Source organism: Alligator mississippiensis, chromosome 1, assembly GCF_030867095.1.
Source record: "Alligator mississippiensis isolate rAllMis1 chromosome 1, rAllMis1, whole genome shotgun sequence".
Taxonomy (NCBI): Eukaryota; Metazoa; Chordata; order Crocodylia; family Alligatoridae; genus Alligator; species Alligator mississippiensis.
Window position 1 is genome coordinate 236496756 of NC_081824.1, and position 55370 is coordinate 236552125.

The 55370-nt window shown below is 44.0% G+C and overlaps 1 protein-coding gene across 2 annotated transcripts; it reads left to right on the plus strand.

Annotated features, from left to right (window-relative positions):
* Nucleotides 1-1360: 1360 nt before the first annotated feature.
* HNRNPLL (heterogeneous nuclear ribonucleoprotein L like) lies at nt 1361-45745 on the plus strand. Of its 2 annotated transcripts, none has more exons than XM_014598205.3 (13): nt 1361-1649; nt 13581-13699; nt 15253-15490; nt 25688-25773; nt 30067-30163; nt 30261-30333; nt 34002-34073; nt 38262-38479; nt 39001-39122; nt 39847-40048; nt 41130-41187; nt 41290-41388; nt 41809-42357. In XM_014598205.3, exons 1-13 carry the CDS (start codon nt 1464-1466, stop codon nt 41934-41936), a joined length of 1698 nt encoding a protein of 565 aa, XP_014453691.1. In that variant the 5' UTR covers nt 1361-1463; the 3' UTR covers nt 41937-42357. The 2 variants fall into 2 exon arrangements, with proteins under 2 accessions (XP_014453691.1, XP_006266226.1); XM_006266164.4 differs by lacking the exon at nt 41809-42357 and adding an exon at nt 44936-45745 and having other exon boundaries at nt 1362-1649.
* The last annotated feature ends 9625 nt before the right edge of the window (nt 45746-55370 follow it).

Consider the following 55370-nt stretch of genomic DNA (forward strand, 5'->3'; position numbering starts at 1 on the left):
TCGTTTTAAACCAGGCGATATTTGTACAGCAGACTTTTGCCAGCATAGCTATATCCACCAGGGTGTGAAGAGGTGTGATTCCACACTGACAGAGCTGTGATGCTGAAAGTACCCCATTTAAGTAGTGTCAAAACTGCACTTTTATGGTTATAGTTTCTTTCACAAGGGGTGGGAGGGGTTTAAAGCTGTTGGTTAAAACATGCCTTTGTAGTGTTGCTGTATGCACAAAGAATGGTTTGCTAGTCTAATAAAGAGATGGAGTACTCCAGTGTGGACATAATAAAAAAATACTCAGCATCTGCAGCGCTCTGATTTAAACTGGACTTGTGGAGTACCCTATGTGTTCAAAATAACAGATGCAGGCAGAGGTAATATCAAAGAAGAACCTCCGCGCAAATACAAAGTCTGTTTGGAAGGATGCAGGAGGGCTGTGGACTAGGAAGGAGGAGCCCTTGTAAAACAAAGAGCAGTAGCAGAGCGGGTAATTGAGCTAGTGGGAGAGCGAGACTTCTGCACAGTGCATGGAGTCTTTCCTTCGATATTGAGCCCAGCCTGCATCTGCTGCTTCTTCAGACCTGACAAAGGCCCTGCCATGCCCCACTGCTTGCCCAGCAGCTCTCACAGAAAAGGTCTTGTAGAAGCTCTCACAGAAAAGCCTCTCCTCTTCACACGTCACGGACAGTCCTGGCTACCCCGCTCCAACGCTCCTTCAAAAATAAATCAGCCAGTTTATGAAATTTCGAAAGAGCAGGGTTGGGATCTTCTCAGTGACCTTCTTTGAGACACCAGGTTCCTTATTTTCAAGCCTTTCAAGCACCAAAGCAGGGAAAGAAAAAGAGGTTGTAATGTAACGGAAGGTTTTCTGGTGGGCACGAGAAGCAGGCCTCCAAATATGCCCCAGCCAAGGGGATGGGCCCCTCCGAAAATCCTGTGGTGCGCTCTCGGGAACAGGACTCGCATCACGAGGGAGCTGCCTGGAAGCCCCCATAAAAGACGAGAACCCCCCTGTAAGTTTTGAAAACCATAACCAGGGGGTGTCTCCGATTTACTACGGCACTGTGCTTTTTGCCGACCCCTCCCCCACCAGACTCAGAGCCATTCCAGCCCGCTGGTGGGGGGGCTCCGCATCACCCGCTCCCTCGAAACGCTCCCCCCCTCCGACCGGGCAGTCCAGGCCCCGCCCCGCAGGGTAGCGAGGGGTGGGGCCGCGTGACGCCTCAGCTCCCATCCCTCCTGGCCAATGGCGGGGTCGGCCGCGCCCGACGGGCTTGCCGCCGGACCAATGGCGAGGCCGGCCGCGCCCCGCCAGGCCAATGGCAGGCGGAGGAGGCGTGTCTCGCTGCGGGGTGGGCGAGCAGAGCGCAGCGCAGCGCAGTTCGGGAGTCGCATCCCGGTCTGGAGCTGCGCGGCCGGGTCCGGCCATTGTGCTGCGCCAGGCCAGGGGCGCGTGCCCACCCGCCGCCATGTCGTCGCCATCGTCCGGGGAGCAGTACGAGGAGGAGGAGGACGGCGCGTACGAGAGCCAGGCCAAGCGGCTCAAGCCCAGCGCCGCCGCCGAGGAGGGCGAGATCGAGTACGGTGGCGCCGAGGAGGGCGACGGCCGGCGGGACAAGGGCCCCGCTCCCCGCGGGGGAGGCTTCGCCGCCGGGGTGAGGAGCGCCGCGGCGAGGGCCGCCAGTCGCCGCCGTGTGGTGCCGGGCGCTGGCGCCGCCTCATGCCTGCCCGCCCCGGGGAGCCCCCGTTTCCGGCGCGGCCGTGTCCCCGCTCCCTGCTGCGGGGCGGGAGGCGGGAAGCAGAGCAGTGCGGGGCCCCCAGGGTGTCGGCAAGGGGCCGTCTCCGCACACCGCTGCTGGTGTCTCTCTGCTGCCCATCGCCAGAGTCTCCTAATAGGGGGTGGGGGGAAGAAAGAGAAGGTGTGAAAAGTCGGATTTGATGTTTCGGGTGCCTCTGTGGGTTTGTTTCTGCTGGAAACAAACTTTTCACATGGCGGCTGCCCTCCTTGGTATTGTGGAAGAGGCTCCTTGGTGAGGGTGAGCTTTGTGATGGGGAGGAGAGGCTCCAAAGCGACCCGGAGCCAGGGGCCCCAGGCTGCTCCGGGCAGCACGGTGGGAAGCAGCCTACAGTCAGCGCTGCTGAAAGGTTGATAGTGGTACAGGGTGTTGTACGAGAGAGTGTGGGCTGGCAGCAGTCCACTGGTCAGGAAATCTTGGTAGTTCCTGAACCAGAGGAAAAGTTTTCAAAATGACCTGCAGGGTAGGTTGTGATGGGGTCAGCGCCTCTCGAGGGCTGCAGTGTATTTGGGCAGAGTGCTTTGCTAGTTTGAGCTGAGTGGCCCTTTCTGTCTGAAAGGTTAATTTAAAGCTGACAGGACAGACTTGCATGCAACCCCGCTTTAAAAGAGGAGGGGTATTGCTGCTGGGGAGCAGGCGCTGGCTGTTAGGAAAAACAGCAGGAGGGTAGGTAGGAGCCTAAGGAGGTAACACTTGCATCCAATATCAGTAAAAGGGATTTAAATCACTCACTTTTGACCAGGAATGAAAGAAGGGTAAAGTTGCAATGTTTTTACTCCATTTATTTAACTGCAAGAGCAGCTGGAACAGTTACCTTTGAACAGCTGATAGACAGGTCCTTCCATAAGGATATACCCTTTTCATCTGACCAGAACCGGTCTGTGTGCTCTTAAAATCTGACTTTAGATCATGAGTGGCCAGCTGGTGGCGCCCATGGCACAGGAATCCTGTGTGTGAGACACATTGGGGAAGGGGCAGGTAGCACAGCAGTGGATGGCACAGGGGACATAGGACACAGAGCAGAAAGTAGAGCTGCAGGTTGAGCAGGGGAAAGGGGGTTGGGGTAGTACTCAGAAGGGTGCAGAGCTAATTTGTGGCACAGTTGCCAAAAAGGTTGGTTCCCAGGGGCTTAGATCGGGGTGCTCAACATCCATCCAGCTTCCAGGGCTTCCTACAGGTTCAGAAATTTGGCAATGGGGGAGCAGTGTCACTTCTCTCCTGCTGTCAAATCTCTAGGCCTGTGGGGAGCTCTCTGCCCTGGATTGATTGGACATCTAGTCTTAGTGTGCAGTGCCAGGTGAGGGCACTGCTGGGTCCCATGGCCCAATCTTGGTGTGGAGGGCTGGGAGGGGGTGGCTCTGGGTCCCTGGGCCTTAATTCCAGTGTGGAAGGGGTGGTTGGCTCTGGTTTCCTGGGAACCAGTCCGGGGGGGTGTCGGGGGCAGGAGTCCTGGGTCCCCCGAATCCAATCCCAGTGTGTGGGAGCGGTGCTAAGCCCTTAGGATCCAATTTTGTAGAACAAGGCCCATTGACCTGTGGTGGACAGTACTGAATAAGTTTGTTGATCTTGGGAATGGCACATGCTAAAGCTCGTGAACCAGAGAGATTGAAATGCCTGTTTCCAGCAAGACTGGGGCAAGGGGATTTCCAGGCAGCCTCTTGTCAGTTTACAGTATGGCTCCAAGGGGATGGATGCACTGTGGTCATTGAAACCGAGGTACCCCCTGTGCTCAATCAGAGTATGCTTACACTTAAAAGACTTCGCTGGTAAAACTACATGAGCAAAACCACGGAAGTTCTTTTGGCTACCCAGTTTCTCAAGTGGAATTAAACTATCAACAGTGATGTCTACATTAGGATTTTTGCCAGGATGGGTATGTTAGGGGTTTGGGTTGTTTTTTAAGGTGATCTTGCTATGCTCAGGACACTCTTCAATGTAGGTGGAGCCTAAATTCAGACCATACCCTGGGCTGAAATCTGAGAATGATTGGCACCAACCGGGGTTACTAGGAATAATGGCCACAAACTGTTAGAGAGAAGGTTCAGGCGACATTACTTTACAGTTAAGGCTGCCAGGCTCTGGAATGGGCTCCCAAGTGAGGTGGTACTCTCTCCTACCTTGGGGGTCTTCAAGAGGAGGCTGATCAGATATTCGGCTGGGGTGATATGACCAACACACCCATTCCTGCCCGGGGTAGGGGGTCGGATCTGATGATTGTTTAGGTCCCTTCTGACCCTAAGCACTATGAAACTATATGATGGGGGCAGGATTGGGGGCTGTTTAAAAATGGGTCCAGACTGTGGAAGAGACATAACATATATAGAGGCAGTGAGCTCAGTCAGCCATATTGTCCGCTTTCTTGTGTGCATACTGACATCTGGGGAGGGGCTGCCCCTCAGAGGAAAGCTGTTTACTTTCCCTGTCCCCATGTGTGAGAGCTGGGATTCATTAGGATTCTGCCCCTCTGGGTATAGTGGGCTGACTGATCCATTCTCCCATTCCTCTCCAAGATGTATGAGTATTGTGTGGGGAGATGAGCTGCTTTATGCCTCTCGGCCTCCAATACTGTAGGTAGATATATAGAGACTATTTCACATCTGGTGTAGGGATTTTTCATCTTTGCTCTCCTGCTTTCTCCTGCCTTGAACTAGTACCAGCAATTCTCAAGGCTTTTGACCTTCCCATCCCTCCAGGCTTTCCAGAGCCACAGAATGGCAAGGAATAGGGTGGATCTACTGTGTACATGCATAGTAAGAGGAGGGCAATGAGCATTGTGGAGAGAATGCTGGTAGAGTTTAGGAGTGCCCCGAAATATCAGTTGGCTAAAAGATTGGCGCCAATAAAAGGAGAAATGAGTTACTGGCTTTTTTTGGTCGTTGCAGCCGATTAATTGCCCGGAGCACCCTGGCGAGCGTAGTCCGGTCCCCGTGCCTCACCACTGGCCTGAGCCCACAGCAGACTACAGGTCCTAACAAGCAGTGGGATGGTGAGGGGGTCCCGGAGGAACGGTCGCAGGGTGCCATGCTCAGCAACAAAGGGACCCTTACCAGCTCCTGCTGCTGCTGCTGTGGCAATGCTGTGTGCATAGAAGAGGCCTGCTGTGGAGATGTTGGGCTGCATTCAGGTGGGGTAGGGCACTGCATGGGGAACATTCTGCTCCATCAGGTACCGGGTGCCTTTGCAAAAGTGGCTTCTCCTCAGTGGTTGCAGGAGCTTGGCTGTGTGGGGCCTGCCAGTGCTGAGGCAGCGGTGTGTTCTGGGGCTCCAAATGTGCCCGGTGCCATTGTCCATGCAAGGGTTCACCCTGCCCATCCAGGCAGGCAGGAAGAATGTGTGTGCGCGTGTGTGTTTTATAAATGCAAAATATATAAACAAAAAGGTTTGCATATGTCAGTACTTTAAAATGCCTTGCACTATTACTAAATATCGGTTATTGGATCAGCATCAGCTGATATGGTTGGTTAATCGTTGGCTATTGGTATTGGCCAAGTAAACCTTTATAGGTGGACCGCTAGTAGAGTTGGACTAGTTCTGGGATATACGAAACTTAGAGTACTGAGGCAGATCATTGGAACAGTGCAGGGAAGATTAGTATGGAAAAGGGAGGTGTCAGCTGCGTGTGGGAAGTGTTGGTTTCAGTTCTGTCCCCTGTAACCCAGCTCCATAAGTCAAAGATAAGTACACTTATGCTCCATGTTACTTTAGGGCCCAAGCACAGCACAGTTCTCAACATTTATTCTCAACCACCTATATGAGGTAGGGAAGTGCTATTGTTTCTCTTTTTCCAGAGAGGTAACTGAGATAACTTCTCTCAAGTCACAGAGAAAATCTATTTAGTCCTTCTATCTTTAAATTGTCTGCCATGTCTGAATTGCTAGGTCATTCTTCCTTTTGTGTTCATTTTTTTTGAAGGGAGGCCAGACATAAGAGAAGGTGGTGTCACCTGACAGACACCATGATAGCCTATGCAGCCTTTCCCAACTCTTCCACCTGGCTGATGTGTGTGTCTGTCTGCATTGGATGGTTGGGATAGGAGAGCCAGGCTGCACTGGAGAACCAGAGGAAAGGACATGAGATGATGCAGACAGAGGTAGTGAAGGGACTAACATGCAGCTGGTGCATTCTGTGGCTGCAGTATTTGTTGCCAAGGAGACAAGGGAGGGAGAGGGTTGGGAAACTACAGGTTTTCTTTCCTTTTTTTATTCTTCCTTTTTAAAAAGCATCAAAATAATGACATGTCCCAAAATGTTAACTTGGAGTTATTGTTGCCAAATGGCCTTCCAAAATGTAGAGCCTGGCTAAATTTTAAAACTCCTGAAAACCAGGAAATAAAAAAATAAAGTATGCTCCACCCTTGCAGTACCATCTTAACTTTGCTGTCTCTGGTTAGTGTGGTGTTGGCATGCTGAAACATACAAACATCTCCCTTTCAGATGCTAGAGAACAGGAGCCAAGTACATGTTCTGCAGTTGCAGGACACGTGAATTCCTGGCCCTGATTAGGTGGTGTGATGGTATAAATAGGAAGAAGCCTTAACACCTTATTGTTAAGGCAATCTCAGGTTTGGATCGGTGAAATAAACCATGTAAATGGTTCTCTCAACAGCTTCCCCAAATTTGATAAATTGGCCTTGTTTAGAGAGAAGTCTTGATCTGCTCATTTAGCCCTCAGTATGTTCTGGAAACCATGGTGGTGTGTGTTATCAAACTGCAAGAAATCTCCATGATAAGATGACACACTTGTGCACTGTGGTAGCTAGCCTAAAAAACTGCTTAGACATGCAGTGCAGAGGATCAAGTTTCCCATGCCCCTCTCTTTGTATCATATTGACACCTCTGCCAAACTGCTTCAGCTGATCCCTTCACTATTTAGTACAGCTGTGCGTAAGTGTAGAGTGTGCAGATAAATTTTGGAATTAAGATCTGCAGAGTAGAACATGAATAATGCCACCTTTTCTTTTAACTCTTTATGTCCACTCACAGCATTTCTTATACTGGCATGTTTCTGGTAGTTCTAATCAGCAGCAAAAAGCAGAGTTAAGTCTGTGTTGAGAATAGTGGTTAGCATTTTTATCTCTCTTTATTTCAACCTCTCCCTCCCCTCCAAGTTTTAGGTATGTTCAATCACTCTGGAAAACCACAGAGCAATTCTAATTCTGCAGGGGAGGTACACTTAGTAAAAAAAACCTAATAGCTTCATTTTTATTAATTTTGCTCTGCTTGCCAGATAAATGGAGTACACTGCCCTCCTTAGTTCGTTTGGTTCATCTCTTTGGGACTGAAAAGAGGTATGCAGTTACCTGAACTCAGTGAAAACAATAGTGCAGGCTGTTCCCGTCATTAGTGTACAAACTGCTTTGCACCTGACTTACAGGCATTCATACCTTATTTCTCAGGGCCTCTTATGCCCCTAATAGCCTTGAACTTGACAGGAGCTGATCAGTTCAGGGCCTACCTTCAGTCCCTTTTGCAAATTAAGCAGTTGATGACATAGTCACATTGCAAAATACTAGTCTCAAAGAATTCCTATTCAGGTAACTGTTAGGTAGAACATATTATAGGCAAGAAATTGGGACTTGTGTTAATCAGCTAAATGAATTGTGTTTAGCCACTGTACACATATATGGAGTAAACTGCATTTAAGAGGGAAGTAAAAAGAAAAAATGTAATGAGCAGGGAAAAAAACCTAAAGTATATGAAGTAGAGTTTTCTGTGGGGGGAATGGGCTGTAGTGCAACATAGAAAAGGCAGAGAGAAGTATACAAAAGAAAAGAGGGGGGAAATGGTGAAAGGTGTGACTCCTGAAAAGCTAATAAAACTAAGTGAGAATACCCTAAGCAAAAATGTGGGGAGTGGGGGAAAGATACGCTTGTGTGAGAACAGTTGGAAGTTGTGGAATGAGAGAAATGAAATAGCTAATTTTAAAAGATTTCTGGAAAAGCAGAATAAAATTTGTTTCACTGTCTCATCTGTGGAAAGAGAAAAGGGAAGCAAGAAAACAAGAAGGACTAGTGAGACATCTAACGTGTTTAAAATGATATGTCAGTGAAGAATCAGCAGCTGCTTCAGTGAGGATGCTTCTCTTAAAATCTAGTCTGTAAAATGACTCCTTTGTGTCAAGTGCTGGGTTACGTCACCACTTCCCTTCGTGCTTCATTTCTTTGTAGAAATGCTCTTAGCTTCAATGTTATGGTTGGTTTTTATTTTAGTAGCCATTTTTGGAGGCAAACCTGTCACATCCCCATGTTATTGAATGGCTTCGGGCAGATAGAGAGCCAAAGCTGGAAGAAAAGGAGCCTGTGCTTTAAATATCTATTAGCATAGTTGATCTATTACCAGCCAATTATTTTTCGGGGAATTCAAAGCTAAATGACCTTTGACGCTTTATTCAGAAGCAAAAGTAGCTTAATTTTTAAAAATCTCAATAATAAATTAGCCCATTCTCCTGGATTTGGTGATGGGTAAAGCTGTCACATAGGTGGTCTGAGTGGAATTGCTGGTATTGTCCTTGGAAATGATGGCATTAGTAGAGGGCTATACTTTTGTAAAAAGGAAATACTGATAATGTTTACAATCTGTGTGTAAACCAATATGGCTTCTCCCCATCTCCCAGTTCCCCCTGCTCCCTCTCCCCCCAAAAAAGAATCAGTTTGTGCAAGCTGTCAGTAGCCATATTTGTATTTTCCTTAGCTACAATAGCTATTGGTGTTATCAGTAGGTGAAAATAGGGCTTAGTCAGAATCTTAAATTCTGTGTATGTGATCAGATGAGGGAGAAAACAGCAGCTCATTTCTGAATAACTGCTCTGACCTCTAGCTGTACATATGCTGATTTCTGAAAGTGGTGATTGTTTTTTAAGGTGGTCCATTTTGTTTCTTGTGCTGTTACTGCTTTCTAGGGGAGATCAAGGATGATTAGAGTCAGGCCTGTCACTATAACTTAACAGCTGCAAAACTTGCTGAGCTATAATCCAGGTCCATTTTCCTTGGATATTGTATAGCTGCTTTAGTGTATTTTCACCTCTTGAAACATTGCACATTGAATTTCCTGTTAGAGACTGGAAAGCCACAAAACTATGGTTCTGATATCCTATCATTGTATCTAGTTAGAAACTTGTTAAAGTAGTACAGCCCCCTAATGTGGAGATGATTAGGTTGGTATAGTCTAAGCATATAGGAACTTAATTATAGTGGCAATTTATAAACCTGGCAGGATACTGTGCTGCTTTTTCCTTTTTACCCCTTCATGTTTTCCCAAGGAACATCTGCTACTGCTGCTATTCTTCAGGTACTATAACCAGTATGGTGTTTTGTTCTGCAGGTCCCTCTCTCAGTATTTTCCAAACTTCTGATACCTGGGGTGCACTTTTTTTCTGGATTAAAATTGGTGACACACTGCTCTTACGTGTGAAAAGAGGAGTGGAGAGGGAAAAATAGCGGCAGTGGTGTGAATGTAGTTTGCAGGTGTCCAGTCCCGGTGCAGCTCCCCAGCAACTGGAAGGTTCATGTGTGATGCAGCCAGGGAGTGGTGGCTTGGTAGGAGTGGCAGCAGCGCAGGCATGGCCTCCTTGACAGAGTGTGTATCAGGCTGAGGCAGTAGCCAAGTGAGAGGGTTCCCTGCTTTCTGTGAGTGGCTGGACCTGGAAAAGGAGGGAAGGGGGTTATCTGCATCTACCTGCCCAGCAGAAGGGCATGGTGTGCATGAAGAGAAGCGTGCAGCAGAACACCTCTCTGGGCACCCAGGTGTGCAATGCAGCCACATCCCTGTGGTACAGGCAGGGCATAGAGGCTGCAGTTTGCAGACATCTGTTCCTGGTGCCATCACTGTTTGCATTTCTTTCAGCCCCCTTACTCTCCAGCTGTGGCACATGTGCAGGTTCCAGCCTCTGGAGAGCTGTTCTGGAATCAGATGTATATAAACTGCAGTTGCTGCGCCCTGCCTGCACCCCAGGGCCATAGCCATGTTACACTGCTGCATCTTGCTGTGTGCAGTGCCATAGCAAGCAGGGGTGAGTGGGGCAGCCGCCTCGGGCACCAAAGTGAAGGGGCACCAACAGGTGCTGCCCAGCTGGGGTGGGGCACGGAACGGATCCATGAGCAGCTCATTTGGGGGGGCTGTTGGGGTGGAGGGAGGGCAGCTCCTGCTGCTGCGTGCACTCCCAGGGAAGCATGGCGGGGTGGGGTGCCCCCTGGATCTGTGCATGGGGTGAGGTCGGGCTGCTGCTGCGGGCTTTGCCCTGGGCACCAAACTTCCTTGTCACGGTACTGTCTGTGTGCACTCTTTTTTCCTCAATTTCAAATAAAAAAAAAAAAAATAAGGAGAAAGAAGGAAAGAAAAATATAATCTTTCACAGCACACTAATTTGTCATGGCACACCCTTTGGGAATTGCTACTGTAACACATGCACACTTCTCTTGAAAATTTGCCATTAGACATTTGGCATTACAACCTAAACAGACTTCAGTTCAGTGTATGAATAGCTCTGGCATTCTCCTTTACTCATTTCCTGTGTCTCCAGTTTATGAAACAATAATTGAGAAATGGGGAGAGGATTATTAATGATTGCTAAACTGTGACCATACATGACCTATATGCCACAGAATTAGTTCTCTTTGTTTCTAACCAACTTCACAAATTTCCAAGCTCTTCAGAAAGTAATTTGAACTGTTTATAATTGGTCTTGATCTCTACATTGGTTAACCCTTTTTGGAAGACTGTAGTCATTAAAGTCCAGTTCTCAAAATATATGCTTGGCACTAACCGTTACCTGAAGTTGTTTAGGAAGGAAGTTTCCTTTGTAGACAGACATTTTTTTTCTTATTGAGGTTATGGGGTTTCATGCACTTTTCTGTGGAGCAGAATAAGATACAAATGCTAGTAAATCAGCGGTATGATTTGTTGTGGCAGTCTTTAACTACCTGAAGGGGTTTGAAAGAGGGTGTAGCTAGGCGATTTTCAGTGGTGGTAGATGACAGAACAAGGAACAACGGTCTTAAGTTGCAGCAAGAGATGTTTAGGTTAGATATTAGGAAGAATTTTCTCACTAGGATAGTAGTAAAACACTGGAGCAGGTTACCCAGAGAGATGGTGGAAGTTCCATCCTTGGTGGTTTTCAAAACCTTGCTAGACAGAGCTTTGGCTGGGATGATCTAGTTGGGGATGGTCCTGCTTTGAGCAGGGGGTTGAACTAGATGACCTCCTGAGGTCCTTCCAACCCTAACTTATCTGTGATTCTATGAGTTCCTGCCTTTTTGTCAAAGAAGTGTGTAAGGCTTCCAGTGGGGAAATGACAAGCAGGAAACTGGATTTAATGTCCATGGCTAGATTAGAACTTTCAACAGAAGAGCATCCTGGGGTTCAGGAGATGAGGCCAAATTTCTAGGATAGAGGAGGATCCAAATGGCTGGCCATTGTGGTCAGAGGAGATAGCAAACAAGTAGCAAGGAAGCATGAGCAAAGGATGGGGAGCAGAACTGGTGAAAGGGGAAGGAAAAAAGTGTTTTTCATTGTGATTCATGCTCCTGAAGAGCCTGACTTAATTTTTTCTGCTCTGCTTGAGAGGAAAAAATTAGGAAATATAACTTTTATTCATAAGACTCTACAGTTCAGTTATTACAAAATCCTGCCTGCTCTCTGGCCATCCTATTGTCTTGGACATGGAGGCAGTGTAATTTCTGAGATTCAAATCACTTGAAATAAAATTTAAAAAGGTCTGGGGGGGGGGGGTGTCTCATTGTGCTGGGAAGTGTATGGTCCTAATATTGATAGTTTCATGTAGATACATCAGTGATTGTTTAAATTAAAAGAACAGTTAATGAAAGCTTCAATTAAACTGTAAATAAAATGGAAGTACCTATTGTCTTAGCATCAGGAAAGAAATATAGTATGGCAATATAATGGACTTTTAGTTCTTAACAGTTACTTTGGGTTAAGTTGCTGTTTTAGGTGCTTTGTTTCACCTTTGAAAGGATTATCTGTAGAGAAGAACAGAGTAAGATGTAAAAAGAAAGCACTATGTATTTTGTTCAGTTCTTTCTGCAACCTTTAACGTCAGCAGCTCAAAGTATAAAATTTCTATGTCTAATTTTATCACTATATCCCCAAGTAGACCTCAAATACTTATTTAATTTAGGAAATACTTCTCAAGCAAATTATAGGTGATCTTCTCCAACGATGACACTCTTCAAAGACCATGTGCTTTGAAAAACTAGTTGTTTTACAACTAATTGTGCTGGTACCTATAATGTAAAACTAAGATTTCAAAGAAATGCTAAATGTTTCATTTTCAACTAAGCTGTCTTAAAGTTTGTAAATCAGTGATGCAAAAGGAAGAACTGTGTGGGTTTAAAGAGAAATTACAAATCTTGTTTTCCCAAGGAACTTGTAGAACACAACTGGTGCGTACCTACGTATAAGTATTTAAGCCACTATAAACCCATGCGTTTTTTAAACTTGTCAGTTTCTGTTAATTTATGGGCTGAAAGTTGATGGGGAAGAGAGAGGGGACTATCTCTAATTAACTGTTGAAAAGACAGTTCTAGAAGCTAATTAAAAGCTCTTGTATATTTAATCACTTGACTCTGAAATGTCTTAGCAGGCATCTTAACTTTTACTTCAATATTGCAGGAAGATCATGTCCTAGTTGTATAGCTGTATTTCAACAAAACTAGCCTAGGTCAAATTGCATTGGTTAACTTTATGGTGCATTGCTCTACAGTGTAGAAAGTGCTGATCACAATAACTGTTCGTGCAACAGTATATTTAATGTTTCCTTTTAATGTCGTTTTTTTGGATCTTCCATTGTTTGCTTTTTCTTAAACTTACTTTCATCCTGTCTTCAGGCTGAAGTTTAGCACGCTTTCCTTACCTCCAGAGGCTTGCCTGAAAAGGTTAAGAATTTCTACCTGAACTATTTATTCATGCAAAATCATGGTGGTCACACTTAAAGGAAACTTAAATTGATGTTGTGCTCCTTTCTAATTTGGTATATAAATGATCCTTGGTGTGGGCAGTGCTGTGAAATAATTGATAGTCATAACTTTTCTAACATTTGCTTTGAAAAACTTTGCAGGAATTATGTGCCCAATTGTATTGTCAGTCTTTCAAAAGCAATTAAATACTGTGGGGGCAGGGGGCTACACAGGGCCTTTAATCACAAAATTTTATATAAAAGTAAAGACTACCCCTCCTTCACACAGATCTGAAGATTTTCAGCCTGTGCTCCATGGGCCCCTGGGGGTCCACAGACTGTCTAAGGGGTCTGTGAAAGATGACTATGATCAATCAAAAGTATGTGAATATCCACACTTGCAATTCAAGGGGGTCCACACCTCCATTTGAAATTTTTAGGGGTCCGCAAATGAAAAAAGGTTGAAAGCCTCTGGTCTACAGTATGAAAATGACCCACCATGGTTCTGATTCACTAACGACTTATCCGAATCCTCTTCCATTCTGTGTCCCAAACAAAAAAAGTTGGCTTAAATGTACTGAAATGATAATTGAAAAAACTAGATAATATACCTGTATCTGAATACATTTTACCTGGCCCGGTTGGGAGATTTAAATCTTAGTATCCCCACTCCTCGCCTTTTATTGTTAACACAGGAACCCAGGCTTGCAAGCTAAACTCTTGGTTGGCCAACTGTTTTTACCATGTTTGCTTTAAGCAAAAATTCAGCAAGTTAAAGTGTGACTTGAGACTGTGCGGCCAGGCTGATTAATTATGACTGATTAACTATAGCTGTGTTTCTAGTTGTACATTCAACTCAAAATGTCTTTTTACTTTTGGTAGGATGCAGGCGGAAGTCATCACAAAGTTTCTGTTTCTCCTGTTGTCCATGTCCGAGGACTCTGTGAATCAGTTGTGGAAGCAGATCTTGTGGAGGCTCTTGAAAAATTTGGAACCATATGGTGTGTTGAATTTAGTAAAATCTTGTTGTGGTGGTTCAAGGAAAACTGGGCATGTTGGTGTAAAGTCCCATTGAGAACAAAACTAATTAATTTTAGACATCTTTAAATCTCAGTAAGATCAATAACTTAATATGGTATGCCAAAACAAGTGGGGTAGCATCTCTAACAGAAAACAAGACTAATCAGACTTCAAACTAAGTTTCATTTCTGCACTCTCTGAACTCCTACTTGGTGTTTTACCATTAAGTTTTCAATAGCACAACTGTTCCTGGAATTAACTTCACTGTAACTAAATTTAAAAACTATAGCATAGCATTAAGGTTGTTAAAATTAATGCATCTAGATTTGGGATATGCCTAAGTAAAGGCTGTCCCCAGTGCCTGCCCGCTCCCACCTTCCTTGCCTGTTCCTGACTCTCTGTCATGGGTCACCCTCCATCTTCTCACATGCCTGTTCCTCTGCACCTCCCTGCTTCTTACTTTCTTCTGTGGGAGGTCTGCTCTGGCTCTGGGGAAGTCTTGGCCGCAGCCTGGCCAGGCCAGAAGCAGCGAGAGCAGTTTCAGGCCTGGCTGGATTGGTGCTGGAAGAGCTGGAACTGGAACTGAAGCTTGGGGGGAGTGGCGGGGATGGCAGGCTATGTGGTTTCCCCTGCACTCCCTCTGAGCCACACATTGCGGATCACCCCTGTGCCCTACAACCCCACTGCATGGTCTCCCCCATGTGCCCCCTGTCACACAAACCACTCCAGCCTGAGGCAAGCAGTGGCTCAGCTTCAGCTCTGGGCCCTAATGGAAAAAAAAAAACACCTCATCTTGGATTTGAGTAAATACAATATAGCTCTATTCCAGCGTAACAGTAGACTCCAATGTCAAGTTATTCCAGGAAAAAACAGCAGTAAAAATATGTTGGTTTAACGTTTACTAGTATAGGTGTCATGTGTCCACATTTATCCTAGGCTAGCCATCTGCTTGTCTTGGCTGAGTAAATATGGTGTTTTTTCTATCAAAAAGAGTGAAATCTGTGAGCTGGCATTTTCCAAGGGTACTTTGAGTTTAAAAAGGTTGAAAAACACTGATAAATTATGTCAGGTAGCTAGAATGTTGCCTTTTCTTTTTACCTCTAGCATAAAGCTACCCTTCCTCTGTAATGTGTTTTTTGGCATGATATCTTATTGACAGCTTGATCTTTTTGTAATTTGCATTTCAATGTGGTTTACTTAGGTGAAATAAAAATATTTTAAATTTGAATTGGAAGTAAAATTTTTGGTTCGCTATTGTAGCGTGTTAGTAAATTTATATTACATAGTTATGAGCATTGCAAACTTCTAATATACATTTTATATTCTGAAAAACCTGTTGCTTATATAAATTACGGATAAATAATTTAACTCTTTGTACAAACTACGTTGTACTAGATTTAGGGAATAAGAAAATAAATAGTTACTTATTTGGTCTCCCTTACACTTTTACCCAGGGAACTTTGTAGCAAATTAGCCTGTCATTTATGACTGCTAAATGATACATATTGTGAAAACTTTTGTGGTGTTTTTCTAGTTATGTCATGATGATGCCATTTAAACGCCAGGCTCTGGTGGAGTTTGAAAATGTAGAAAGTGCCAAGAAGTGCGTCACTTTTGCAGCAGATGAACCTGTGTATATAGCTGGGCAGCAAGCTTTTTTCAACTATTCTACAAGCAAAAGGATTACTCGGCCAGGAAATACTGATGATCCGTCAGGTGGAAACAAAGTTCTCCTGTTATCAATTCAAAATCCTCTCTACCCGATTACAGTGGTAAGTTTCTTTTTTTTTTTTAAGTTCAAAACGTTTGCTCATTTTTCAGATGCACCTTTTCTTGTTGTAACTAATGTTAATCTGTGCTGGAAAGTGTAGGTACCTGCTTCTTAACATGCAGGTAGTTTGGCTATTTTCTCTGTGAAAGCAGCAAATTCAGGTTAAGCATACATGACAAGAGGAATGGTATGGAATAGCAAAATGAGTACTGTAAGAGCTTCAGTGAAATTATTTTAAGAATGTTGATATGGAGCTGGGTTACTGAGACACTGCAACTTAAGTCTTATACTGGGTTTATATAAAGGTTGTGGGAAGAGCAGAGAGAGGCAAAAGAATGCCTTCCCAGGCAAGAATTTCTAAATAAATATTAGAAGGATACTGGGAGGTTATCTGTTAGTTTCTAAGATCCACATACAACCTGCATTGTTTGCCAGGCTGGGAACTAGAAATCAAAAGAAGATAAAAATATAAGCATAAAGAAAGGACAGTGCATGTCATTTGTGAAGAGCTGTCTTAAGACTTCTTACACGCATTCAAGTATTCTGGGAGACTTCTGGTAGAAAAATACTCAGAGCTGTGCGTACTGACATTCAAATGCTGAGTCCCTGAAGAATGGAGAGCTGGCAAATGCTGATACTGTATAGCCTATGAACACATCTCAGCATGTTCTGTAGGCTTCCTTAGTCTGCCTGGCAACAGATAGCTGCAGTGCATAGGGCAGCCCTGGTTGGCTGACCCAGGCTGCCTGTGGTCAGCCTGTGTTTCCACAATGTAGGGATTGTGAAGGGTGCACGTTATGCTCCCTGTTAGAGCAGCAGAGTTCAGCCAGTGACACAGTGTCTCCCTTGGTGGTTAGGTGGAGTGCTGGAGGGCTGTTCTCTTTTTAGAGAAGCCACAGCGTGTACAGACTCTCCTGGGAGTGATTTAACCATGGTTGTTCCCAGGTTGGGAGAAAAGGACTGAACATCTATACACTTGTGACCTTCTGCTGGGAGAGCAGCAACTGTCCCAGGAGAAACTGTAGATTTTGCCAAAATAGTTTAAAGGAACGGAGCATTTCCAAATTGAGGGAGTGGTAAGCATTAAGGGGGGGAGGAACCAGCATTACCTTTAGGCTGGTTTATTGCTTGTTATGCTGTCTCTCAAATGGTTTTGGTTTAACTACAAACCAGTCAGAAAGTAATGCCTCTTATGTCTTTCTCAGCGAAACATTGAAAAATAAATTAACTTGAATAGAAAATGAGTACTACATCATTGAATACACAGTTGCATTTCACTGTGCTTTCCTTCTGTTTATGGCCTCTTTCCCCTGGTGAACAAGGCCACATATTCCAATACTTAAAATTCCTTGTTGCACAGTCCCTGTTGCACAGCTTTTGTCACTTTGCTATGATCTCAAAAATAGTCCATTCTTCATCCTCTGGGCTGTAGGGAGGATGGGGCAGCACAGTCCATCTAAATGATGATCTCATCATTTGTAGTGCACAAGCTGGTGTGTGGGTGAGGGTTGTCATGCGGAAGCAGCAACTCAGACCTGTCCCCATCTCAGTTTCTTCAGGGTCTTGACTTTGTCCTCTGTTTATTGTTCCCTTATGCAAGAAGTCAACAAGAGTTCCCATCCTGTCCATGGCTGGTTTAGGAGATGAAAACTAGGAGGCATTACTTTCTGAATAACCCTTGCAAATGATACTTTGCTTTAAGGAAGCTTTTAGTCACAAATTACCACCCCATGCGAGGGATTGGGGCTGATGCATGGTGGTTTTCAGCCCGTGGTCAGTGTGAGAGTTAGGAGTACATGTTTCCATGCCAAGATGGAGGGGATGGCCTGAGAATTAGAGTTCCTGTGATCAGAGGCATCAGAAAAATATTACTAGTTCAGTTAACCAGAAACTGTGACTTTTTTCTTTAACTTCCATAGATGTATCCAACCCTGACTGCACCCATGTTGTGTATGGCTGGGTTGTGCATACCAAACTCTGGATGTCTGAAAAAAACCCCCAAAAATCTAATATGCAGGCTTGACTAATGTGCATTAGGTATTTGTAGTCTCTCATTATCTTTTTTGTCAGAAAACTACCTGATACGTTCTGGCATGCTTGTGTAACTTGCTGATGTCAAATGTGCAAGTTTGCGGCACTATTTCAGCAATATTTTTTCAGAGTACCTATCTTATCAAGGCAGGTTCATAGGAGCAGAAAACAGGCCAATGGAACTCTTGCAACCGCAGTAGAAGAAAAATCCTAAGCTACATGAGCCTATCCTATACATGTTATGCCAGGGGTCAGCATCATTTTTGGCCAGAGTGCCAAAAACACCATAACTTCCACCCACACCTTGACTTGGTGTGCCAGAAGGAGGGGAGCTGCAAGTGGCTCAGTCCTCATTGCTGGCAACTACACGTGTGCCTTGTGGTAGACAGCAGGAGAGGGGCTGGGGTTGTGCTGTTTTGGTCCATTTCCCACCATGTGATGTGAGGTGCATGTGCACCTGCCACGGAGCTGGTGCTGGGGCTCCAGATGCCAGCACAGGTATTTGCAGACTGCTCACTGCCTGCTGCAGCTGCCCAGAGCCCAGGCTAGCTGTGGTAGGCAGCTGGGAGGCTGCAAACAGCTGCTTGGCACTCTGCAGTCCTGGCACCGGCTTCACGGCTGTGGCAATGTGCGCGTACCTCCAGACGCATGACCAGGAAGGGGTCTGGGGCAATGCAGTCCTGGCCTTGGCCCTGCCCCTGCCCCGCCATCTGTCTTGAGGCACATGTGCAGCTGCTGTTGCCACAGAGCCAGTGCTGGGGTTGCAGAGTCCCATGCAGCTGTTTGCAGCCTCTGAACTGCAGCAGGCCTGGGTTCTGGGCAGTTGCTTCCTGCCACAGAGCCTGGGCTGCTTGCAGCCTCTTGGCTGGCTGCTACAAGCAGCCTGAGCTCCATGGCTGGGAGTAGTGGCCCAGAGCCTGGGCCGGCTGTGGTGTGCTGAAGAAAATGGCTGTGTGTGCCATGCTCTGTTATGTATGCCAGGGGTTGCCAATCCCTGGGTTATGCAGTTCTTTCGAAGATTTTAATAGCCAGAGTATTGAAATAGTAAGGTGCTACATATTTTTGAAGCATTTTAGAAGTATTTTCTCAGTATTTTCTTAGTACTGTCTAAACTGAGGTGCTTGCGTTTCAAGCCCTGAGGGGTAGGCTATAACTTATTGTGAATAGCAGGTGATTTTGCAAGGAGAAGACTGTTTCATTGCAGCCATTAATTAATTATATTTTCTGTTTAGATTTTGGTTTGCTTCCTCTGCATCTTAGTTTGTGTTGACCCAATCTCGTCTAGTGGAATCTTCATTGAATTTCTTGGGCTGATGGTTTTTATCTTTATTAATTATAGACACTTAAAATTTAGCCTTATTTATGTCCATCTGTCTGTGGCATATTCAGCTGCTTTAAAATAACTATATTTATACTATTCAATGCATAATATGATGATTCTGTTGTACATTTATATTTTTGTAAGTGTTATGTAAGCCATCTGCTTTTATATTTTAGACGGCTATATACAGGTTACCCTGTGCTAAAATCCACAGGTGTACATGTGGCACCATGTACCATTCAAGTAAAAGCATGCTTAGTGGTACTTGCTCCAATATGCTTTAATAAAGCCACATAAATTTAGTCTAGTTCTTAAATAGGTGCATGGATGTGGAGTACAGAATTGAGAAACCTGGTTAGGTATATTTTCATACTTCTTTACTATATTATTTTACCTCTAGGTTTGCTGTTTTGTGTATTGAAAGTATGTCGTTAAACCTAGCATTCCTCAAATGGCTTTTGAGATCATCTGTTTGCAATCTACTCCATACCTTGCATGTTGTTTGATTGTAGGAGGGTTTCTCTTGCAACCCATGAGTGGTTTGAATTCTTACTGCTGCTGTCAGTTTTATTGTAGATGTAAAAGAAAGTGGTAGAAAATAGGGTTGGGTTTTAATTGTTATGGCTGCTTGCAGATGTTATAAACACCCCCCCCCCCCCCCAAAAAAAAAAAAAAAAAAAAGCACTTTAAACTTTGTACGCTCTCGTGCCACGACCAGCACATGCCCAGAAGAGGCATCTCGTTAGCTGGACCTGACTCGCCCAATGTCTGTATAGATTGGGTATTTTAATGGGGCTTTTCTGGCAGTTTTTTCTAGTAGCTGATTGAATCCGTTTTAGATAAAAGCTCCAAAAAGCTCTGTTGAAGTGCCCGATCTGTGCAGACACTGCGGAGCCAGGTCAAAGTAACACGTTGCTTCTTCCGGTGAAGTGTGTTTTGGCTTTTTTGGCTTTCTTTTTGTTTGTTTTTTTGGGGTGGCAGGGTTAACATCTACAGGCAGCCTGCGTCAAAGATTCACTGTAAACTGAGCAAATATAACACAGATCACATGTAAGATTAAAATGAAACAGAATTATAATTTAAACCTAACTGTTTTGGCTGTATTCATGATTTTACATGCATTTTCTCCAAGCAGCTGATTCTTAGCCGAATGTTTTAAAAAAAAATTGCAGCTGCAGTTTGGATTTGTGGGTAGCAGAAGTAGCAGCTTGTGCTAACAAAGCTTTGCAGAAGCTGATATAAAGTGGTTCTTGGTCTGTATGACTGTAGCCTCGCCTGCTTGCAGAGGCTCGGGTGCTGATCCTCTGGGCCCTTCTAGACTGGTCGCCTCACATCTACTGCAGACTGAGATCTTGACTGCCATGACTTGATGGAATATGCTCACAGTGACAGTTTCCCTGGAGGAACACGCTCCAGGATATATGGCCCTTGTCTGGACAGGGGCCCACACTGACTATCCCATGCATTGTTATTCTAGCTGTACCTTGTAGCTCTGGGCCTGCTATTTAGGGCCTTAGGCACAGTGTAGTCCATCCCAGGCTCGCAGCTGCTAAGCTGGGCAGGGTTACTGTTTACCAAACTGAACAGGCAGTTTCTGGTTGAGCTCAGAGCCAGTCCTTGGCCTCATTGCCCCAGTCTATGCTGGTGTCCCCTGGCTGTTATCTGGGTCTCCCCCCAGAACCTCCCAGTCTGATTTGGGGTACATGTGTTTTGCTAGGGTTCACTCCACCTGATGTAGTTGCACCAGAGTCCCATTGAAAGTCAAGAAAACAAGCATAAGTCTGGGAACTTAGCTGGTTCCTCTGCACAACATCTCCCATCATCCTTGTGCAGCCACCACTTTCACTCGACTTTGAGGGGCAAATGTCAGCCACCTGCTGCTCCACTTGGGAGCCTCTTCCCCTCTGGTCCTGGCTGCTGCTTTTCCCTGCCACAGTCTGTGCTTCTGCCCTTGTCAGGTCCACCGGCCAGATTGCCCCTCTCTGGCCCAAGACTTGGACTTATGTAGCAGGCTGTAGGTCACCTGACCCTTTACTTTCACTTTCTAGATCATCAGGCTCTATCTGCACATGTATTTAGTCGCTGTCTTCTTTCACATCCTCAGCCTGTGTGCAAACTGGCAGTACCCAGAGACCCACCAGCTCAGACCCCATGGGTACCATAAAGGGAAGGAGTGTGTGTATGTGCAGGGAGAAAGATGGAGGTGAAAATGAGGGAAAAGGGTTGGTGGGGGGGGAGGTAGCAGTGAGAGCAAACCCTAAACCACCCAGTCTCCCAATAATGGGGTAGGGACCCCATTACAGTGATATGTAAACACTCATTCACTGGAATGTGCTGATCAGCAGGGATCATGGTTTTCCTTGATAAAAAATGGCAAATTTTCATAAAAATCCCAAAATCTGTGGACACGACGGGGGACACCCACGCCTCCCAGATCTTGAAACCTCCCCACTTCCTCAGCCCCCAGCCAGCTTGGGCACTCCAGCCGGGAGTGGGGAGGCCACAAACCCCCTCCCAGCCAGAGTGCCCGGCCAGATACAAACCTCTCTGCTCCTCAGCCCCTAGCCAGCTTCCTCCTGCCAGCCCTGCCCACAACCCCCAAACCCCACTTAATTCCAGCAAGAAGAGTGAGCCTGAATCACCTTCTGGTAAGTGTGAGCATCAGGCTCTGCCCTTCCCCCTCTCCCTTTTCCTCAGGGCAGGGTTAAGGGTGTCCCTTTTGCAAACAGCTCTTGTAGGCTGGAACTCAGCCAGCTTGAAGAGCTATTTGCATAAGGGGGAATCCGCGGGTTTGTCTGATAAAAATGAGAAATCTGTGGTTTTCTCGGTTTTTCCGTTGGAAACAGAAAACCCGGATCCCTGCTGATCAGTAAAGGAGGTTAAAATGACTAATGTTCCCAAAATCTTTTGAAAGACCTATAACTGGACAAAGATCTGACTCCCTATTATGGCTAAATGCAAACTTTTCTTAATGAATTAAGAAAAAACTTAAACTTGGTATATAGCCAATAAGCATTAAAGAAACATTCCTAATCTATTTAGGAATGTAGAAAGTTTTAAGGATTTCCTTTGTACACCAGTGCAGGCTTTGCTTGAGACAATCTGCTGCTTCTGGTGAAGTGAAACTTCATATGATTTGAAGGAAATTTAAATTATAATCAGAAAACATGAACAATAGCCATTGATTTGAAAAGTCATAACTAACCAAGACAACTCCGTTTTAAGTAACAAAATTCAATGTTTCCTGTACACTGCTTCTACCACTCTATAAAATAAAAAAATATATAAACAAAAAACGTTTCTGAAGTTAAGGAAATCGCTGTTAAAAGACATTCTATGAAAGAAGCTAAAATTGTCTCTGGTTTGTTGTAACATGTTTCCTTACCTTTAGTTTGCTGTCATATCATAGAATCATAGAAGTAGGGTCGGAAGGGACCTTGTAGATCTTCAAGTCCGACCCCCTGCCTGGGCAGGAGGAAAACTGGGCTCAAGTGACCCCAGCCAGGTAGGCATCGAGCCGCTTCCTAAAGACCCCCAGGGTAGGAGCCAGCACCACTTCCCTTGGAACCAGCTGACTGTTGGTTCTAGCCGCCCTAACTGTGAAGTAGTTCTTACGGATGTCCAATCTAAACCTACTCTCCAACAACTTGTGGTCATTATTCCTTGTTATCCTTGGGGGGCGCTAGGGGAAACAAGGTCTCCCCCAAGCCCTTCTGGTCCCCCCTAATGAGTTTATAGATGGTCACAAGATCCCCCCTCAGCCTTCTCTTGTGAAGGCTGAACAGGTTCAGGTCCCATAGCCTCTCATTGTAGGGTCTGCCCTGCTGTCCCTGGATCATGTGGGTGGCCCTCCTCTGGACCCTCTCAATGTTGTCCACGTCCCTCTTGAAGCGGGGTGCCCAGAACTGGACACAGTACTCCAGCTGTGGCCTGACTAGTGTTGCGTAGAGGGGGAGGATCACCTCCTTCGCCCTACTTGAGATGCACCTGTGGATGCACGATAAGGTCCGGTTAGCCCTACCGACCATGACCTCGCATTGTCAGCCCATGTTCATCTTGGAGTCAGTGATGACTCCAAGATCCTTTTCTGCCTCCATGCTCTCAAGAAGGGAGTTTCCCATCTTATAAGTGTGCTGCCAGTTACTACTGCCCAAGTGCAGCACCCTGCACTTGTCCATGTTGAAACGCATCCTGTTCTTGTTAGCCCACCCTTGCAACCTATCCAGGTCTTTCTGCAGTCTTTCCCTCCCTACTAGCATGCCCACCTCACCCCAAATTTTGGTATCATCAGCAAATTTGAACAGGTCGCTTTTCACCCTGTCGTCCAAATCGCTGATAAAGGAATTGAACAGTGCGGGCCCAAGGACTGAGCCCTGGGGGACTCTGCTGCCCACTTCCCCTCAGGTCGAACATGACCCGTCCACCACCACCCTCTGAGTACGACCCTTCAGCCAATTGGCAATCCATCTGACTGTGTAGGCATCGATGCCACAGTCGCCTAGTTTTTTAATGAGGATGGGGTGGTCAACAGTGTCAAAGGCCTTGCTGAAGTCCAGAAAGACGACATCCACGGCGACACCTGCATCCAATTCTTCAGCAGAAGTTAGATGTTTAATTCTGACTAAGTAAAAGAAAGAGCATATGATTACTTTTCACTAGAATTCTCCGTAGTTGGGGGAAGGGAAAGTGTATTTTGAAAAGTATCTGTGCAGGAATAGTCATCTATAGGACTCTTAGGTCTTATTTGAAGACCAATGGGATCTGAGCCCTGGATCATGATCCTGAGCTCCCCCTGCACCAGCTAGTTGCAGCTGGGTGCCTGACAATCAGCTGACTGTAGGCTGGTTCTAGGGACCCATGGGGCCAGTTCAAGCCCCGTTGTGGTCCCCAGAGCTGGCTGTTGATCAGTTGATAAGGATTGCCCCAGGGCTTGGATCCCAGGGCAGTCCCAGTCTGCCAATGATTAGCTGATTGTGATTGTCCCAGGGCTAGAGCCTGGGAGCAGTCCTGATTAGCTGATTTTTTGGCAGGATTGGGACTGCCCTGAGGTTCCAGCTGGGGGAGGGGAAGGGGGGTTCCTGATCTGCTGTCAGCTGGCAGGAACTGTACTAGTATTCAAGCCTTGAAGGGGTCCCTCCCAGCTGATGATTAGCTGATCAGGACCATCCTGGGGCTTGAGCCCCAGAATGATCCCAGTTACCTGACCCTGGGCAGGATTGAGACTGCCTTGGAGTTCTGTCCCGAGGGGACTCCTGATCTGGCATCAGTGAGCAGAGACCATACCAGGATTTGAGCCCATGGATGGTTCCTGCCAGCTGACAATCAACTGATTGGGACTGCCAGGAGGCTTCTGCCCCAGAGTGGTCCTGATCAACTGATCATTGCCAGGGACTGGACTGGGGTTGCCCAAAGCACAGGCAGGGGGGAAATCGAGGGGGAGGGGAGGGAGGAGGGAGAAGCCCCCCACATGTGCACACGCAACCCAACCCCACACACACACACACCATGCCCCCACCACACATCCCATACACACCCCACACCCCTCAACCAAATACTCCCCCAACCACATGTACACTACACCCCCTACCCTCCCCCCCCCCCAATTTACAAACAATCCCCACCCCCCTCCCCCGCTAGTAGTGCTTCCTGGGCAAGGGGAGAGACATCCAGTGGTAAAAGTCAGGGGATAGGGAGCGGGACTTCTGGTCCCAGGATGGCATCCAGGGGTCAGGGCACCTGTCAAGAGATGGGACTACCCTTGTGGCCCTTGACTTTTCACCCAAACTTGTCAAGCAGCCCTCTAGCTGAAATAATTGTCCATCCCTGATCTTCAGTTAAGCAGCTTTGTGCCTGTTGGTAAATACTGTTATTTTCTTTCACCTTGCCAGTGATTTAACTATTTAAAAAAAAAAAAACGGCTTTAGATCTGGACCAACATGTCTAAGAACAGATAGTTTTGATAAAGGAAAGAAGAGATTTTTCCCCTCTTCCTTTTCCTGGTCCCTTGGTGATGTTTCACCCATGTGTATGACCATATGTATGAGTTTTGATACCTAAAGTGAGCAAAATAAGGGGTGTTACAGTCTCAGAGCTACTTCATTGTAGGTATATCCCTAATGCAATGTAGCCATGTATTATGGTGTCTTGAGCATTCCTCATGTACATTTTAGATCAGGGGTGGGCAAAATGCGGCCTGCCAGGCCATTCTATCCGACCCGTGGGGCGCCTAAAAAATTTAGAAAATTAATATTAGTCTGCCCTGGGCTGCCTGTCATGCAGCCCTCAATGGCTTGCTGAAACTCAGTAAGCGGCCCTCTGCCCAAAATAATTGCCCGCCCCTGTTTTAGAGGGATTGCCTGGATTGCAACTTTGAAAATGGTCCTTTCATAAATTATGATTTCAACTTTGAATTTCATGAACTACAAAAACACTTCTTTGCTATATCTGTATTCATTGAAGGGACAGGAGAACCACCTGTGTTGACTTTGTTTTTGATGTATATATTAAGATTTCTCCTTTATGTTCTAGCTGAGCCACATTCTCAGGTGAAGTCTGTTCGGTTTCAATTCATAAACTCATGGGTTAGGTAATTTAACTCCCCTGTAGGGATTTGCTTACTATAGGAATTATCTGTTTTCTTTGAAGAGGTTTGATAGTTAATTCTGATACGGTTACTTAAGGGTAATTCCTAACCTCAGGATGAACATTCAGCATCAGTGAATGTTCTGAGTGGGGAAAAAATAAAAAATCTTATTTGAATTTTAAATTTTGACACCAGGAAATTTAATCTGAAGAAAGTGTATTTACATTTCAACACACTCTTTTTTTTTCTTCTTTTTTTAATAGGATGTCTTGTATACAGTGTGCAACCCTGTTGGAAAAGTACAACGTATTGTTATATTCAAGAGAAATGGAATACAAGCAATGGTTGAATATCCTTTTATTGGCACTTTGCATGTACTTTGTTACAGATGTCATTTAAATATGAGAATATTTAGGAAGGTTTCAGTTTATTCTTCAGCTTCAAATATCTTATAATTCAAAAGCAAGGCACTGTTGCTTCCAAAGCATGCTGCAAATGAACTTGTGCCTAAATATTTTGTGAAGGACTGCTGCCAGTAGAATTTTTGTCAGGAATGTTATATAACTTGTTAAAAGAAACCCCTAAAATTATTGGAATGAAAGATTAAATCACTTTCCTATTTGTACAGATATTGCTGCCAAGCATACAAGCAATTTAATAGTTTCTGCTGTTTTTAGGGGTGTTGCATACTAAAGGTAAGTTTTTTGTTTTTTTTTTTAATAACATTTAGTTACAAACTCAGCATTGGTAAGAATGTTCTGGGGCACTTGTTGGAAATTATTTAACTGTTACAGCACTGGTCTAGTTGACTACCTTTCGAAGAGGTACTTCTCTCTTTCAGTTGTGGCTTGTATAAAATACTATGCTTAATCTAGTTTAAACTGTCTTTACAGAGAAGAAACATTCTTTTCTCAGTGTTAGCTCACCACTTAATGTACTACTTGCCACTGTGAATTTAAGTGAAAGAAACAGCTGTGACTGAGAATAGTTAATAGATTATGGTACATATCAAGGTCCAAAGTCCGATATGACTGAATCTTTATAGCATTCTAGCAGTCTTGTCTATGGAGGCTGATTTCTTCCTCCACTGCCCTGTTTCTGCTTCTTGGCACAAGAATGAAATGTCTGGCACAAAATTTGCTCTCTGGCTCTTAATGTGCCTTTCAGAGGACCACAGATATTACCAGTCTGTTGGTGTTCTTGGGCTGAGTGCATGGAGAACTAAACTGAGGGTCTCTTCAGTAACTTGCCAGGGATACAAGTTGTACCTAACACCAAAACAAGGAACTAGTTGCTGCTGTTTGTCTTTAGTACAGAAGTTTGACTTTGAAGACTATGCACCCCAACAGAGAGTGGTTTATTTTGCTGTACAAAATTATTGCATGTTTATGATAACCAATGTTAATTGGATTGGGTAGCACACTGCTGGATAAGGTATCTTCTACAGCCTGCAACTCTGTGTTAAAGATGAGGGGTACTGTAAGTGTTTTTTTCCTCCAGTATTGTAGCTGCAAATTTTGCTCGACTCTTGTCTGTCTGCTTAAATTCTGCAACATTCCATTATTTAAATGAAATTTTTAACGTGCAGTTGCAGATGACATTGCTAAGTACAAATTAATGGAGTGGTGTAAGCAAGTAGTCTGAAACAGTAGCTTTAAGGGTGTCTTTTGCCCTTACCACACGTTCAGGTGTATGTAGCTGTAACTCTGAAACCCAGTGCTGATAATTTCAGTATTACCATCTGTTTCAATGCTGCTTGTTTTTGCAGAAGTATCTAGCTAACGCATCTTCTGTGCTTGCAAAACTGTTTCCTATACTTGCTAGAAGCTCTAATCAGTAAATCTTTCCGTTGCATGTAGCAAGTTCTGCAGGGCAATTACACATTTTCAATACATTACACTTTTCTCCACAGAGATGCAGAGTTAATATAACAACACACAAGGAAAACTGTATAGAACTTTTTAATGATTCATTTGGTTAAATCCTTCATTAGAATGTCTCCTGGAATGGAGTGCTGATAAATCTAGGCATTATAGGGCTGTGCGAAACTGCTATGTTTCAATTCAGTTTCCAATTCGGCCGTTTCGGAGGACAGTGGCTTGTTTCAGTGTTTTAGATCACTGTCTTGTTTCATTTCGGCCGAATCTGTTTCGGATATTCAGCTCCCCTGAATCTGTTTTAAATGGGCTGCAAGGGAAGCTTCGCACAACCCTACCCAACCAGGTGGGGCCTGGAGCTGGGGACTCCAGGCTCCCAGTGGGGAGCAGGACAGGGCTGCGGGTGACTTGTCTTGGGGAGGGGGAGGGCTGCTGCCCTCTGTGCAGGTGTGGAGACCCTTACGTGGATCTCTGATCCCTGTCATGCTGGGTCATGGGGCAGGGAAGCAACGTAGAGTGGTGAGCCAGTCTGCTGGTCCCTGCTGCACGACTTGGCTCCTCAAGGAGGAGAGATCTGTGCCCGGGGGTCCCCTCACTGCCACTGCCCACCCTGCACTGCCCTGGCAATGTGGGACTGTGTGGGGCGGGCAGCGCTGGCAAGGAGACCCTGGTGCGGATCTCTGTTCTCTGCAGAGCCAGGTCACGTGGCAGGGACCAGCACTGCCCTGCTGTACAACTTGGCTCCAGAAGGAGCAGAGATCCATGCCAGGGATTCCTTGCTGCCGCTGGCGAGGAGCCCCCAGTGCTGATCTCTACTCCCTGCGGAGTCAAGTTGCACAGCAGGGCAGCAGCCATACTGCTGTTTCCCTGCAAGCCCAGCTCCGAAACTGAAATTTTCCAAAACGTTTTGGATGCCATGTTTCGTTTTGAAGATGTTTCTGAGTCTTCTGTTTTAATTCAGATTCAGTGTTTTGGGCACTGAAACAGCCCCAAATACCTCCAAAACAAAATGGCTGCTGAAATTTTACACAGGCCTACTAGGCAACCTAGCACTGCATATCATTAAATACAGGAGGATTGTGAATCGTGCACTGGGACTCTGCAGGCTGTTCACATGCTTTTGTGTTTAGCTCCCGAGAACTGTAGTTATTTGTGGGGAAACAATAGTAGTCTGAAACACCACAAGAGCATCTCTTGTAGGCTCATCTGCACTTCTGGATAATGGAATTAATGTAAGCTCGGTAATGCCCCAGTTGCAGCACCTGCCACCTAGACTGTCCTGTTTGGGTGTTTTGCTTGTAAAATTTATTAAGTTCCTTTTTTCCTGATTCAGTGAAGGAATTCTTGTCTTGGAAAGGAAGACCTGTTTAATCTCTCCTTTCTGTGTCCTAGTTTCTTGCATAAAGTAACTGAATTTATGACTCCGCAGTCCCAACCTTTTATTACCTGCATTCAAAGTACTAAGGGAAGATACTGGCCTCCGCTCTTTTTCAGCAGTCCATTTTTAAGCCTTTTTCTGCTGGCTTTACAGTCATTTACTGAACTTGTCAATAACTCGTTACGTGTGCTGATAAAACTTGGCTGAAATGGCCCTTCCAGACTCGCTCTGAACTGTAGTGTGTCTGCCTTTTTAAAGTTAGGTAAGCACACAGAAACTTGTAGAAGTAAACTGAGGCTTTTATTGTACTTGTATTTGTCACAACCCAAGGGTGTGATTTTTGTTTGTGTGTGCTTCAGCACTGCTAAATTGTTTCCTGCCACTTGTAGCTTTCTTTGCAGGGTGCATTTCTAGGTTGCAGAAGAGAAATGCACGCTGCAAGGAGTTCCTGCCATTTGTATTCAAATTTGTGCCCCACTATTGGCCAGTTCTAAATTATTCCCACGTGGCGGCTAGCGATTGGCTTGCTAGCCGTATAAGAGGCTTGAGCGGTTTTCGCCCAAGTTGGAGAACTCCACGACTATCAGGAGGAGGAGAACTTCACATCTTGTGAAGATCTCTAAGCGCTGCAGAGCCTATCGGACCCAGTGTGTGTTTCAAGAAGGCTATAGGGGTCTGATCAGCCTCTTGCCTCTCCCCGTCGCCGCCTGATCCCTCGATGTACCCTTCCCTGCGTGCAAATTCCACGGAGCCTAGCAAACTTCGTGTGAGTCTATTCAGAGCTCTTTGCTTCGAGTACTTTCTTTGGTTGGCATGACGGGCTCGCGGTTTAGAGCCTCCAACTGGATTGGGCTAGAAGGTTCACGGGAAGGAACTCTAGTATGCCTCTCTTCTTTTCTATCTGTAACTGCAACTCAAGCAAGTTTTCCTGCCTGCACCGCGACCATCTTCGGTGTAAGTAAAATAATCTTAAATCAACCACTAAGCGTCCGTGCCTAATTCTAGCATGCCGCCTGCCTTCCCCGACCCGGCGTGTCCGGGCTGCTGGCCACAGCCTGCCGCGCGAAAGAAAAAACCCCCGAGGGCCTCGGGCCGCTCCCGGCCTGCACAGTATTTGCCATAAGTAGAATGAGTCTGTTTAAAGTGTTAGAAATCTCATCCTAAACTTGTTGCACTTCAAAAGTAGACAAGATGTGGCTTAGGCTGATGTTGAGAATGTGGACAGCCAAAGCTTTTCTTGAGTACTAAACAGGTCGACCTTTTTAGATGCCTCATTCCTGGCAAAGTATGTGTAGGTTATTCTAAAACATCTTAAATTGTCTCTATTTTGAGGGGGAGGAATCTTTACTTTCAACATTTTTTTTAAAAAATCCTTAACACGATACACATTTGAATCTGTTCTCTGTGCCCAGAAGGCTAAGGCAGCACTCAATGGAGCAGACATATATGCAGGATGCTGTACTTTAAAAATTGAATATGCAAGGGTAATGCTCAGATCTTCTCTAGTAATAACTTTACTACCAAAATGCATAAGCTCCAGACTTACCTTGTGTTTGTTTTAATTTTACTTTGTTTAAACAGCCAACTCGACTTAATGTCATTAGAAACGACAATGATAGTTGGGACTACACTAAACCGTATCTTGGCAGAAGAGGTAGGTTTTCATATATTATAGCTGTAAGTGGTTACCTGCGTTAAATACTGTACTGTATACATGGTTAGGTTGTTTAATGCAATAGTCCTTTCAAACAAGCCATTGCTGGTGAAGGCTGTGTTGCAGAGGCCAACCTGTAATCCAGGAAATAACACTGAACATTAGTGCCCCCTACTGGTGTATATCTGAGCTATTTAGTTCAACAAGGAGCCCACACATGCAAACACGTTTGCAGTTCAAGGACTTGCATTTCTCCAAGCAGCTCTCTCTCTTTGGAGGGGAGGAAACTGATACAGACTATTCCTTACAAACTACAAACTTGCACACTGCTTCTCTTTGGAAAGGACTTTTTCCCTTATGTTGGACAAGGCATTAAGAAGGATAGAGGACTTCAGCAGGCTGACTCTACACTTCATCATGCACCACATCGGCATCAGCAAAAGCCCTCTGAAAATCTCAGACTTGCAACTCACTTTGTCTGCATACTGCATGCATCACCACCACAAGTTTTTAAAGGAGGACACTTACAGTACTTCAAATTTGCATGGGATGAATAAATACCATGATAGACTGTACCCATTTCGGTTCAAGTGTGTATGTATACTGATCTTAACCCTAGAATTACAACTGCAGAATTTAAGAACCTCCATAAAATGGAAAAATCCCAACTCCTGTTGATCTCATCTACAATGTTGTAATCTTCTTATGACTTGTTGTATTTAAAAGAACAGCACATTCAGTCTCTACAGTGTAAATATTGTCTCAAGTAAGTAAATTAGAGGAATAACATGTATAGAAAATTGGGATTGATCAATACGCTATCAAATAAGACCCCTCAGCTATATTTAAATATTTGGAATAGGGAGTTGCACGCTTGGTGCACATGTAACTTGTCTCTTGGATTCTTGCATGTGAAAATAAGTCAGAGCATAAGTCTTACAAGTGAAAATTATGCCTAAAATGTAAAAGAGAAACTGCTGTGTAGCCTGACTTCTGTAAAGTGTTTCAATTTTTTTGTAACTGTTCAGTGACTTGTGTTAATATTTTTTCTATATAATGTAATTTTAGAAATTAGATATGTATAACATGGAGTTAGAGTCCAATTTAAGGTAGAGTATCTTCAGAGTCTTATACAAAGGTGAGGGTTTTGACTTCTTTCTGAAATATGCTTCAAAGTTAACTTCAGAAATTCTGAGTTTGTAAAATTGTTGTATAATTGAAAAATGAAGGTTTTGGATTTTCAGAATTAAGTTCTTGTAAAAGGTTAACAAGGGAGCTACAGTACTGGTTGGCAGCTGGTAGAATCTCACTATTTGAACCAAAATTCAGAAATTAACTCAATTTCCTGGCTGCTTAATGCAAATAAAATTGAAGTTGTCAGTAACTTAAAAGCATAGAAACTGAAAGGGGCATGGGGAGGACCAAAAAGACTAATCGCAGTATTGGTTTCTTAACCATTACAAATTTTACTTACTTAAGGAAATATGAAAACTTTCATGTGAAGTGATTTGGCTTACAAAAAATAGAGGTTCAGGGACTACACGTTTCTCATTTCTCACTCTCCTTTACTAGGGAAACTTTTTACATGTTGAGGTTGCTTTATTTTATCCCAAAATTCACTGATCTGCTGTTTGCTTGTTTTTCTTTGAGCTGAGTTGCTGGAATCTGTTGCTCTCATTTTTGTGATATTACATCACTTCATACCAGATGTATACTTTTCAGCTAGCCTTGTAATGGTAGTGTTATGCCTGTGCTGCACACTATCTTTGATCAAAAAACAATAAATAGTTGAGTTATACCTCCCAAAAATAGTTTTTATCCAGTGAAGCATACACAAAGCAAGTACTGTGCACAAATAAAACTGAGCTCTGATCCAAGTACTTGCTTTTCACGTTTTATATAAGCACGCTTACTGTGCATCCTTCATGATGTACAAAAGAAATGCATTTTTTCAGTTAATTCTCAGGAGCTTAAATATTTCCAGGCCTCCATAGTTATAAACTGTGTGCACATGCACGTTCTCACCGTCTCTCCTCTCCCAAAAGCATTCCTCGACCTATGCAGGCTTTCTGAGGAACGTGTGCAGATATGAGGGAAATGTATTTATAGGTAGCATGTAAACTGTTTTTTTTTTTCCATTTGGTTGTGGAAATATGTTGGCTTCCTCTGGTTACCAAAGGACTGTACCCTTTGATGTGACATTTGCTTTGAGACAAGGTTCTCAAGATATTTCTTAGAGCTGTCTAACAGCTGGCCACTCCGTCTACACAGGGTCAAGAAAATAGATCCACAGGCTAGAATTTTAAACTAATTTTTCTGAAAGAACTATGGAAGTGACTTAATTTCTTACCTGTATACTTTATACCATGTAATAAATAGTTAAAATGAGTAGTGAGGGAGCTTTGGACTGCTAGTGAATGGTAGGGGTATTGTTGTTGTTTGGGGGGGGGGGGGTAGTTCTTTTGTTTTTAAAGTAAAATCCCCAAGAGGCAGAACTAACATAATTTGGGCAATTTAACTTCATATGAAGTAAGAAAAGTAGTCTTGTCTCTCTGTATCCAAGTGTTCTAGGAACACTGCTGTCTGCCTTAAGCTTTTATTTGCAGCATAATCATCTAGCCTCAAAGCTGTCCTCAACATTCTTGGCAGAAAGATGCATCCATTTCTCATGTCCCACTGATTACTGTCACAGAGGGTTAAGCTCAGGAGTTCAAACTGCTTGGGAAAAACTTCTCAGGCATCGGGGTAGAGATCAGTCGTGCTTAAATATTTGTACTAATTATAACAAACTGATCAATATTTCATCACACTTTTAGAATGTGGTGCATCAAGGACTAATTTATTAACCAAAATGGGTGAGAAATGTTCTACTCTCACTTACCAAGAAAACTTGGAAGTTCATATTTTTTTCTGGGAATTGCTAAGAAAATTAAGTAGAACTGTACCTTTTGGAAACAGTGCGCTGCTTTCATCCAGTCCTGTTGATCCCTTGGTTAACTTTACATGATCTAAAACAGGGTTTTCTCAAAGGATTGTCCGTTATTGAAGATTTTATTCAGTAACATTGCATTGTAATTGACAATAACGTTGTGCATCATGAATAATGCAGTAATGTACAGTCCTTTCAGCATTCCCAGAAATCAATAGGTGTTCATGTAAATATATGTACACAAATGTAATGCTCTCTGTTTACTGATTGTGAAACCATGTAATACAGGTTGTTGTTGGCTTATGCTGAAACTTCTTGAAAGAAGCCCACTTTGAAAATGTGTTGCTGTTGAAGCTAATAGTATGATTCAGGTACTGTCTTTCACAAGTACTGCTTTTAAAACTTGTTTTAAGACATGCATAGGTAAATCCTACTCTCTGGTGCTATCTGTAATATTATGTGACGTCAATTGCAGAACATTATCAAGTATTCCTATAGATTTAAATTGTCTGCACATTCTCTTTTGCCAAAAATCTCAACTTTAAGTGAATTTTGTTATACAAATGGCAGCCTCTTAACTTCATTCTATGATTTACATCTGGCCTTAAAAACTGATTTTCTTAAAGTTAACCAGATATCAAGTTATATTTTCACTTCTTAGATGAAATTATAAATATCCTGATTTGAGAATTCAGGTGTGCACTTGGTAAAACTACTTTTTTCCACCCACATATCTTAGACAGAGGGAAGGGCCGCCAGAGGCAAGCTATTTTGGGAGAACACCCTTCATCGTTTAGACATGATGGCTATGGTAAGTAACAGAATGACAAGTGGTCTGTGACTTTTTTCACTTTTTTTTATATGGTGGAATTACAAATTTTTCTAGGTTGCATAGAAAAGCATAGTGAACACATAATAGTAGATAGACTTCTGTAGAGTTTCTGTAGTTTAGTGTAGTGCTACAGTTGCTACTGTCAGTCCATGAGTTAAAGATGTTCATGATGTTATGAAACCTATCGGGGTCTATAACACTAATAACATTTTTCTTTAAATTATACCGTCTTATCCCACTGGTTCAGTTACTGCTTTAGATGGTATCATCTGTAAGCTGTCATCATGCTAGGCAATGACTAGAGGATATGTACCAGAAAGATTTCTTTCTTCTAAACAATGCAGCTCAGCATGAAAAAAACTTGGCAATATGTAGAGTATTTGTTACACTGATTGGTTTCAGAAAACTATTGAACTTCTGTATTTAACGCAGCTAGTTATTTCACTTTTCCCTTGTAATATCCCTGGTGCTCTTCTTCCTAATGTGTCTGAGTTTGGCAATATGTTACTGTGTAGGCAGACACTTTGGAATTATTGCAATGCCCTTAGTCTGTTTGTGCAAATATTCTTCTGTAATTTGAGGTGTACAGTCTTTACGAAATGCAGAGAGGTTTAGGGGCTGAGATCTTAATGTGGCTTCCTGTATTTCTTCTATAAAAGCTTAATTTGCATATATGCATTAGTCATTTTGACCTTTAGAAACCAATGTTTGTTGGTTACTGCTTCTTTTGCCAGATCAAGTATAAGTAGAAAGTTGATGAACATTGTATAATTTTATTTTCTGCCAGAGGCAAAAGTTCTTGTGGGTGATTTATCTTTTAGTGGACCAGCGCATGGTTGGGGTAGACTTAGACAAGCTTTTGGGTATCACACCACCATTCTTCAGGTCTCCCAGAGGGTTTATTTTCTCTTGGAGGCCTTCAGGCCTCGAGAATTCAAAATATTTCAGTTTGCTCTTAACCACATGTCCCTTTTTTTCCTCTAACATCTCATCAAACTTCAGTTGAGTTTCTTTTTCCCTCTTTCAATGGAAGCTGTTTTTCATGGGTAGCACTAGGTTGTCTCCTTTTTCTTCCTCCTTTTCTTGATGAGCCTGCAACAGGACTGTTTCTGAGAGTGGCTGTGACCCTCCCCTGCTGGCAAAACATCTCCTGTCCCATTCTGGCTTCTCCTGTCCTTTTTCTGCCTCACCTGCCATGCCTTGAAGGATATTATTGTAGGCTGCCTCAGGGTCCTAGAGTGAGCTTCAGTTTACCTCAGCTTGCTCTTTAACCAGATCCCTAGTACTCCTTGATCCTGTTTCACAGCCAGGGCGGCTAGGATCTGGAACCAACTTCCAAAGGAAGTGGTGCTGGCTCCTACCCTGGGGGTCTTTAAGAGGAGGCTTGACAGTTACCTAGCTGTGGTTATATAAGCCCAGTATTCTCTCCTGCCCAGCACAGGGGGTCGGACTTGATGATCTACTTAGATCCCTTACGACCCTACATCTATGAATCTATTCTGACACCACTCTTGCCTTCAGGCACTAAATTATGGCCTTCCTAGTCCTACACATGCCTTAGGGCAGTGTTTCTCAACCCGTGAGTCATGAACCAAAAGTTGGTCATAAGAACATACAAAAGGGTCATGAACAAACTTTAAAAATGGTTCTTTAAAGGAGAAAAATATGGGAAACCATGGCTTTTCCCTTGCAGGGTGCAAGAGTTCCAGTCTGCTAGGTGCTACTTGGAGCCCTCCATACCCCACACACCCATCCCCTGCCCCCACACTTGGGGGCTGGGCCCAGGGAGCAGCAGGTCAGGAGTGAGGGGCATAGGGTTGGGACTGGACATTGATATTTACAAGTGGGTCCTGGCACAAAAAAGGTTGAGAACCACTTGGAGCACAAGTTTATTTTAGGGGCAACAGTTTTGGCCTCCAGCCACATCCATAGCCATGTCCATGCCTCACAGAGTTGTAACTTGATTTCTTTCATGGGGTCTCCTTGGCCTTGCCTCCTTTTACACTGGGCCCTCTGACCCTGTCCTCTTGTGCTCTGAGCCCCTAGCCTTGTACTCAGTTCAGCCCCATGAGTCCATAACTCTTGCAGAGTTACTGTCTGCAAGCTCTAGCTACTCAGCTTTAGCCCTAGGCAGCTCTGTGCAGCCCACCCCATCCTAGACCCTTGCAGGACTCTCTTGACCTTAACCTCCTATACTGTAGGGTGCCACACAGGCACCCCACCTGTGGCCTCCACCACACCCAAACTTTCAGTCAGAATGGATACAGAAACATAAGCAAACTGCTTCAAACTGAAACCTACACTCTACTCTTGGGTACTGTCTTGCAACAATTCATACTCCCCTCTTATCTGTCTGCTTCCAGCTCTCTGGTGCATTGGATGCCTCTGTCTGTTTCTGATAGCATTACTCACCAGGGGCTTCTCTCCTGCCCACTCTGATTTAGGAACTCAGCTTATCTCCTGGGGCTCTACCCCTTCTGGTCAGGTGTTCCTGATCAGCCTAAGATACGGCCCATCCATCCACTCAGTCCGTTCTCCTCTGCTACGTTTGACTTAGCTAAGCTTCAGTCCTTCCTACCTGTCTGGAGCTTTACCCTGTTTGCCTATTGCCAGGCAGCAGTCCCAAGTAGCTACAGGCAGTCCTATACTGGGTTTGTGCTGGCACACCTGGTTGCACCTGTGGACCGACCCCCATATCGCATATCTGGGCCTTGGGTTCAGAATGTCAAGCACCACTGATCAACATTATTCTTGGCCTCATGAGAATGGAGGATCCTCCCCATAGTACTTTGGGAAATACTGGGGGGTTTTTTGTTTTGTTTTTGTTTGTTTTAAAGCTCTAGCTAGATAAATGAATGAATAGTGACCAAAGTGTTTTTAACAATTCTTGTGAAAGCATTATTTGGTTCAGCACTTGCTGAGCAACTAAACTGTGACTTATGAAGTTTAACCCTTGTGACAGCTGTCACTTTGCTTCCTGATAAATGTCACTTTAACTGGCAGTGGAAAATGAGGTCACCTGGAGCTGTGTATTAATGTTGACCCTTGAACACATGTATTCTTGAGTTAGCTCATAGAAAGCTGCCCTCCTTTACCAGTCTCCTACAGGCCCTCAAACAAAACTGCACAACCTCTGGACTATTAGACTCTCTTCTAGAGTTTGACTTTGTTTTTTCTGTTATGGCAGGGGTGGGCAAAATAAAGCCTGGGCAAAACAAAGATCTGGCCCACCAATTGATTGTATCTGCCCCATGGTGCTCTGCATGGGGCTGAGCCCTCCCCGGGACAGCTTGCGCCATGTTCCCACCTGCACCTGCCCATGCCTGCTGATGGCACTGCCCCAGCCCTGGCCAGCAGATGCAGCTTCCCAGTGGGGCTGCCTTTCACCCACAGATGGCTGCACATCATGGTGGGTGGGTGGAAGGGACCTGGAGCCCTGTGTGCTGGTGTAGGGGTTGCCTGGCTGCAGCTTCCCTCTCACTTGGCTGGGTGTGTGGTGCCCAGTATGCACCCCTACTGGAGTGGTGCAGCGGGGGGGGGAGGAGGAGCCATGAAAGACCATGGGGAGCTGAGCAGTACCCAGCTTGCAGCTCTGCTGGGAAGCTGTGCATCCTGGCTGGGGCCATGTAGTCAGGAACATGGTGCAGGTTGCCCCAGGTGGAAATGGGTGGGGCTTGGACCCATGCAGAGTACTGCAGGGGCAGCCATGGGCCAGATTTCTGGGAGGGAGTGGAGGACACACAACACCACACCCGCACCATCTGGGTGAGCTCTGCTGCACACACCTTCTGTCCCTACCCCCAGCTGGCTCTCCGGACCTAGCATGCAGTCAGGCCTGCAACACCCCTCCTCATCCCCCCTTGCAAATTCACCCCTCCAATACACCCACCCACTCCACATTCTCTTTCCCCGCCCCCCCTGCCCAAAGAGTAAGACTTTATTTTGAGCTACTATGCAGCTGCCTCTATACACTACTAAAAGCTCAACCAGGGAGCAGAAAAACTGTAAAATAAAATTAGAAGGCTTGGTTTGAATTGGGGAAAAGATCAAATGATATTTTACTTAGAAAACTAAAATTCCTCTCTAGATCAAGCAATGTGTATCTGAGCATCAATCCATTGTAAATTGATGAGAGTTACAGTTAACAATGTCTTGTCATTTCTGTAGGATCACACGGTCCATTGTTACCTTTACCCAGCCGGTACAGAATGGGATCTCGAGATACACCAGAGCTTGTTGCTTACCCACTGCCTCAGGCTTCTTCCTCTTACATGCATGGTGGCAATCCTTCTGGCTCTGTTGTCATGGTCAGTGGGCTGCATCAGTTAAAGATGAACTGTTCAAGGGTCTTCAACCTGTTCTGTTTGTATGGAAATATTGAAAAGGTAAGGCATGTGTTATTAGCAGCTTCATTTATGTATGAGATGCATGTGCTGCCCTTCCTGAGAGAGGCTCAGAGCAGCTTACAGTAAAGACAAAATAACTTACAAAAGCAGAATAAAATCAAGTAAGTAAAACAGACTCCCTCCCAAAATTTCGAAAGGAATCCACCCTAGCTGCTCCCTTGCTTCTCACCTAGGAGATTGTGTGCCTGCCTGTCCCACCAACACAGCCTTATTTCCCAACCTCTGTTTGTTCTCTCCATAAAAGAAAACATTTTTCTTCCTGTATTCCCTCGCCTTACCAGGGGAACTTCACCCTTTTTTCCCCATGTCCCTCCAAGTCTGTGCTTAAATTTCTGTCTAATTTAAAATGTAGTGGGTGCAAACAGCTTATTTTCTAAGTAGTTATTGATACTGATAGTGGTTGAATTTGGCAAAGAGTATATTTTTCTTATAATTTGCAGAATTCTTACAGTAATGGTATCCTTTGAGCTGCATTGTCATTTACTCCTGAACTCTTTCAGGTGAAATTTATGAAGACAATTCCTGGTACAGCATTGGTAGAAATGGGTGATGAATATGCTGTAGAAAGAGCTGTCACACATCTTAATAACGTCAAGTTATTTGGCAAGAGGCTTAATGTCTGGTAAATATACTATTTATCACGTTAAAGGTTCACGTTTGGGGTGGATGTAATTTAACTGCACATGATTCAGTTGTTTAACAACTTTATAAAGACTTCAGATTCTTTAGCACAGTGATGCTTAACCTCCAGCTCACTTGGAGAGCTGTGGCTATTAACATTGCCACCACACCCCTGCTGCCAAATTTCTGAACCCATATGGAGTTCTGCAGGTTGGATGATGTAGCCCTACACGTGGGGTCTGGCATGCAGGGCTGCACCTGTAAACTGACCCTACGTGCCAAACCCATGCACTGGACCCAGCCCATGGACTGGTCCTGTGCCACTCACTTAGCCTAGGAGGCTAGATTGGTTGAGCACCACTGTTTTAAATACTAGCTAACAAAACTGCAGAATATGACATCAGTAAAAGTGGTTGAATGTTAAATGTAAGAATATCATGCTGATCAGCTGTACATGCAAATATAGTTTGTTTTTTTAACAGCAGAAATCTGTGAGAACAATAATATGCAGAAACTTAGCTAATGAAAATATATCCATTAACATATTTAGCTGTCTTTCTTCCACAGTTAAACATGGAAACCAAGGTCCAAATCAACTTAACTCCTCTTTTCAGAAGTGAATACCATTTCTTTTGTTCTTGTCTATTAATTGTACATTTTGCACACAAACTACAATGTTTCATTTAGAATGCAGTCTTTCTTAACTTTGTATCTTTAAATCCCAGTGTGTCCAAGCAGCACTCAGTAGTTCCCAGTCAAATATTTGAGTTGGAGGATGGTACAAGTAGTTACAAGGATTTTGCCATGAGTAAGAATAATCGCTTCACCAGTGCGGGCCAAGCATCCAAGAACATAATTCAGCCCCCCTCTTGTGTGCTGCATTACTATAATGTCCCACTGTGTGTGACTGAAGAAACCTTCGTCAAGGTAGGAATCATGCTGCTGTAACACATTTAAATTGGGGTACTGCAGTCTTGCTGTGTACTTTAAATAAGAAATAACTGGGGAAAGTATGCAGTAATTTGTCCAGTATTGATGCTTGAAACAGGGGCAATTACATGCTGTACAAAAAGAGGCCACTTTATTTTTGCATCGTCTGGCATTGTTCCCTTTGCAGGAAATCTGTTCAGGCGAGCTGTGAAAAGATCTTTATGTACTTGTTTTCCTAAACATAAATGTATTCACGGTCAAAAAAAGAGAGAGCAAGAGGCCATGCAGTCTGTGGTTTGTGTAGTCCTCTATGGGTGAAATGAGATGAATAAAAGCATGACTACAGTTTGCAAAAGATGGTAGAGAATTTAATATGAGATTGTTCTTGTTTTCTCTCATGGTTGCTTAATTAGTTTTCTTGATTCTTCTCAAAGCTTACAGTCCTTCACAAGAATAATATGCATCTCCAGTCTTTGTAATCCTGGTCTGTGGTGTTTGCATTGTAGCATTCTCCACAAGATAGTGAAATTGTATGACACCGATAATGTAAACGTTATATTTAGTTATACTTATATTATATATTATTGGTGGCTTATTTTAAATTGTACCAATTGTATTGTACCTCTTAAGGTCATTAAAATTCTAGTGCAGCTCAAAGGCCTTCCACCAGGATTGGGCCTCTCTTGTGCTAAATACAGTGGAAGAGAAATTCAATCTCTGTCTCATAACGTTTCTAACAGAAGACTGCTACAGTTTTCCACAACAGTTTTTCGCATGTCACTGGAAACTCTGGGAGACTGAACACTTTTTGGTTTGCAAGCCTGTTCCTCAGGCAATTTACTAATACCCTTTAATGTTAGCAAGTGATTATTATCTTTCAAGAAGGAAAAGATCTTTATTTTTCTCTAGTGTGAAATTCCTTTGAACTAAGGCAGAGAATACCAACTAAAAATCTTATTCCTGCTGTCATAAGAGGGTTTTTTTATTAATTAGTGTCATTTGTAACATTTTAGTGTTTGGGAGTAGGGATTCAAATGTTTTCCTTGATCATGTTTTCACTTTTTTATTTTTGTGGCAGCTATGTGAGGATCATGAAGTTCTCAGTTTTATCAAATACAAAGTATTTGATCCAAAACGTAAGTAAATATTTTTTGGGTTTTTTAAAGATTTGTTTGGGGGGGGGGGGTTTCAACAAAATGTTCTCTGAGGGAAATATCCCAATTCATTTGTTTCAACAGCTTCTGCCAAGACACTCTCTGGTCTGTTGGAATGGGAATGCAAGACAGACGCAGTGGAAGCCCTCACTGTACTTAATCACTACCAGATAAGAGTCCCAAGTAAGTCATTTAAATTAAGACTTCAACCATTTGTAAAACAGTAATTTTTCCCCCTTGTGTTGAGTCTTTGATATAAAATGTTGGACATGTGTAATTTTCTGAATCTGCATCTAAAAACACATGACTTTCTTTTGCATGGCTTTTTTCTAATACATTCCAGTAATCCTAGTGACAAGATTTAAGGTTTCCTAATGCACATTCTGTTTGAAGAAAGCTTTCTCAATGATAGGTACTTAAAGTTCCATCAGTGGAAGTAAGGCAGAAAAAAATGGGATCCTTTTAGGATCCAAGTACAAAAGTTATGACAGCCACATAGGGATGAGCAACTCTGAAAGAGTTGGGCCACTGCTCAGATTCCTTGGGTTTGGACAGAGCTTTATTTGAACTGCTTCAATTCCAAGTACTTTTATTTCCATGCAGATATGAGTATCCCCCTACTATGGAGTGGCTATGACAGCACGTGCTTTCAAGTGGTGCTTTCAAGCAAGGGGCTGGAAAGCAGGAATCCTTACATGCCTCTTGGCCTCCAGTTTCCTCAGGACAGCTGAGTGCACAGGAAAGAATACTTGCTGGCTGTCTGCCCTGCCCCGCTTCCCACCTGTATGTGGGGGAAGGAGTGCTGTGGAATGCTAGAGGACCAAACAACCCATCATTGTGCTCTGCTGGAGTGTGCAGATATTTCAGGAAGCGCTTCAAAATGAAGTGGTTCAAAGAGGTTCCTTTTTTTTCCCTGAGGGTCATATTTGAAGTGCTTCATCAGGCACAAATGCCTGCACCTTTGCTGTTCTTGGAGTACTTCAGACAGAAAAGCTGTCTGTGGCATGCATCACAAAACTATGGATGTGCTGTCAAACAGGACTAAAGGAAACGCAGAAACTCTTGTTATAAAAATAGGATTTAAAGTATGTTGACATATAGGCTCTCTTGAACCCTCAAAGGAGGTAAATAAAATCCATCTATATTCTGGAATATTTCTGGAACTTTTATTTTGCCAGATTGAATGACTTTAAATGTTTAGAGGTTGAAAAACTTCAGTACAAACCATTTCTGCCAAGTGTCTGTCTAATCTGCACTTAATTCCAAGGATGGAACAAGGGAGGGTAGTAGAATCTCCAGTGTTTAATCACCTTTTCTGTTAGAAAGCTCATCCCAGTCTCCAACCTAAACTTCCCCTGCTGCAGTTTAAAGACATTGCTCCTTGTCCTGTACACTGCAACCACAGAGAATAGTCTGTCACAGGGGCGGGCAGTTATTTTGGGCGGAGGGCTGCTTAGAGAGTTTTGGCAAGCTGTTGAGTGCTGCGTGGGTAGCCCTACCCTGTGACATGCCCCACCCCCTGGTTACCATCTTGTGCCCAGAAGTCCCGCCCGCTAACCCCTGACTTTTGCCACCAGAAGTCCCTCCCTTTGCCTTTGGAAGTACTCCTTTCAGCAATGGGTTTTGCCATCCTGGAACCAGAAAAATACCAAATTATATTCTAAAAAGCAAACATCTACAACATTGATTTAAAAAAATATATTTTTGTCCTGGTTTACATGTCTTTGTGTAGTATGCATAGAGGCAATTGTATATACTAGCTTAAAATGAAGTGTCACTCTTGTATATTGTTGGGGGGGAGGGGAACATGGGTGGTGGGTATAGGGTGGTGGGGGCTGTGGGGGTATGGATAGGTGTGGGGGTGTGAGTGTGGGGTGATGGAGCATGTGTGTATGTGTGTGGATATGTGGTGTGGGGGTGGTTATGGGGTTTGTGGGGGCTGTGTGGTGGGGAGGGTGGCTGGCATGTGTGAGGGTTTGTGTGTATGGGGTCTGCATGTATGGCAGTGTGAGGGGGGGGTGTGGGTGCATGTGTATGGTGGGGGGTGCATATAGGAATTGCCCTATGAACACACGCGCGCACACACCCCCTACCCTCCCATTCCTGGCCCCAGGGTACCGGTGTGGCCCCATGTTCCCTGGTCCAGCGATGTAGCCAGGAGCCACATGGTGCTGGAGCAGTGTGGGGTGGCAGGAAGGTAGGGAAACGGCTGAGTGGGGTGGGGCTGGCCTGCTGCGTCCTGCTGAGGCTCCACCTCCTTCCTACTGCCCCTTGCTCCTGTCATCTCTGACAGGCAGCCAGGAGCAAATAAATATTAATTTACTAAATTTTTTAGGGGTCCTGCGAGCCAGATAGAATAGCCTGGCAGGCCATATGTGGCCCATGGGCTGTATTTGCCCACCCCTGGTCTATCACCATCCTCTTTATAACCACCATACAGATATTTGACTATGTATCAAATCCTCCTTCAATCTCTCCTTCTCCAGACTAAACCAAACCTAGTTCTTTCAACCATTTCTTATAAGTCCCATGTCCTAGACCTCTGATCAAGAAAGACATGGACAAACTGGAAAGTCAGCAGAACAGCAAAAAATTAAATGCAGTGTCCCAAACTGACACAGTATTCCAGGTGAGGTCTAGCTAGTGCTGAATAGAGTGAGAAAAATTGCTTCCCTTTTAATTTGCAGATGATACTCGCACTAATAAGCCCAGTATGCTATTGGCTTTTTTGCAACAACAGCCCCCATTGTTGACTCCTATACAGTGAGTGGTCCACTAAACCTCCCAGTCTGCCTAAAGATATTTTAAGTTACAATTATTAATACTTACCATCCCCATGAATCTGAACAGTTTAAAACACTTGCTGCTGATGAAAATTGTCCTGTATGTACAGGGAGTTAGGTTTACCCTTTTTGGCATCTAAAACATAATGAATAAGACTGTTCAATGTTTGATGTCATTTGAGAGAAGATGGAAATAGAGAGGCAGAGGCATAGAGGGGGAAGGAAAATACTTTGTTTTCTGTAATACCATAACGTAATATAAGTCAGTTCAGAGAGACTTATTTTAAAAAGGTGGACAACAATATTAAAGCATAAAGAACTGGTACTTCATATAGTAATGTTACTCCAGGTGTACTGTATCACTGGGCCAAGCACCCTTGATCTTCAGAGTTGTAGCTGTGTTACCAGAGCAAGAGCATCTGGTATGTAAGGTAGAAAGGCAGTATTACACATTACCTTCTTGCAGAGCTGTCGGAGCTGTGGGTTTCTTGCCCTTCCTCTCATAGTTTGAGCAAAAATGAAATTGTTCCTCCTATTGGCCTTTACCTTTTGTTAGCAGTTTTAATTTCTTTCAGCTTTTGAATGTCACTAAGCAGCCACCTACCTCCTCTTGCCTCTGAAATTGCCTTTTAGGTGTTACTATTGCAGGTTCTTTGGGAGGCCAGTACCAGTGGGAAAACTTTCTTACACATAATGTTTCAACTTCTGGATGCTGTGCCATGTACATGTGGTCTGAATTACTTTTTTTTTGTCAGACGGTCTACAAAGTGTCACCATTCTGTAACTAACACCTTTTCATAAGACATTCAGTGTCTGAAGGTCAGAGTTCCTAAAAGGAAACAAGCCAACCAACCCATCAAAACTGTCAGGTAGTGCATGGTGTTTTCACTGCGTATAACTTGTCAGTCAAATTTTTATACTTAACATTTTGTTCTTATTTTTCACAGATGGCTCTAATCCTTATACCTTGAAGCTTTGCTTCTCAACTTCATCCCATTTATAGAGAGAAGACAGCATGTTAGGAGCTACATTCATCTTGATTTGCAAGCTTGAAACTACATGTCATTCACAAGCTCTAAAGTGGTTGCTCTAATGTTGCCTTGTCTCAACTTAATTCTAAAATCTTCTATCTTGTTTTATAATAAATGGATGTTCCTTCATTAATAGAAAGCAGAGCTTTTCTTTTTGCCTCTAAAGAGTACGTGTTGTAAACCTATTATGAACATTTTGTTTTTCATTGAGGTGTAATATTATCTACAAGAGTTAGAGCAGTCTTATAGATTTCATATGCAAGATACTGTGTACTGTTCCAGACCTTAACATTTTAATTGTTTTCATCTACAGACGAAATATATTTGCATTTTCAATAATGTTAAAAAGATTAGCAAGTATTTTTCCATTGTAGGTTTGATTGGCAGAGAAAACTTTTACATTGGAATATTAAATGTAGAATTTCTTTCTAGTTACATGTTTGGGTAGTTAAGTACGTTGCAATTATTAATACTAAATAAGTTTGTATATATAAAATGTTTAATCAGGATAATGTTGCAGATACTAAATTTTGAGTGGTGTAGACTTACCTGATTTATATTTCAAAAAGGTGGCAAAATTAAGTGAATACCTTTGTACAGAATGCACTCAAATTTATTGACAGTGATTATGGTTTTTAAAAGTCACTTTCCACTTCCATTGGCACAATATCACTTATTGCTAGGCCCATCTTGGGGATCTTTTTTAAATTAAAATTTCAAGCCTGAGTCAATGTGTTCATCCTCATTTTCTGCATGTGAATTTTTAAATCTTTAGTGTTCAGTATTAGCCTTGAGGTGGTTTTTTTATTGACATCATTTATTTAAAAAGTAAAGATTGATTTTTGGAAGAACTGGAAAATTGGTCAGGGCAAAACAATGAACGTTTGAAAGAAAGATGGGTGTTTCATTTAGTAAGTACTTCAGACATGCTGCATACTGGGCCCTCTTATTTTTTAATTCATACTTGGTGTCAGTAGTCATGCTGTATATTTCTTTATTAGTGATTTAGGTTTATATTTTTTATCATGATCACGAAAGGAATTAAGTAGACTTCATTCCCCCTTCACATGTAGTAGTATGAATTGGGTATAACTCCATTAAAGTCAGGAAGGTTACATGGTATAATATTAATGAGATCAGAAATGATCTATTTTTGTCCTTTGCCAACTAAGAGAAAATGTATTTGTATTATAACCCTAGAACCTCCAGTCTTGGACATGGGTCCCCACTGTCCTTGGTTTCTAAATGTGCAGCAGGGTGTTTTTATGCTTCCTCCAATTGGTTATAGTTAATTATCAAATTAAAGTTACTTTAGCTGATCATAGACATTAGGTAGGAAAAACTTATTGTTTAGATTTTCTATTTCATCCACCACGTACATGTAGGACATGTTCCTGTGCATCTTTCAGACAGTGGCTGTTCTGTTGCTCATTACAGAGAATTCTGCAGCCTAAAAGATGTGGCTGTTAAAATGGTAGTTAAAATATCCCCATTAATTTCAAGTTAATTATACCTCAGTTTACAATGTGTATAGTGTCTTTTCCCTTTCAGAGCATCTTTCAAGTACCTGTGCTCTATCTTTCAATTAACCTAATTAGTATTGATTCATTCTGGCTTTCCATTATCCATATGTCTCTTGTTCAGCTGCTCAGTACTCAATGTGGGACACTTGCCTCCTTCCTTCATATATATGTCAGTGCACAGACTAAAATGGCGTACTCTTATGGTTCTGTTGCACTGTAAACTGGCTTACTGTTCTGTTATTACTAGGCTTCCCTCAGCTGTGCTACTTCACCATCAAAATGACTTCTGTTGAGTTTCCAGGCAAGGAAGTTGCATGTCTCATGCCTTGCTTATCACAAACCCAGTAAAACTACTTGAAATATTTAAACGTTCCAGCCCTACCACCTCTCCTTTTCTCATCTACTGGCCTGAATGATTAATGGGTGCCTGCTTCTTTGTCATAATATTCCCTTTGTAAGTTGTACTTAATTACACTGGTTGTTGGTGTCGGTATAGTTTTCGTGGTTTGAGGTAGCTTAATATTGGAATAGAGAGCCAACCGCTGGCATCATTGAGGGGTTCGGGTTGAATGTTAAAGCATTCAGATTTTTAAAAATGTATTTAGTGTTAAAACACCCTTAATGCAGTGTCTTGTGTCTAAGATGCTCTAGTGATGGGTATCTTTTCCATGGCTGTTCGGCATAAATGGAGTGAGCAGCTTCTAGGGGACTTTTCCTAAAGGATGTTACAGCAACTGGAAATCCCTGCTCTCAAATGTCTGAGCAGTCTGTCCCCAGGCTGGGTATTCATCCAAAACCCCACTCTTCCCTTCCATTGAGAATCGTCCAGTCTGCCTCAGAGGTGGGAATCGGGGAGTCTTTGCCATTGTTATACAAAGAAATTGATGCACAGGGGACATCCTTTTGGGGCTGAAGAGATATGATGTTGTTCCTCAAGGAGATGGTCAGATTTGGTTTCCCTGCTCATTGCATGAGGTCTGGATCCATATGGCTACTCTCAACAGAAACTGAATAATGGGGTGAGGGAGCTGCTACAGGAGAAACCAAGGTCTGAGTTGTATGGGAAGGTGACTTTTGGCAGCCTCCTGTTTGCTGTTACATACTTGTTAAGCAAATTAATGTTCTTTGAGGCAGTTTTGGCACTCAAAACAGTGAATGCTGATATGCAGAATACTTGCGTTTCTAAGCAGCCTGCATTTTTATTTTCAGACATCCACACCTCTATCTCAGTTTAAAAATAAGTGCTGTTTTTAAAATCAAGCTTCAACTATCGGACTTCATTGGGGCAGAATGACTGAAGTGGAAGTGAGGCCTTGCTTTCTGACCATGCCCTTATCATAAACAAACTGTAATTTATTCCTTCACAAATATTTATTGTTTTCTTTGAGATTGAGACAAGTTGTTGATCTTTGGCTTTCCAGTGCTGTCACTGAGCTAGGGTGATTTTTGGAGATGGATTGTAAAAGATGCTCTTCAGGAAAAGACAGACAGACAGATGCACACTTTTTTTCCCCTGAAGAAAGTATACAATTTAATGCAAAGTTGCAAAGTGTGCCTATAGTAGGGGATCATGTTTCATCTGACTGAAACTCCTCTTTTTAATTAAAACACAGAATTTTACTTCTGTTCCTGCTATGTGGTTCTTGCAACCTGACTTTTTAAAATATATTTGAACCCAGGTATGATGCCTCAGTAGGAGACGTTCACTGTTTCTCTGAGCTAATGCAACCCTTAAGTTTGGCAACACTAACACAGCATAGGGACAGGAGGGAAGGAGAGAACCCATACACCCTACCTGTATAAAGGCTTCTGGAAAAGTGAAGCCCAAGGATGAATTCCCAGCTTCAGTGACGGACAGAGCCCCTACAAGAGGTTTTTCAGCCTCTCGGTGCGTTGGTATAGGGAGTTCACGCAAGTTGCCCTGTGAGCCAGGGAGGGAGCAAATGATAGGAACATCATCTTTGTCATAAACAACTTTCATTTTAGCAAAAGAAAACACCTGTTTGAAGTCAGCAAAACTTTTCCCACTATACAATCAAACCAGTTGCTTTGCTTATATAGGTATTTCTTGCAGCAATACACTTACTGCATTTCAGGTGGTTACTTCAGGCAACCTCAAACACTGACTCTTTTTCTGCTGTCAGTGTAACTCGATATCTTTACCCCTGATGTTTTGCAGTTGGGTTACTATACTACTTTCTCTGATGTTCTTTAACAACTTATCTCCCTTTTTAACACTTGTTTCTCAAATCTGAAGTTGGATTCCTGAGCCTGGTGTTCCCTTGAATAGCAGCTTTGGGATTGTGTGTATCCATGCCATCCAGGTTACAGCACAATTAAATAAGATTTTTCCCTTCTGGTCATACTCTTTGCTTTGATATTTCATCCTCATAGAAAACTGAAGATCACGTCTCACTGTACATGGTGTGATAATTAAAACAGCTGGGGGGGGAACCTGCCTCTTGCTCCAAACTAGTGGTTTTCAGTCTAAGAGAATCTGAGTCTCCTACAATGGCTTTTCACAGCGTAGCTAGCTTCCTCTTAGTGTTTCCTCCATTCAAATGTGTATTAACCCATTAGTTTTCTTCTCCATCTGCCACCCTGCTTCAATCCTTGCAGCTGCTGGTGTCAGATCACAATTCCTAGCATAGCTATTTGTTCTGTGTTCCTATGGCAGCTGCGAAGTGAGGGGTTTTTACACAGAGGAATGATTTTTTTTTTTCTTAGAGGGGAGGAATTCTCATGCAGGAATTTGGAAAACAAGCAGAAGCCTACGTGGTACAACCCAAAGCAAAATAATTAACTGTCTATTCCAAAGCATTTGAGTTTCAGCATGACAGTTGGCTCTGGAAGGGATAGCCTACTCTTCAGCTGCCGAGGGTCTCTGCCCAAGCCTGGGATGTACACACGTGTTTGAAAACTATTCTTGTATAGGCATGGAGATTGTTGATGAATTTGTTGGCATTTGACTTCCTGTTAAATCAGAAATGTTTGACATGCCTGTGGAGAGAAAAGCCACTGGGGTTACCCACTGATTTTCAGAACCATCACTCGTAATATTTTTCATATTTGTATGTAAGTGAAGAAGTAGGTGGGAGATTAACATCCTGAATTTCACTCCATTAGACTATTGCTACTTATGTCCCAAAGGCCATTTTGAGTAGAAGAGCCAATTCCTTCCCCAGTGTGTTCATTAGACTTGTGCTTCTGAATTCCATGGGACTTGTTGAAAATGTCCCTCCTAGTGTGTTTGGAGCAGCAAATGCCATTAAAGTTGCTGGATGACTTGTTTACAGCCCTCTATTTTTGTTCCTTCATAATGTTGTGAAAAAAAATTTCAACCTGAAGCTAGCTGTAAGGGGCACTTATTCCGATCCTGGATAAACCTTTTCAAATCAGTCTTCATGGAGATGTGTCATAAGGGAGAAGCAGTGGTGAGAACTTGGGAAAATATTCTTTAATGTTATAAAATATTACAAAATCGATTTCACACACACCTAGTAAAAGGTTGACGGAGATGGAAATCACGTTTTGCTTGTGGTGCAAAGAACTCCAAAGGGCAGCAGAAGCACTGGATATCTGCAGTGTAACTGGATTTAAGTCATTGGCTGGTTCAAGCTTATAGTTTCATAGTTGGTAGGGTCAGAAGGGACCTAATCAGATCATCAAGTCTGACCCCCTGCCATGGCAGGAAAGAGTACTGGGTCAAATGACCCTGCCTAGGTGCTTTATCCAGCCTCCTTTTGAAGACCCCCAAGGTAGGAGTGTGCAACACTTCCCTTGGAAGTTGGTTCTAGCCCCTAGCTGTCCTGACTGTGAAGTAGTGCCTCCTGATGTCTAGCCTGAATCTACTTTCAGTCAGCTTATGGCCGTTATTCCTTGTTACTCCAGGTAGTGCTCGGGGGAACAGGGACTCTCCCATTGCCTACTGGTCCCCCTTAGCAAATTTATAGACAGCCACCAGATCCCCTCTCAGCCTTCTCTTGTGGAGGCTGAACAGGTTCAGGTCCCATAGCTTCCCCTCGTAGGGCCCGCCTTGCTGTCCCCTGCCCACGCGAGTGGCCCTCTGGACCCTCTCGATGTTGTCCACATCCCTCCTGAAGTGCGGCACCCAGAACTGGACGCAGTACTCCAACTGCAGCCTGACCAATGTTGCATAGAGGGGGAGGATCACCTCCTTGGACCTGTTCATGATGCATCTATGGATGCATGACAAGGTGCGGTTAGCCTTCCTGACTGCGTCTTCACATTGGTGGCCCACGTTCATCTTGGAATCAATAATGACAAGGTCCTTTTCTGCCCTGTGCTGACAAGAAGGGAGTTCCCCATCCTGTAGGTATGCTGCTGGTTCTTCCTCCCCAGGTGCAACACCTTGCGCTTGTCAATATTCAAACCCATCCTATTCTCATCCGCCTACCTCTGTAACCTGTCCAGATCTAGTTGTAGCCTGTCCCTCCCTTCTAGCCTGCCCACTTCTCCCCACATCTTATTGTCATCTGTGAATTTCAACAAGGTGCTTTTCACCCCCTCGTCCAAATTGCTGATGAAGATATTGAACAGTGCGGGCCTGAGGACCAAGCCCTGGGGAACCCCACTGCCCACGTGCTTCTAGGTTGAAAACCACCCGTTCACCACCACTCTCTGGGTGTAGCCCTCCAGCCAGTTTGCGACCCATCTGACTGTGTAGGCATCAACACAACAGTCGCCTAATTTTTTAATGAAGATGGGGTGAGAGACGGTGTCGAAGGCTTTCCTAAAGTCCAGAAAGACTACGTTCATCCCGACACCTGCATCCAAGGATTTTGTGACCTGGTTGTAGAAGGCCACCAGGTTGGTCTGACAGGACCTGTCTCTAATGAACCCATGTTGGTTGCCCCTAAGTATAATCTACCCTGCTGGTCCCTCGCAGATGTGCTCCTGGATAATTTTCTCAAAGAGCTTTCCTAGGACTGAGGTAAGACTAACAGGCCTATAGTTTCCTGGGTCCTCTTTCCTCCCTTTTTTGAAAATGGGGACCACATTGGCCCTTTCCCAGTCCTCTGGCATCTCGTTAGAGCACCATGAGTGCTTGTAAAGCTGAGCCAGGGGTCATGCAATGACCTCCGCCAGTTCCTTCAGCACTCTGGGGTGGAGGTCATCAGGACCTGCTGATTTGAACATTTCTAGTCCCACCAGCAGTTCCCTGACTAGGTCCTCACTGACCCTGGGCCTGGCTGTGCCTCCCCTGGGTCCGTCCTGGACCCAGTGGGGGGGATGTCCCTGTCCCTGCTCAGAAAAATGGAAGCAAAGAATCTGTTAAAGAGGTTAGCTTTGTCATCTGGTGCGACCACTGGATTTCCAAGTGTGTCTTGCAGAGGCCCCATGTTACTTGGTACCTTCTTTTTACCCCCAAAGGACTTCTTGTTATCTTTGATCTGGGTCACTAGTTCCGGTTCCATCTCCGCCTTAGCCTTCCTAACAGCTCCCCTACAATCTCGAGCAATGGAGGTATAATCCTCCTTGGTGATGGCCTCTCCCTTCCATTGGGTGAACGCCTCCTTTTTGGCTTTGAGACATTCCCAGATGCTTTTGATGAGCCCTGGGGACTTTTGAGCACTCTTGCTCCCATTGATCCGTGTTGGGATTGTCACCCTTTGGGCTTGGAAGATCATCTCCTTAAGGAACAACCACTCTTCTTGGACTCCTAAATAAGTTTAGTTGCCTATTTCCATAGCAGCACAGATAACTAGTTCTCTTTCCCTTTCCATCATCTTCATCTTTCAAAAAGATCATAAAAAAAAGGACCTCAGTTTCAATGCACCCTCAAATGCAAATGTAAATGTACAAGAGAAGAAGCAGAGGTTCCAGTTAAAGGCTAACTTGCCCATATTCTATTTGCATATATTTTCTTAGACTTTTTTTTCTTCCTTTGTATGCTGTTACTACATATTTTTAGTATTTTAGGAATTGTAATTTGCATGAGTAAATGTCTTCACTTGTGTACAGTTACAGGCAGGGATTTGCATGTTATATTGATTAGAATAATGTTTTCCCTTGGTTGAATTACCAAGTCAAGTTAGACTTCGTAAGTCAGGTCCTATGGACACATTTTGTCTGGCTGTTTCAAAGGCAGAGGTTAAATATAGTCCAAAGGCCTATTCTGGAATGGTCTGCCTATAAGAGAAGATCCTTGCTGATGCCTGTTAATTATGCACAGTGCTTTCTGTTTTGGAGCAGCAGAGTGCATTTCAAGCTGCTTGGAAATGACTTTTATTCCTTTCTGGAAATATGTACCATATTTTCTGCCACATAACATGTCTCAGAATATAATACACACCTTATTTTTTAAAGGCAGAATGAACAGAAAAAAGATTTTTCCAGAATTATGGCTGCATAGAGTAGAGACTAAGCCTAATCTTCAGCTGACTTATCCTTCCTTTCCTTGCTTAACTAAAGCTGAAACCCTAGCTGCTGCTTAAGACTGGTCTCTATGGGTGGATCTATGATTTGGAAAAAAAACTAAATAGTCTCTGGGGCTGTGAAATCAGAGGAGAGAATAGAACCAGCTAACAGCAAAGGTTAATTTCATTAGTAGAGCATCAAGACCATTAAAAGAGAGACTATTGTTACTATCTATGGAGTGAAGAATAAATGAGTCATTAAGTCAACTGTTCCTTGTAGCCTCTGATTATTACCTAGTATTCTATACAAGCTCAGACCAAACTCTGCTCATGAGATCTAACAAAATGACAGGGAGAAGTGCTGATCTGAGCTACCCATTCAGCAATTGTAATCCTTGTTTCTGTCTCACTGACTAGGAGCTGCCAGGGAGCTGACCAAACAGGGGAGGAAAACTAGAATGACCATGTATAAATGCTAAATCATGATGAGGATAATGATTCATGGCTTGAATGAAAGTTGCAGAATCCTGCCTGTGGGCTTTGGTTGTCAGTCAAGTGCTTGGTGTAAAGTCCTAGGTAATTTATTGCTCTAATATGAGGTTGTATTTGTATCATCCAAATAGTGCTAGACTTACAGTAGAAAGTTATTGTTTCCACGCATGCACACTCTTGCAGTGATATGGAGTACAGTGACCCTGACTTCCGCATTGTCAGCACGATTTTGAAAAGGGAAAGGAGACAGCTGACAGTGTTGGAGCATTGGCCAGCTGCGCTGTGTACAAGGCTGTTTTACTCATCCTTGAGGAACACGATGTTCTTTCTGGTGAAGTGCACATGCCCAATCTTGTTCCAGCATAAGTAGTTTACAAGAGCCTAATGTGAGTCAACTTGCCAGGTATCAGGATGTATAACATGCTGAAATGGTGTTACACACCTGTTCAAATAAACTTGTGGGAACTCTGGAGGCACAGTGTACTGCCAGATTTTGCTTACTGCAGTACACTGTGGGATAGCTCTGGTTAGCTTGTTGGCCCCTGGTGTTGGCTGCTTGTTATGCCAAACTACCTTGTGCCACACTTCGCCTATGCTACCTCTGCTCCTCACTGGTTATATCAGCCTATGGTGTCTCGACATAGGGTAATAGTTTCTCTATATGGGACTACTGTATAATAAGCTAAGGCAGGAGTTTAAAGTGTGGTGACTGTTCTGGGTGATCTCTCTTTGTGGACACTCTTATATCAAAGTTCTCTGTATGGTTTAGCTTAATCTACCTCCAAAATGAATTAAAAGTTTGCATAGTGTGGAAGGAGATTGTCTGTCCAGGGAGCGAGCTTGGAAAAGCTACTGTGTCAGGGACTTCAGAGCCCTAGGCTAGGGACAGACATTATACATTAACTGGTTTAAGTGATCAGAAACTGGTTTAAACCTGTAACAACAAAAGTTCAGTGCACCTAAACCAGTTTGAAAATGGCTGAAACCAGTTTGAGATAAACCTGGTTGAATGTAGTATCAGACAACTGATTTGGTCAAACGGTTTATGCGAACAGTTTGTCCCAGACCCCTTGCTGGTTTAAGTTAAACCAGAGTCCCTCCGCATCCCATCATGCTCTCTGGGCTGGGTGGGCTCTCTGCTCCACAGCAGAGTTGGCCCCTCCCCTCTGCTCCCTGGCTGGAGCTTGGCAGAGACTGCAGGTATCTGCCTGGCTTCCCCATGCTCACCCCCTCCCCTCCCCACTCCCTGCCAAGCAGGGATTCCCCCATCCCCTCTGCCTTAAACAGACACCTCTCAGCATTAGATAGCAGACCACATGCTGGCTATAGTCTGTGCTGTGGCAGATGAGACAAAGGCAAAATCAACTGGTAGCTGGTAATGTCCCTCTGTTGTTTTCTTAATGGGGTGACAAACACTGTTATCAATTCCCTGCTGGGCTGGTCAGAAGGTGGGGGTCAGGACCCCTCCCTAATCAGAGCATCCTGCTCGGGCCTGGCCACCCCCCACCCCTCTCAGCTCAGCACTATGGATGAGAAGGGAAGGCTGCTTTACCACCCCCCCGTGTCTAGTCTGAGCCACTGCAGGCATGTGCCTGCATTTCTGGGATGTCTGGACAATTACAAACTGATTCAGCCTAGCCAGGTCAGACTAACCTGCAAAGATTGAATCAATTCAGGCTCAGGCTTTTTGAATGTCTGTCCCTAGCCCTAGTGCATGGGTGACTGGTGCTGCCTTAGTCGGGGGAGGGGGGGGGGGCATGTGCCCCTGCTGCAACCAGTCCCTCCAATCTTTGAAGAGCAATCCTGAAAACCAGGGGTGGGGTGGGGGTGTCCCCCATGGGTGATCCTGTAGTCTGGGGTGGGGGGCGGGGCGTGAACTGATTGGCCGGCACTTGCAGGGGGGCCACCGGCGCTCCCACCTGCCCTGCCTGCCCATTGCTTAAACAGTGAGCATGG

Coding starts and splice junctions, on each gene's coding strand:
- HNRNPLL (XM_014598205.3), top strand. CDS start 1,464: ATGTCGTCGCCATCGTCCGGGGAGCAGTACGAGGAGGAGGAGGACGGC. Junction 13,700..15,252: donor GAAAAATTTGGAACCATATG/GTGTGTTGAATT, acceptor GTGTTTTTCTAG/TTATGTCATGATGATGCCAT. Junction 15,491..25,687: donor CTCTCTACCCGATTACAGTG/GTAAGTTTCTTT, acceptor TTTTTTTAATAG/GATGTCTTGTATACAGTGTG.